At 38.8% G+C, this 72,089-nt stretch overlaps 3 protein-coding genes across 3 annotated transcripts; all 3 read left to right on the forward strand.

The window, feature by feature from the left end:
• The first annotated feature begins 27,899 nt into the window (after window positions 1-27,899).
• LOC122126940 (arylamine N-acetyltransferase 2-like) lies at window positions 27,900-28,772 on the forward strand. Its single transcript, XM_042701492.1, has one exon. The coding sequence runs from the start codon at window positions 27,900-27,902 to the stop codon at window positions 28,770-28,772; it is 873 nt and encodes a 290-aa protein (XP_042557426.1).
• Window positions 28,773-31,507: 2,735 nt separating this feature from the next.
• Window positions 31,508-35,530, forward strand: LOC122126233 (arylamine N-acetyltransferase 2). The gene is made up of 2 exons (XM_042700903.1): window positions 31,508-31,578; window positions 34,315-35,530. Exon 2 carries the CDS (start codon window positions 34,321-34,323, stop codon window positions 35,191-35,193), a length of 873 nt encoding a protein of 290 aa, XP_042556837.1. The 5' UTR covers window positions 31,508-31,578; window positions 34,315-34,320; the 3' UTR covers window positions 35,194-35,530.
• Window positions 35,531-46,505: 10,975 nt separating this feature from the next.
• On the forward strand, window positions 46,506-50,501 carry LOC122126857 (arylamine N-acetyltransferase 2-like). Its single transcript, XM_042701428.1, has 2 exons — window positions 46,506-46,663; window positions 49,514-50,501. The coding sequence occupies exon 2, from the start codon at window positions 49,531-49,533 to the stop codon at window positions 50,401-50,403; it is 873 nt and encodes a 290-aa protein (XP_042557362.1). The 5' UTR covers window positions 46,506-46,663; window positions 49,514-49,530; the 3' UTR covers window positions 50,404-50,501.
• Window positions 50,502-72,089: the final 21,588 nt, after the last annotated feature.

A 72,089-nucleotide genomic window follows, 5' to 3' on the forward strand; every position in this document is an offset into this window, starting at 1 on the left:
AAAGAAAAGTCAAAAGCTAGATGGAGACCCTACCAAACATATAAAGAAAAATAACAAATTCTTCCAAAAAATGAAGATCATGGATCAAGTTCAAACTCCTTCTATGGAGCCATCATTACCTCAATACTGTAGCTCGGCAATGATACACAAGAAAGAAAACTTTAGGGGGAGATGGGAAGGGATGGAAAGGGGAAACAAAGGAGGAGGTAACGATGCTTGATAAGAAATGTACTCATTACCTTGCCCATGTAACTGTAACACCTGTGTACAGTATTTTCACATTAAAAAAGAGAAAAAAACTACGAACCAATATCCCTAATAAATATTGATATAAATGTCCCTCAACAAATTACTAACAAATAAATTGAGAAGCCCATTGAAATAACTATCCACCATGATCAATGAAACTAATTCCTGGAATTCCATGTTGACTCAACACATGAGACTCCACAAAAATAATGCATCCCATTAAAAGAATAAAAGACATACAATCACATCTACATCTCCAAAGACACAGATTCAATACTCTCCCATGATTTAAAAAAATCATTCCTAACAATAGGAACAGAAGAAAAGCTGCCCATATGTTAAAGGTCACGTATTAAAATAAAATGAGTTAGTGTTAAATTCAACAGTGCAAAGCTGAAGACTTTTATTTTGAGATTAAAAAAGACAATAATAATATCTATTTTACCATTCCTAGTAAATTTAGTATTAAAAGTTCTAACCAAAAATGTAAACAAGTGAAAGAAAAGAACCAAAGTAAAATTATCTGTTTGCATATAACATAGTGTATGCAGAAGATTCTACTAACATACTATTGAAATATTTTTAAAATCACCAAAATTTCAGAAATATGAAAGTAATATTTGAGAATTAGTTCCATGTTTATGAGCCAACAAATGAGTTATTTGAATAGGTAGTTTAAAGAATTTTATTTCCAATAGTATTAAAACAAATGTTTAAGAGTAGTTATTACAGAGGCAAAAAAATTCATGCATTGTAAATTATCAAGCATTGCAGAAAGAAACTAAAGAAGACATAGATAAATAGTAAGGACATCAAAGTTACTAAGTTTAGAGGACAATATTATTAGGCTGCTATGACTACCCAAAGAAATTTATCCTTATAAATGTCCCAATTGTATTTCCTGGCAGAAATAGGAAAATCTATCTTGAATTTGAGAGGGCTACCAAGTAGCCAAAGCAATCCTGAAAAAGAAGAAAAAAGTAGAAGTCTCACATTTTCCAATTCAGATTATATTATATTACTTAACAGTAATTCAGACAGGCTATTATTAACATCATGATGAATATATAAATTACTAGAACATTAAGATTTAATCTTCATATATATGATTAAAGGATTTTTGATAAAGCATCATTCCTTAGTGAGACAGTGTTAGTCATTTTTATTGGTATACATTAAATTTTGCATGGTAAGTTTTTATCTTGACATTTCCATAAAGGCATATGGTACCTTAATGAGAAAGTAAAACTTTACTATATAAGGATGATATTTTCATTATCCATTCATCAGTTGATGGACACCTAAAGTGAACAATAACAGAGCTCAGTGGACCCTTCTGAGGTAATTAGATCCCAGGTCCCCTCCCCTGTGATTAATGTAGTGTCCTCAAGATGGGGTAGGTGATCATATGAGCAGTTTGTTATGAAGTAAATCTGATATTTCCTCTCACTCTTATACACCACCTTCTGCTTTTTCACTTGTCTGCCATGAGTAGTCACAGTGTAAAGGACAAACCAGAAGATAAACAGAGTTGATAGCCAATCTTCAACTTCCCAACCCTGTAATTACAAGCCAGAATAAGCCTTGTTGCTTTATAAATTGGCCAATGGCACCATAGCAACAGGAAATAACCTAAGATCACTACCTTTTGCAAACCTTTTGCAAAGGGATAGTATTTTTCTTCATTCTTTTTTCTCTTCATTCTCAAGTGATCATATAGTCTACTAGCCTGTAGATTTGGGCATCATTAGTATTCTGTTTACTTTAGCAAGAACTCTTTTTCTACTCCAGCCTAGCCCCATTCAATCCACAATAGAATTAAGTAATTAATGAATATATACTATAGATAGTTCTGTTTAGCTTTCTTTCTTATGCTGTCCATCTACACAACTGATGGGCACAGCTGTACATAGAAACAAACACACAAATGTGCAACACAACAGAGACATGTAAATTTTATGAATTTGCTCTCCTCCTACACTAAGAACCACCAGATTTGCTTTATTGACTTGCTTTTATGGCCAATTTTCTTCCAAACATTTTTTTGGCAGTTGTCTTAAGAGAAGAAAGTATGTATTTGTTGCCAGGCAACAAGTATCTCCAAAATGTTCATTGCTTTTCTTAGATGGGAGAAGGAGTGTTTAATTTTTGCAGCTGAGGTCCAATTTCAGTTTTTGAAAGGTCACTCTGAATAATGAAGAGTTTCTCTATGTAAACTGTAAGCCCGGTCTCTCTTTATCTCCCCAGAGTTAGGGTCAGGAACTTGTAGCCTACTTGTTCCATCGCACATTCTCCCAACCCTTTCCTAAAGGAGACATTTCTGTACCCAAACAGCAAAAGGCCCTCATCCGTTTTTACAGAGACTGTTTAATCTGCCTGAGATACAGGAAGACGTATATAAAATGAGAAGATGTGGGTAAATATGCACCAGAAAAATGACAATAAATTGATATAACTAGGTGTATTGATGGAAGGAGAAATTTGGGATGATTATGGGATTACAGAAGGAAAAAATATGCTCCAAGACACATGGAATAATGTAAGTATAGATTATTTATTGCCTTGTTTCATTCAATCATAACTCATGGAGGTATACACACAAATGATCCAGGCAAGGTTTATGATTTTGAAAATTTGAAAAATTATTTGCAAGCCACTTGATAGAAGATCAATTAAAAGTTGGAGTCAATAAAAGAAGAGTGTAGAACAGTCATTGATAGAGGATGGAGTGGCTGAGAAGAAGCAAGGTTAGGGAAAAGCTGGCCAAACAATAAAGTTAGACCAAAGGACTGGTGACTGGAGTTAATGATGACACAGTATATTCTTGAAAAACAAAGAAAACGAAGATAGTGGTAGCTAGGTGTTCCCATTACAAAGTTTCATATTTGTGAATTGACCAAATGCCCTATTTCTGAAAACATCAGAAGAGTGAATTAGCTTAAAGGAATTGACACCCAGGTAATTTGTAAATAGTAATAGGAAACTAGACTATAGTATCAGACTCAATTCTGTATGCCCCTAACATTTGTTGTATACATGGTTATTCGATGCTGGCAAAAATTAATGTGGGATCTATAATGAGCAACTTTGTAAATAAAGAGTTCAAAACATTCCATAGTATGCCACAGGGTCCCTCTATGTAATATGAATATACAAAAAAAATAAAAAATATATAGATATCCAGGAAAAGCTGGGCACTGGTGGCTCATGCCTATAATCCTAACTACTCAGAAGGCTGAGATCTGAGAGTTTCGGTTCAAGCCAATCCAAACAGGAAAGTCTATGAGACTCTTATCACCAATTAGTCACAGAAAAAGCTGGAAGTGGAGCTGTGGCGCAAGTGGAGAGCCTAAGCCTTGAGCAAAAGGAGCTCAGAGATAGCACCCAGGACCAGAGTGCAAGGCCCAGGACCAGCGTTCAAGGCCCAGGACCAGAAAAAAAAATCAGAAAAACAGGAATAGGGTCAGACATTTTTTGTTTCTTTTTTTTCTCTTCTTTTTTAAACAGTTTCTTTTTTACTTCTATTTTTTCTTTTTCTACTTTTTTCTACTTTTTACTTCTATTTTTTTAAAGAAGGAAAATTGTGACACAAAATGGATAAAAGTCAATGGGAAGATATTGTAAAATGATATGTGATCATTCTTGATAGCCTTCAACAAGGGAAACAAAATGCAAAATGGAGTGGAATTGGTGTTGGACACTTGAGATGGAGCCCTGAGGCCACTGCTGATCATGGCGCAGACAGCGTGTTGCTGAGCCTCTGGACTGGGATTGGATGTTTTTGGACAGGGTCACCTCCAGTTCACCAGATTTGTGAACTCTCCTTCTCCTTCATTGTGTAAGGATTAAAACGATACCCAGTCCCTGTCTTACAAAACAACTAACTTCTGTTGGCACCAGTCACAGTTGAAAATCATTTTGGGAACACGAGCTTGAGCTCAGAATCTTGCACTTGTTCAATGAGTACTCAGCCACTTTGATCATGTCCCCAGCCTTTTCTCCTTGAAATTGTCTTGTTGTTGTTGTCTTCAGATAAAGTTTCATCTCTTTGTCCAAGCCAGCCTCCGGCCTTCATCCTCGGATTACAAGCCTGTACCACCACATCCAGCCCATCCTTTAAGGCAGGCTCCCACTAACTTTTTGCCCAGGATAGCCTTAAACCTTGATCCTCCTAGCTCTGTCTCCCACGGAGCTAGGATTGCAAACATGTGCCAACACTCTCGGTCCTCAAATCACAATCTCCAATCAAATTTTTGAGAAGAAAATGATGCAACCAGGAGTCCCGTCCCTTGCAGTGTTAAGCTTTCAATATGGCCACCATTTTTCTAACCCTTTGGAGCACATTTTCATGACAGCTTGCATTTGTATTTTCCTGGATTGCCATCCCTAGATGTCACTCTGTTCTTGACTATATTGATTCTATTCTTGGGCAATATCTTTAAGATATTAAGATAGATGGGGCCAAAACATTTGTTGATGGGTGGTGTTAAATTCTCTTAAATCAAAAGCCAGAAAGAAGATACATGCATGTAACATGTGACTATAGAAAATCTCAACAACAGATGGAAGTCCAGGTCCTCTGAACTGCTGGAAAAGAATGTACCAATTAGTTGCAAGTCCCAAGAGCATAAAATATTGTATAGGTTTCAGCATGCTATCACTTGTCCATAGCAATATTTCCTTTTGTCATATATTCAGAAGTGATAGAGGTGACGGTTTACATTTTTGTGTGCAGGAAGTGGCAGGGTGTAGAGAGAAAGGTCGTGGGCTGGTTATTACCGCTCACCTGCCAATCCAGCTGAGAGGGTACATTGCCTTTGTCCGCATGTTCTCATCAATCAGAGCAACTGATCAAAAGATTTCTTTCTTCTGCCCTCCATTTCTTATTCTATAAATTCCGGAGAAGACGCAATCTTGCTGATATCTCTGCCTCTCCAACTAGTGATTTCTAAGTTCTATCTAGCTCAGTTTTTCAGTAATTACTAGTCTTCTCCCTCTAGAAATAATAGACTGGGAAGGGCTGATATTTGAATGCCCTAGGCCACATAATTTAGAATGGTGTTCCAGAGAGAAGGATGCATAAGAGGTATTTGAGATTATCTCAGCCCAGAAAACTAAGCACTCAATATATTAAGAAAGAAATTCTCATAAATAAATCAAACCAAGACCAGAGCCACCACCCATTTCTCCAAATCCTTCTGACAGATGTCATTTGTAAAGCTGAGAGACAAACAGAATAATGGTACCTCTCACCCAGAGTGGGCATCGAAGTAATAGCATGCTGAAACTACACAGTGATTTCATAGGTAATTGTTTAATATGCAACTCTTCTGAAACATACATGTGCAAACAACTCAGCCAAACACTAGGTGTCAGTAGACAGAGTCAGAAAAGGAGCTTCTTCAGGGAAGAAATTCCCAGCTGTAAGACCCATTTTCTGCAAATGTTTTGGACTTATTATTCAACCTTTGAGTAGCAATACATCTTTTTAGATTTAAGTGCCATGCTCCTGGAAATCGTGGTTTTGAATAGATCTTTGAATAATGCGTTATGAAGTCATCTTGACAGTTTCCAAATTATAACCATTTTTCCATCTGTTTTAAAGCTGTTATTATTAAGTCCCGAAGATGCCCGCTTTTGTATTTTGTTGTGAATGTTAATTGCCCTTGCTTATCTGTTTCTTTTGAATGTATGGACTTCCTTCTTCTGTAACAGCTTATGTAACCATCTAGGTAAGCATATGTAGGCAATACAAAGGGCCTGGCTGCTTGATGCGGGTAAAGCACAGACTCATGTGTCAAGGAACAAGTTGAAATGTTCCCCAATGGTGCTCAGAGCCTCTATGTTTAGGAAGCTCAGCTTTTTGTAAATGTAAAATGAAGGAGTAAGATGATGTCAGCCTTGACTCAAGTCTGGCTCAGCACCAACAATTCCTAATTCTACCTTTCTCTAAAGAAAACATATTTATAACCACCACAGACAAAAAAAATATACCATTCCAGGACTACAGATATCAATCAGCAGCACGTTATCTTGGGTCTTTTCTTGTCATAGGCCCCTGAAAGAGAAAAGCTGAAATTAAATTGACAGGGGCCTGTAGAAATCTTCAGCTATGCTTTGTTTTGTCTCTCATATTTGCATCGTCGTTGCTAGAACTAAGAGCAACAATTAAATGTAATAATACGGAGTGGCAATTAACACTTGGATAAATGTTCTTCCCTGTTTCCTGTGACCACGCTATCAGCGTCACCCACGCCAGGCTCAGGTGGAGGCTTACAATGAGGAAATATAATACATAAAGATTTGGGAATACCACTGCTACAGAAAGAGCAATAATTTAAGAACCAGTGCTCTAGACAACTAGAATACTAAGTATACCTTCAGTTTATTATACCTGACTCTGAGCCAGGTGCATGCCTGTCACATGGAAAGGTGGGCACCTTTCTGAGCACGTTCAAGGTGATGGAGCATGGGTTCAAAAAAGAACAGCATCAGGACCACCCTAGGGAGAGAATTGAGTGTTCTGATTGGCTGGGTTTACTCCAGTTAGCCAGAAAAGAATGGCTCAGAGCTATTTGATGATGATGGCTGGTTCCTTGTAAGTTTTGCCCCAGATCTTTATTTGAATTTTTTCACAAAAGAAAACCACTTTTGAAAATGCATTAATAGTTATTTCAAGGTATAGCAAGCCTCTCTCCTCCCCTACTCTGCCCCCACCCCCAAATAAATAAATAAACCAACCCTGGATGATTGTTTCTATCTAGTGACTATCACAACCAGGTATTTCAGTTCCACCTTGTGTTTTGTTTTTTGTCAGTCATGGGGCTTAAACTCCGGGCCTGGGCACTGTCCCTGAGTTCTTTTGCTCAAGGCTAGTGCTCTAGCCCAGCTCTACCGCCAAACTCCATCATTTAAAACTTCTCTTTAAGTACTTGTACAGCTTATAAATCCAATATATCTTGATCAATGTCACCCCTTTCGACACTTTGACCTATCCCTCACTACCTACCCATTCCCTCATTCTTTCCCATTTTTATCGTAATATTGGGATTCAGAAAATAATGTCCTAAACACTGGCTCTCTGGCACATTTACAGACTGACTCATATTCACCATCCCTCTAGCATTTTCCCTTTTGGCTCTGTTCCCTTATTCTCAAGCATGGAAAGAGGTTCCATTTCAAATTCCCTTATCTGCATTAAGACCACATTCCAAAAAATAGCATAATTACCATTCAATTCCCCCCTGACATCTTACCATCTACGACAGAAAAGGAGAGAACACAGACAGACTTTGCTACATGATCATGCCTGTCACTTGGGCTGATATGAATTCCAAAATGAATCATTTAGCTCTCTAGCTTCTGTCCTTTAGGTACCATTCATTCCCTTACTAACCAATAGTGACCTTTCAAAATTCTTCCCCCTATAGAAAAGAGGTGTATGAGATGTAGAATAATATCGGGCTGGTGGAAATTACATTATATACTTGCCTTCAGGTTTGAACATTGATAAGAAAGTTTACTAACAAGACGTGAGTAAAAAGAGGCAAAGTTTAGCAATGATTGCATCACAAAAATAGTTTGTTCAAGCCACTAGGCATTCAGCCCCACTGTGGCGGGGCAGGATGGCATCCTCAAACACTGCTTCACAGAGCAGGGCCAACGTCTGTGGCAGCCACCACGAGAAGACAGCTCTGTGCTCTGTGTCCCTCATCGGAGCTCAGAGACTTTGAGCTGCATCAAGGATGGCCAGGTCCCATGTCCACATTTCTAGTTCCCACACATTCTTCAGAACAGAACCTTTGCCCTGTCTTCACCTTTGTCTAGAATATAAGGCCTTCCTCCTCATCTTATGGAAGATTTAAGATTAAGATTGAATCTTAAATTTTTACCCTCAAAGACAGAGTTAGATAAAACATTGATATGGACTACATGCAACATAGACACATAAATGCTGAGACTACACTCAACTAACAGATGCCTGGTTTCGGAATATGGAGGGCACAGAGGGTCGAAGTCTCGATCCAGAAGCAACTGCAAGGGGCTGGGAAGGTAGCTCAGTGGTAGAGTGCATGCCTTGCAAGCATGAGGCCCTGGGTTCGATTCCTCAGCACCACATAAACAGAAAAAGCCAGAAGTGGCGCTGTAGCTCCAGTGGTAGAGCGCTCTCCTTGAACTGAAGAGCTGAGGGACAGCGCCCAGGCCCAGAGTTCAGACCCATGACTAGCAAAAAAAAACCAGAAGCAACTGCAAGGTCGATGAATATCAGCAGCCAAAGACAGCGTCGAGCTCTGAACACCAAGCAGAAGGCTCGAATGACAGGTAGACACTGAAGAAGAGAGACTATCAGAGTTGGACACACACCGAGCAGGCAGCTTCCCTGCACACCTGGGCTGGTCGATGTGAACTGCCAACCCCCTACATGCTCTCTTGTGGAATAAGAGGAAAAGGAGAGGAGAATAGCCCAGAAAGAGTTTAAATTTCAAATGAATTCAGTTAACTCGTGGATCTAGCTAAAAATGACCCAAATAAGGTAAATCAAAAGTGAAGGAAGCCAGGCACTGGTGGCTCATGCCTATAATCCTAGCTACTCAGGAGGCTGAGATCTTAGGATCGGGGTTCAAAGCCAGCCTGGGCAGGAAAGTCTGTGAGACTCATCTCCAATAAACCACTAGAAAACCGGAACTGTTGCTGTGGCTCAAGTGGTAAAGTGCTCCCCTTAAGCTGAAGAGCTGAGCAACAGCACCCATCCCCAGAGTTCAAGCCCCAGGACCGACAAAAAAAAATGAATGAGCTAATTTGGAGGAAGATCAGTACCACTGAGAATAATAAGTTATTAGTATTGCCATTGTGGGAAAACAGTATATAATTTACTTCATAAACTAGAGCTAGAACTCTTATTATCTAACAAGCCCATGACTGGATATATAACCAAAGTCTAGGAAAACTACATTAAAGCATAATTGTACTCAGGAGCTCATTGCAATTCTTGTTATGATTGCCAAGACAGGAAACCAAGTATCCATGAACAGAAATGCACAATGAAACTGTGTGCAACACTGTGTATAGAACTATAGTAAGTGAAATGAGGCACAGAAAACAAATATTACACACACTCACTTACATGGAGAAACCAAATATTTTATCTCCTTGAAGTAGAGAATAGAATGGTAGTTATCTGAACCTGAGAAGTATATGGAAGTGGAAGCTGGATAATTGGTATGAAGATGAATTTCAGTTGGAGAAATACTATCTATGGCACCAAAGCATAGTAGGATGATTGCGTTTGACTACAATCAATTGCATATGTTAAAATCACTAATACACAGGGGTTTGCATGTTCCTGATACAAAGAAATAAGAAACATGAGAAATAATGGACGTGCCCATTGCGCTTGCGCTGGTCGGATACATTGTGTGCATGTGCTGAAATGTCACATGCTGTGTCCAATAAAGGTGCTGCTACCATGTGCCAAGTTCTTTATGTTAGGGTGAAGAACAGTTCAGCATCTTTAAAACATTCCAAGGATTCACTTGTTTTCTGAAGTCTGCCAACGAGACCTGTGTGTCCGATCATGACTGAAGAGGGCTAGGAGATGCTGCTCCCAGTCTTGAAGATTCTGTTCTGTGGTTATTCATGAGCAATTCGAAGTCAAGCTATAACTGCTAGAGTCAGGTCCTTAAAGTCAGATGCTATACCTTGGGACAGGGCTCAGTAACCTATGAAGGTTAAATAAGTTAGGAATGGGGATCCTCAAAGCAACCAACTCATCCAGCTTTACCTAAGACTTTCCTAGAAGTCTTTCATCCTGAGAAGCCCATTTGTCCTGGGAACATTGAGCTGGGCACACACCTTCCCCTAATTAATTCCTTCTTCTGAAAAGGGAAATGGAAAAATCTTGATTCTACAATGATTCAAGGTAACAGAGCCTTAAGAGTCCATAGTTAAGGCAACAATGAGAGACCAAGAAAGGCATGACATATCTACCTGCTCCAAGCAAGAACTTGGATGTGTTTAGATGAGTTCTTCTCCAACTTTAAAGTGTCCACAGACCATTTGGAGAACTTGCTAGAATTCAGACCCCTGATTCTTTGGTTCTGAGATGCGACCTTAGACTCAATTTTCCTGATCAACCATATTCCCTATCCAGACTTAGACACAGGACCTTAGCCGATGTTTAGTGCAAGAGAAAGTACAAGAAGGAACTACTGAAGTCAGACACTGAAATTCAGGAAGACTACTGACAATTAGGAATCAGCAAGATGAAGAGCCCAATGAGCATCAATACAGCATTGCTTCCACAGCTTTATTTCCCTAAGAACATTGAGTGCTTGCTAGTAATCCTGCGAAATCACTGAAACATAATTAGTAAATAAAAGCCCTAAAACCAAAGGCACAAAGGAGAAGAAGGTGAGTTCATTGGTTCAGGACAAGTCAGGGCCAAAAAACATCATCGAATGCTCTTCTCCCTCGCTTAGGATGATCAAATAAGAAAACCCAGCCCTTCAGCCATTGACCCTGTATGTAGTTCTCAGTTACAAGTGCAGAGAGTGCTACAATGAAAACTACTCCGGTCACCCTACCGCCTACAAGCGAACAAATGGAAATGCTTCCTGTTCCATAATTCATTAAGAACCGCAGCTCCAGGTTGTGTTCTCTGGTTTTGGCTGAAATAGCCCCAGTTTTTTTTTTTTTTTTTTCAAAACACCACCTCCACTATCCTTAGTCATATTTCCTTATTCAAAACCAAGCAATCCCTGCGTTCTGGATAAAAATTATTCTCCAAAATATCTCACTGCTTTGGACTTACTTCATTTTTTCACACTGTTTGTGCATGAAGTCCTCTCCCATCCCAGCTCATGTCTACCTGTCAAAACCACCCGGAATTTCTCACTGTGGATTCAAGGTCTTACGATGCAACTCTCTGAAGCTATTTTAAATCTCACCATGGAAAAGATTAATCTTTTTTTTTCAGCTACCTTCTGCCTTTTATTGTCTATATTACTCATTGGAGGATTTGTATTTTCAGGTTCTTATTTCTAAATAATCTTATTACTAAATAATCAACTGGACTGAACTCCGTAAGAGTGAGAATATGAGTTTATATTTGCTTTTTTGAGTCCCCTATGACACTACTCATTACAGACTCATTACCACTAGGTTTATTTACAGTCCAATTACATGGTTCATATAACTGAAAGCCTGGTGGAATGTTTTCTCCAGAGCATATGACCCTTTCCTTGTGCTAGCTAGAACATCAGCTGCCAGTAACAACCTTCTATCTTCTTAATTCTAGCTTCTGGTTTAAGCCTTGTTTCCATTCTTGTCTCTCCAGCCTTCTCCGCCTATCCAGCCATCACTCAGTGCCAATCCTTTCTGTAAGGCTTTCTGACTATGTAATTTTTGTAGCTTTACATGCAATGCCTTCTAATTTTAACCAATTTTCCCTTTGTATTATCTTGTTACCAGCATTACCAATCCACAATTTGGTAGCTATTGCCTGGACTTAAACCAAAAATGTACTACTAACGGTAGAATATCAGATACTGCTCTGGCCTAAACAAAAACTGCACTGCTATAAACAGAAACTCTGGACAAGGTGTTCCGATGCTGCCATGATGGTATAAGATGATATTTCTCTCATTTTCCAGCTGCGAATCTCGTGATGTGTGCCTTGTTCCCTAAACAGAGAGCTAAATACGTGAAATCAGGTCTGCTTTGATCAGTCAGAGAGGGAAAGATGATTTGGGTTCCTTTGTCTTAGAATTTGACAGGTTAGTTTCAGTAGAGGAATTCTTCTCCTTGAAAGAACTGACAAGTTACTATGAAATATAACTCACAAAGAGAAGTTGGCATAAAATGAGTCTGGTATAATTCAGTGCTGACTTTGTACAGTAATAGGATATCTTTGTTGGAAAGCTTTTTAATACTATTTTATCTCCTGCTTGTTATTTTTCTATTTGGGTTCTTTAAAGATAACCTTTTGACTTGATTTTGGTAAAGAATATGTGTCTAGAAATTTATTTGTTTCTTCTAGAATTTCTAATTTGTTGGGAGGTATGCTTTGAAAATAGTCCCTAATGATCCTCTTGATTTCACTGATACCAGTGGTAATATCTTCTTTTTTGCTTCCAATTATTTAATTTGGGTTATTTCTCTCTTTTCTTTACTTAGGGTTAAGAGTTTGTCAACCTGGTTTATCTTTTCAAAGATCCAGCCCTTTGTTTTAATGATCTTTTGCATTGTTCTCTTAGTCTCCATTTCATTAATTTCAACTCTTTTATTGTTTATCTCCTTCTACTAGTTTAGGGCTTGACTTGTTCTTATTTTCTAAAACTACACCATTAAATTATTTGAGATCTGATTTTTTTGGGGGGGTGTCCGGTCATTGGGCCTGAACTCTGGGCCTGGGAGCTGTCCCTCAGCTCTTCAGCTCAAGGCTAGCGCTCTACCACTTGAGCCACAGAGCCACTTCTGGCTTTTTCCTTTTTGCTTATGTGGTGCTGAGGAATCGAACCCAGGGCCTCAGGCATGCAAAGCAAGTGCTCTACCACTGAGCCACCTTCCCAGCCCAAGATCTGATTTTTTTAATGTACTCAGTCTGAGCTGTCATCTTTCTTCTTAAAACTGCCTTTTTCCCACAGGTTCTGGTAAATAGTACTTCCTTTCTTCAAGGTCCTACTGATATTTCTTTTTTTTTTCCTAAAGACAATCTACTGATTATTTCAAAGTGTATTGTTCTGTCTCAATGTTTGAACAGTTTCTATAGTTTCTGTTGCTGTTGATGTCTAGCTTTGTTAACAAAGCTCTGATGAGGTAAAGCTTTTTTGTCCAACATTTTTCTATTTGTTAAAACTTCCTTAATGGCCTAAAATGTGACCTATTTTGGAGAAAGTTGCAAAGGCTGCTGAAATAAATGTGTATTCTGTAGCTGTTGGATGGAATTCTGTGTAGAGGTCTATTGAACCCATTTGATCCATAGTGCAGCTTCCAGCTGATGTTGCTTTGTTGACTTTTTATTTGAGAGATCCATCTTTGGGTTACTAGGTGGTATTGAATTCTCCTCACTAACCCTGTACTAGACCTGCCATTTATGTCTAGTGTTTGTTTTATGAAATTGAATGCACCAATATTATATAATATATATTATATATAATATACATATATTATACATATAATATACATATTATATATATAATCTTGCTGTTGGCTTGTTTCCTTTATTTATATGTAGTGACTTTTGATTCTAATTAGTAATTTTGTTTTAAAGACTGTCTGTCAGATAGGAGTACAGATTTTGCTGCCTTCAGCTTCATTTTTTTGCATAAAAGCTTTCTATCTATGTACTTTCACTCTGTGTATGCCTTAGCAGTTGAGTTGTACTTCCTGTAAACAGAATACAATGACTAGAGAAGTTCTTTTGTGGTAATGACTATTTGTGGTTCTGGATGGTTCTCGCATTTTGGTGTTTACATCCTCCCCATGAATTGGAAACATTTCTGGTATAATTCCACAGAATAGAACTTCTATGACTTTAGTGTGTATCTCTACTGGCTCTTTTATGCAAAAAGTTGCCAGACTTTGTATCTTAATCATGTTCAAAGAGTCTTGAATAGGGTGCTCATGATTCCTGGATTTTTCCAAGTTCTTGTTATTTGAATGTACTAATCCTTGAGTTTCCAAATGATGTCTAAAATATTTGAAATTCTTTCCACTGCTTGGTCTAATTGGATGACTCTTGTTCTTTAAGCTTTTCATTTTCAAGATTCGTTTGTATTTTCTTTCTCAAAATCTTTATCACTTCATTAAGTTTCTTATTTACACCCTGTACTCATTTGTTATTATAGTTAGTTATTTTTCAGCATTCTATTGGAAATCATTGTACTTTTTAAAACTCATTGTTTTGATTTCTTTTTTTCATTTTTATTACCTTTATGTAGTTGTACAAAGGAGTTGCTACTGAACAAAGCAGTTCATAAATACAATGCATCTGGATCAATATCACCCTTTCAACACTCCCAATCATCAATCCCAACCCATCCTTTCCCTCATCCTTATGATTGTGGAATGTACATGAAATTCTTAACTGCAGTCTCTCCTCTTCTCCTTTTCATTTGTCCGTGACCCTACCTCATCCCTTTCAAATATCAAGAGATATTGTACCACCTGTAAACAAATGAAAAATCTTCAAAAAATTATGTTAAGTGAAGGAGGCCAGGCCCAGAAAGACAAAGGATCCATATTTTCTCTTTTATGTGGAAGCTAGTTTTAGCTTATAAAATTATAAGGAAAGATATTGGGTGTTATGAGAGTGTGTATAAATATATTAACAGAAATATAGCAGGGATAACTCTGTAATTCCTTAGAAAGGCAAAGTTAAAGTTCAACAAAATATTTTGATTTCTTTTGGGGTCTATTACGAAGGAATTGTAAATTTTTGAAGGAGTCATATTATGTTACACTGTTTTCTGTTGTTTCGCTTGCTTTACACTTATTTTATTGTCATGTTGAGGTTTACCTATTGGAATGGATGTCTATCCCACTTTGAAATGTGAGTCTTACGGGTGTAGTCCTTCTCTTGATGATATGCCCTGTTGTTTGTTTTTCTGTGTTGAGTTGACCTCTAATTAGTCTTATTGTTACTTCTCTGTGACTTCTCAGACTACATTTCCTGTGCATACTGTGTCAGAACCCGTGGGACATGCTTTCTTTGTGGGTCTCACATCAGTGGAGTCTTGCTGGCAGTTCAGGATGCTATGTTGTAGACAGCAGATCCTATGAGGTTCTGGAGTTATTCCTCCAGATTTCTCAACACTATGCAACTGGAAAGAGTGTGACAGTGACAATGACATGATAATCTTTCTCTACTATGGAGTGGCTGTGTCAGGCATATTATTTCTCTCAATGGTTGCTACATCTAGATTAGATCTTCAGAGTCCCTCATCCATTCTTACTTGTGGTTAGGGACTTTTGTCTCCCCTCATTTTTTATTTGAAGTTTCTAAGTCTGAGCAGAACTAGGCTGTGGATGGAGTAAGGTATAATCTCTGTCAGCTGGGATAAGACTACATCTCAGCATTGCAACACCCAACCTTTGAATCCCAACCTATACGTTTACAGTGCTGGGCCTAGTACTCAACACTTTTGGGGGGGAAAAGAATGAAACTGGCACCACAATTTAAAAGCAACGATCTAGACATACAATCAGAAACAATTTTAATAACATGTGCAATGCCAATAGACAGAGAAAAGAAACAAATCAGAAATGGCACAGATTAGACAGATACATGTATAAAGTAGAACTTATATGAAAAAGGAATAGAACAAAATAAACAATAGAGCAAAGAGTAAATAATGCCCAGCTAGATACAATTAGAAAAAGATGGGGGGGGGGGACTCACACACACACACACACACACACACACACACACACACACATACACACACACATTTAAGTAAAAAACAAATACATTTCCTTCCCCGGGCTCCAGGGTGAGAGTAGGAAAGCCTGCTTCTTGCAAAGCCACCCAAGCAAGTTTAATCAAAGGGGGCAGCACAGAGACTGAGCCCCGCTCCCTTTGCCCTCTGGCTACAGGACCAACTCCGGGTTGTTTTCCTGCCAGGGAGCTTTATGTGTGGACACAGAAGCTGACACCGTAGCAACAGCACTCAGATCGCTGACCTTTCACACCTGAGACACTCTTGTCAGTGCACCCATGGGTGTGGGAAAGATCCAAGGGGGCCACACACTTCTACTATCTCTGAGCATGGAGAGATCTACATTGTGACAGCAAACGTAGCACTGGGTGGCCCTGAATCCCAATGCCACACTGGTCTAGTTCCAGCCTTCCCTCCACAAGAATCCATACACAGGCCCTCCGTGCAGGTGTCAATCAGAGGTCAGGCTACCACTTTTAACCTAAGTGTCTTTTGCTTCCCATAAGATTTTACAATGTAGAGTAGCCTATCCAGAACACTGACTATCTGAACAGGTTACTGCACAAAGCCTGAGCAATCATCAAAGAAATTATAGTCCCATTCTCATTGGTAACTAGAAAGAAGAACTTCTAGAAACCCAGAGAAATGTTCTAAAACCCGAATCACATTTTAAAGATTTTTGACAATTTTTCTTGCCTCTAAACAGAGCCTTCTTCGTAAAGAATAATTGTCCTTTTCTAAAGCATTCTTTCCAATGCAATAGCATGCACATGAAGAGAACAAGATCTTCCCAAGTAAAAATATGCCTCTTCTCCACACATTTCTCTTCTTTGGAAATGAGTAGGCAGCTCTATTCTGACAGAAAAACTAAAAAGAAAAATACATACCCACTTCCCATCCTAGCAGGCATTTACAGTAGCCTCAGCTTTACTACACTTTGTGAGTTGGTACGAGTGTTAGTCCAAAATTAGACAAAAGACATAGAAAAGAAACTTTACCTCCCATTATACAAATATTCAGCATGGTATCATAAGCTCTGCTGACATTACTAAGCTGTCATGGCTCTTAGCTAGGTAGTACCGTTCAGCCACGCAGGGGAGAGGTGGGGAGGGAGTCCTTCAGCTGAATCTATTTATCCCGTTGAGAATTCCAATTTAAAATACCTCAGTAGAATATCCCTACTTCTGAATGAAGTGTAGACTCAAACCAGTATAATAATACTCTCTCGTCATTCCAATAAATGGCTTCATGGGTTATTTGAGTGCTAATTGTTTATTTGCCACTGGTTCCAAAATTGAGTTGAATGGAGTCAGGCAAAGCAGTTCTCCAAAGCTCTCATCAAAACTCTAAGGTATACGTATTTTAAACTCAAAAAGCGTATTATGTATATTAATACATTTAATAATAAAATTCCTCTCAAGAGGAGTAATGCATGCTTAGAATCTTGATAATCTAGAAAGAAGTGGAAGGTAAATGATGAAAGTTCCCAAGAGAATATCTGTTTCAAGAGGCTGTCTGGACAATTCAAGGGTCAGGATGTAGGCTGGAGACAGAGTTGCCCTGATTCTGTACAGAGCTGCGGCACTGGATAGGAATTGAGTTCAGCCATCTCCACACTCTTTTCCATCTTCGCCCAGATTTGTCTTCTAATAAGTATTGACAAAATAAGGAGTTCCAATTTATTGGCCTGCCTTGGCAAAATATGCCTTCCCTATCTTGAAACATGCTATTCATCAAACGTGTTGCTGTAAAATTCAAAAATTCAGTTTAAGTTTAGTTTAGTGGGAAGGAAAACACAAAAGGAGAGGGTAAAAGGCGGTGTATATGATCAAAGTACTTTATACAAAGACATGAAAATAGAATAGTAAAATCTATTATATAGTTAATAAGAGCAGAGAGAAGAGAAAAGGAAAAGTAATAGAAGGGTGAATTTAAACCAAGTTCATGATACTAATGAATCACAAAGAAACCCTTTTGTACCAATACCCACTATTGTATAAGTATGTAGACACATGCTTTATAGCATTTTTAGCAAAGAGGAGATAATTATAAAAAAAACAATAAACAATACCAGTTCTCAATGAAGTAGACTAGATGAAAATAGAAGTCATCACTTTCAACCTTAGCAATTCAAAGACATCTTTGCCTGTAACATTTCTTTTCCAAGCATTTCCATCTCTTCTCAGTCAACAGTAATAAGGTAACAGTGTCAAGATGCTGGAATAGGACTTCACGGCTCATGTCACCTCCCAGAGACATCCATTCCAGCAGCTGTCCACATAGGAAAATACTTTCACAGATGCTAAGCAATGCAGATGACAGATTACAGCACCTGCACCTGCAGACATAGATTCAGGAAGAAGAAAAGACACATTGAAGAAGGTAGAAAAGACAATTTCACATTCTGCATCTCACCCCTCCTCCATGAAGCCTGAACATGCTATGTGGAGAAAAGGTGGGAAGGAGATGGAAGTGAACACGGTTTTTCCACAAACACTCATGCCAGGTCTATCCCCAATAAAACCTGCTTCTAAGTCATCAATCCTGGTCCCAGGTCCCGTGTCAATATGAACTTCAAACCTTCTTGCAATTCTAGACTTGTCCTACTATCAGACCCTAAAACTCCAGATTCCACTGGCAGCAGGTGCTAAGAACTTTGTGATGCTAATGCCCTTTAAAGACAGGCATTCATACTGGAATCATCCCTGCTTTTAGTTTTCAAAGTAGTTTTCTATGAAGAAAATTGTTTCGTTTCTACATCTGAAAACTTGGCAATTCATTGTGATTCTTTGCCCCTTTCTTGGCGTGGAGAACAAAATACAAGGCATTTGCTCAACAAATCGTTTATTTCCCATTGTGCTTATGAAAGAGCCTTCTTCAGACTGTCAATCATCCTACTATTATCCTGATCACCACTGTCCATTCCTTGCATTTGAGTTGCTTTCCCTGGCAGATCTCACCCAGCCTCGCCTCTCCGCATGCTTCTATTTGTTAGAAATAGAATAGTATCATTTCTCCCAGACTTGTATTTTATTTTTTGCTTATTACTTATCCATTTTTCTTTCCTATTTCCCTGTTTTTTTTCCTAACAGAAGAACGTCTTCATCTATAGTAAATATCTCTATCTAATGCTTAGTATGTGCTAGCCAATACACCATGTATTTTTGTGTTTGTGTGCCAGTCCTGGGACTTGAACTCAGGGTATGGGCACAGTACTTGAGCATTTGTGCTCAAGGATACTCCCACTTGAGCCACAGCTCTACTTCTGGCCTTTTTGCTTGTTAATTGGAGATGAGAGTCTCATAGACTTTCCTGTCTGGGCTGGCTTTGAACTGTGATCCTCAGACCTCAGCCTCCTGAGTAGTTAGGATTACAAGGATGAGTCACCAGCGCCCGGCTGTACCATGCATTTTATAAGATGACTTGTACTTTCTGACATCAATTCACTACTTGAACTAGTGTAGTCTGCTTTTTACTCTGAAAAAAACTATTTATTCCAACTGTTAACAAATCTGTCCTTAAATCCAGTGGGTATTGTTTTGCGAATCTCATCTCACTTGATTTCTCCAATGCATGTGACATTTTTATTCACTCATGTTACGATTGCTTCCTTTCTCATCTTTCATGCTTCAATAGATGCCAGACTGCTTCTGTTAACTCCCCAGATCCATTTTCTCCCTTTTTACCATCTGTTGACCCCAAGAGGCTGTGCTATACGCAACTCACTGTTGAGCTCCACCTTCCACTGAGGTTCAGCCAGTAAAGAATCCTGGTCAAAGACTTGGACAAGGGAGGACAATGAGGCAATGGGACAATGGGACAATGAGACAATTTATTGCATTTACTCTTCCAAGGACACATGAAAATCAAAATAAGAGGCTTCAGTGCTTTTGTTGAACATATGAAAATGTTTTCCCTTTCCACTTTCTTAGAGCTTTACTGAAGAAAGTATTCAATTGTATGTTCTTTTCCTGGCTCTTTAAAATCTGTATAAATCTTTTTAGATGTTAACTTAGCCTCTTTCTAGTTCTATGACCCAGAAAGGTCTGTCTCAAGGACATAGGCACCATCTGCTTAGGTTAGGCTGTAAACAAGGAAAATGTTACCCTTGCTCCCAAGTTGAGTAGGAGAATAACTTAATAGGTTTGTTATTGCTAATGTTGTTTGTTTTATTGTTTTGCTCCAAGTACAAAACTGCCTCTTTCAATAAAAGTAGAAGAATTTGATGTTCCCTTTAGATAAAGCAATTAGCTAACACAAATGGCCACTGCAATTACCATACAAATTTATAACGTATTATGTATGAAAGACAGTCCTGGTATATATTCCTACAGTATGACTGTTTGCCAATAACTAGTAAAACTGAAATGTGCAGACTCTACAACACAGAAATCTTGCTTTTACATGCATGCCCTTAAGGCATTTCCAGAGAAATAATTCATGTCCGGGTAAGTGTGTAAGTTACATATTTTTCAGACTAAAGAAAGCATCCAACTAATGCCAAGCACAGAGTAAGTTCTTAAAATGCTGTATGTTATAAAATTATCTGTTATTTTATATGTTTATATACTTAGCACATGGAGACTTAGGTTATTTGTGATAGATAAGAAAGTCACAGATCTACAGGGGAAAAATAGGTACTATTTAATTGTTTCTATTACATTCTTGATCTTGATAGATCAATTCTTGATCTATCTTCTAAGAATTCTCACCAGATAAAAGTTTCTATAAATGTGTTTCAGACTTTCCTCTGTTTCCAGACCAACAGTACATTAACTAACTTTATGGTTTATGTAGTTCAAAGTATGCATGTGATATACCATGAGTTCAAGAACTCTGAGCTTCTTCCTGTGATATTTAAGATCATTTCCCATGGCAGCAAAAAGAACTAAACACAAAGGAAGATAGGATTAACTGTCTGTGTTAGTCAGACTCTTCAGCCTTGCGACAAATGCCTGAGAGAAATGAGGGTGTACTTAGACCCAGCGTATCAGATTCTTCGCTCCGTGGCCGGCTGCACCCATTGCTTTAGGCGTGAGGGGAAGGAAAACACCATGGTGGCAGGATCATGTAGAAGAGGAGGTTCCTCACCTCATGGCAGCCAGGAAGCAGAGAAACAAAAGGAATCTGTACTTGTGTACTTCCTCTCTTTCTGCTTTAGTTCCATCTGAGCCAGCATCTTACTACAGAGGCTACCCATATTCAGGGTGATTTCCCACTTTTCATTTGCTTTATCATATACCAGTCATGTCTGGAAATCCCTTCACAGACACACTCAGAAGTATGTTTTACTAATCTCGGAGGCATTCTCAATTCCATCAAGTTGACAAGATAAACCATCGCACTGTGGAAACTTAGCTTGCATTCTGTCAAGTCATGTGAATCATATTTCACTATTAAAAATGTGAGTGGTTAAAGCTCTGAAATAGCTTCACGAATCTGAGTAATGTTTCTAAGTGCTGGAAATAGAACTAGACTTCCAAATCCAGTCCAGAAGGACATTTGTGTTGTTAGTAGTTACTTGTTTTAACCAGCTCTCCATTCTCTCCTATTATTTACTTGAAAATAGTATTTCTTTAATGAAGATGTGCTGTGCTGGCTTTCTTAAGTCCACAAATTTACACTCTCTTGATTAGTAAGACATAGAATAAACCTTCATCTACCAAATAAGGATATGATTAGTGGAGAAGGACAGAGAAGCCAGACTTACTGCACAGTCTGGGTATGTCATGGGAAGAGGCCAAGGAAGGCACTTCCACTCATCTGGAAGCTATGAGGAAGAATTGTGTTGAAATATTCCAGGGAAAGCATGGTTTAGCTAGTCATTATCTCAGTTTGGTTTTGAAAGGTGTTCTGGAGAAGCTGCTACCTTTGCCTATACTTGAGAAGCGCAATCTGGTTCCCCAGAAATGGTTACTCATCTTCCTGTATTTAGCCTGAACATTGTATGTACATTGTCCTTATCTAGCTGTGGCCAGGCCTGTTAAGCTCTGCTGTTTCTAAGAGATCATTTGGGTACCTTGTCATAAATATGTTACTGATCTGTCCTGTCTGCCTGGACGCTTTCAGGAAAGACTTAGATGGAGACAGTAATTGTAAAATGACAAGCGTCTACCCTGCTTTCATTTAACTCAAGGGCAAGGGATAGATGAAGCATGAGGGAAGGGTTGGGTTGGGAGAGAATGGGTGAGAATGATGAATAGGGTGGCAGTGATCATAACTGCTTTGTTAAATGTTTTGTACAACTACCTAAAGCTAATTTTTTTAAAGAGTAAACTGGGCACCAGTGGCTCACGCCTATAATCCTAGCTACCCAAGAGGCTGAGATCTGAGGATCATTGTTCAAAGCCAGCCCAGGCAGGAAAGTCTGTGAGACTCTCATCTCTAATTAACCACCAAAAAACCAGAAGTGGTGCTGTGGCTCAAGTGGTAGAGCACTAGCCTTGAGCTGAAGAGCTGAGGGAAAGTGCCCAGGCCCCAAGTTCAAGTCCCATGACCAGCCAAAAAAAAAAAAGAGTACTTTTTAGCAAAAGGAATTTTCTTTATATATATATATATATATATATATATATATATATATATATTTCTTATTGTGAAAATACTGTACAGAGGGGTTACAATTACATGGGCAAGATAATGAGTACATTTCTTATCAAGCATTGTAGCCTCCTCCTTTGTTTCCCCTTCCCATCCCTTCCCATCCTCCCACCCAATCCTCCCTCCCCCCCACCAAAGTTGTAAAGTTTGTTTTCGACATAATGTCTTGAACATCTCATTGTTGCAATGGGTCCACCTGTATCCCTATTTAAATGATTTGTTTTTTCCCTTCCCCTCCACAAATTATACCAACATCAAATACAGTGAAAGCATGGGTTATATGGGGGGTGGGGGGGACATACAAAGCAACAAAGAAATCATCTTATGAATATGTTAGAAACAATCTCATGAAAGTAAAAAACATTTAAATACTTATTTTGGGGTTCATTTCACGTAGCATCAACATATCTGACCTTTTCTGCTTCTCTCAGGCATATACTAGCTATTACAAATAAGGGAAACCATGGGACCTATGTTTCTTTGGGCCTGGCTTACTTCACTTAATAGAATTTTTTCCCATGTCTTTCCATTTCCTCACAAATTTCCTAACAATGTCATTCTTTCTGATGGAGGCTCAGAATTCCATTGTGTATATATACCACATTTTCTTGATCTATTCATCTACTGAGGGGAATCTGGATTGGTAGCTGGGTTGGTCCTGATAGCTTTAGTATGGTCTTGTTTGTGATCATTTGGGTAAATGCCCCAAAGTGGGATTGCTGGGTCATATGGGAGCTCTATGTGGAGTCTTTTGAGGAAGTGCCATACTGCTTTCCAAAGTGGTTGAACAAGTTTACACTCCCACCAACAATGAAGTAAGGTTCCTTCTGTCCACATCCCCTCCAGCATCTGTTGTGATTAGAGTTCTTGATTTTTGCCATTCTAACTGGGGTGAGTTGGTATCTCAATGTTGTTTTGATTTGCCTTTCTTTTATAGGGAGGTTAAGCTCTTCATGTGTCTATTGGCCATCCTTCTTTCCTCTTCAGAGAAGTTTCTCTTTAAGTCTTTAGCCCACTTATTTATTGGGCAGTTGTTTCTTTGTGGATTTGTTGTTGGGGGATTTAACTTTTTGAGTTCTAGGTATATTTTAGGTATGAAACCCTTGTCGGTTGTATGGCTAGTGAAGATTTTCTCCTCCCAATCTGTGGGCTTTCTATTGCTCTTGCTAGCTATGTCCTTTGCCATGCAGAAGCTCTGCAATTTCATGCAATCCCATGCAAAAGGAATTCTCTAAGTATTTATTTTACAATTTCTCTCTAATACACTACTAAAAGTGATCCAGGACCCAATCCTCTTCCTTGGGTTTGGGGTATATTTATTGCTTTGTTTTGTTTTTCCCCCTCCTTGCCCTCCACTACCTCACACTGGCAAAATATTTCTGCAAGATGTGTTTGTAATTTTCCTTCCATCACACCCAGGCCCTGGCTAATTCAGCATACATGGCCAAACCTTGCCATTTATCTCAAAACTGGAAATGAGAGTTAAGAATGCGATGTGAATCTGTAACCTCAGTACTTAGCAGGCCAAGATAGAAAGATCGAAAGTCTGACAGTTGAGTTTTAAGGCCATCTTAACTACATAGGGAAATCCTGCTCAAAATTAAAAAATAGTACAATAGTAAGGTGATTAGATTATCATATTCATTAAGTATCAAAGAAGAGAAAAATCAGAAAAACAGTGAGCTTCTTACACCCTTGGATACATGACTTTGGCAGACATTTTCAGATTGCCAGCATCAGGGCATGTGGAAAATGGGAATTCTACTCCACAAGAGAACAGAAGTCTGAAAGATAACATGTTCTATCCCAAAGCAGATTGCAATCCTATTATCCCAGGAATGTTCTTGAGCTAATTTCCCAGGAATGTGTACAAAAGAATCCATCACATCACATCCATCTTTTCAGTAACTGGGAGATAGGGACATGCAGGTATCCTTAACCTGTACAAATATGTTAAATATTATCAGGTTCCATTCCAAAGAACCACACACTAAGATAACAATCTGCAATAAGTAACTTCTGTGGGGGTGACCAATGGAAACACAGGTAGAAGAGTGGCACTGTAGGACAAGGAAGTTTGAGAATCAACAAAGGTGTGTTTACCTTGGTGTGTTTACCTAAACCCATGGACAAAGATACCCATCATAATGGCCAACACCAGAGAGCAGTGTTGTACATGCCTCCATATGATTTCTGCACAGATAAAACATGGGGCTATTTATCCCTCAAGTCACATCAGCCTTGCTTGAGTGATGGTTCAAGGGGCATTAATTTGTCAGTCCATGTAGCCTGCCCAAGCATGGAGCAGTCTTTAGGTAGAAAAACAAAGGAAATACAGTGGGAAGCCAGACTGTACTCTGACAGTAGGTGACAAAACATCAATCATATCATGAGGACAGTTTTTAAAATACTACTGTAGGAAAAAAAAACAACTAAGAGACACCAAGCATTATAGAGCAATGTCAATCAAAACCACAAGCAGGCAAGACACCAGTGGCTCATACCTATAATTCTAGCTGCTCAGGCAGCTGAAACTTGGGGTATAAGGTTTAAAGCCTACGTAGGCCAAAAAAAATTTTTTTAAACAGTCTGTAAGACTGCATCTCCTATTAACCAGCAAAATGCCAGATTGGAGGCAGGGCTCTACTATAGAGTGTCAGCTGAGCAAGAGTATGAGGCTCTAAGTTCACATGCGCGCGCACACATGTACACACACACACACACACACACACACACACACACACACACTCACAAAGAAACAAGCACTACTTAATGATAAACACTTTATCTCACATATGTGTGTCTCAGACACATTCCATGGTGCCTTTTGGTGCAGAAGTAAATGGAAATGAGGATGAAGGATGAAAAAGAGAAAAAGGGAGGTCCTAGGGAAAACTGATTGGGAGTATCCTATACTCACACACAGTGAGACCAAAAGAGAATAGAATTAGGAGAGAGACACAAGAAGCAATGCCTGTGTGCCTCTTCGTGTAATTATAATCTATATATAGATATATACATATAAATATATATGTGTAGAGAGAGAAGGAGAGAAACAAACTTTAAGGTATAAAACCAAGAGATCGCCTCTTTTAATTTTTTTGATGGTTCTTATTTTCTATATGTATGTTGTATTCACATGTATATCTTCAGCAGGTGGGGAGAGGGTACAGAACTCAGGGGAGAAGGGTGAAATAGTGTAGTAGTGGAGCTCACTAGAACTGATGGAAGTGAACTATAGAACTCCTGGGTAGAGATGGGAGGGAGGGAGCGGGAGAGAGTGAGGGAAGAGCAGACACTGTACAAAAGGAAATGTAGTCAAACCCGACTCATGGAACTGCAGCCCCTCTGTACTTCACCTCTATAAGAACAATAAAGTAAAATTTTTAAAAAGGAGTATCAAATACTTGGAAGGTGAATACAATATTCCAAGTTTTTCTTTCTGTAGGATTGTACCTTTCTAGGCACAATCACATCTGGGAAACGCAACCTTGGAGAGAAGGAACTTTGAAATACAAGGACTCTGCCCAGCCCGAGGTACGAGATACACTGGATAACACAAAGTTCAACAGCTTCTCAATAAGAACTACATTTCCCAGAAATACTTGAAAAGATTCCAATAGACTGGAGGTGGGGCAGGCTGGGAAATTTAAAAGTCCATGAGAACAATTTCAATGCAGACTCCAGAGGACAGCACTCTACCTGGATCCTGCTTGAGACTCTGCTCACCAGACAAGCAGAGCTCCCCCAGATTGACTTGCTGTGAGTATCTCTTGAAACTGGGGGTTCCTTCTTCCTCAAAAAAAAAAATACCTAGGAAACTAGATTCTTAATTCCAAGTTCTAGGTTGTTCAGAAGTTTAGATGGCAATATTTAATCCCTACCACTGTAAATTCGTTGTAGCATATGGGTGAGTCTAACAAATACTTGCCTCAAAACTGTCTGAGTAAAAGTCACACTGATTACTGTACATATTATAAGTGTTTTGCCATCTTCAGGTTTAATTTTTTTATTTTTTATATTTTTATTGTGAAAATACTGTACAGAGGGGTTACAGTTAGATGGGCAAGGTAATGAATACATTTCTTATCAAGCATTGTAGCCTCCTCCTTTGTTTCCCCTTCCCATCCCTTCCCATCCTCCCCCCAACACTCCTCAATCCTCCTTCCTCCCTCCCCCCTCACCAAAGTTGTACAGTTCGTTTTTCGATATAATGACTTGTGCATCTCATTGTTGCAATGGGTCCATCTATATCCCTGCTTTAACTATTTGTTTTTTCTTCAGGTTTAATTTTAACTTCCTATTTCTATTTCCATGAAATGTTTTGTTCAGTAGCCACAATAATGATTCTACTTCTAATCTTCATTCTGTATTAAAAGGAGCTAGGGTTTCCAGAAGTCCTTCATTGGGGGTCTCTCTTAGTTTTCCTTTTTAAAAAAATTTTAATTGGTCATCAAAGAGGAACCATTTATTCAAGATAGCTCAAAGTTGTCATATTTCTCAAGTTCTTTCATGTTTAATATTATCTTTGTCACCTTTTTGATTTCATGAAACATTGATAGTAAAACATTTATGGACATCATTTTTCTTCAGTGATTTATAGAAAGAATTCTACTAGTTTACCCTTGGGTATTTTTGTGACTATTCTGTCAACAAACTGATATTCTTTTTCTTATGAAGTACTTTATTTCCCTACCGGATTCTTCAACAATTCTTTCATTTTGAAGGTTAACATTTTAACAGAAAAATGTACACTAATATCAAACAGGAAGAATCAGGTTTTCTCAGAATCTCGTCTCCTATTTTTCAGATTTGAATTCTTCTATCTTGCTTTTTGAAAATGGTATTTGTTTGTCCTTCCAGATATTACTTTCTATCACACTTTTTTCAGTTTATCTCTTTAGGAACATTGAGTAGATTGCATTTGATTACTTTCTTTTCTTTAACTTCTATGTGGCATTGGAATGGCTTTATCTATTTATTGTCTTGTACTATGAATATCAAGCTTTTTCTTACATACAATATGGTACTATGGTTTCAGATTTCAGAAGGCAAACAAGCACTAGGCCAGAAACAAGTATTGAATGTGTACTTAGTAAACTATTTGTTAAATGGATGAATGAAAGAATCAATTAATCAATGTAAACTTTCAGTAGGGGGAGGACCTTGTGTAAGGGGGAATTAAGAGGGTTAAAATGAGAATTCAATGTACTCAAACATGGAACTCTTCTGTCTTGATCAAGGAACTGTTGAGATGCCTATTTCAGTGAATGTTATTTGGAAGATTTCTTATTCATCAGCAAGAATAAAGATCTAGCTGTATGTTAACTCTGCTCATTATCTTAGCTGAATTTTCAATTTCGGCTTGATATAAATAATAGAAGAAAGAATGACAGTTGCCTTTCAGGCTCCTGATAATGTCTAGTGAATGGGTGTAATGGCAATTCATATAATAGGAGAATGTAATTACCAACACACATGTTGATAGCCATTGCTTTTATTTGCATAGTCAAAAATACATTCTAGATACAATTATCCTATCTCAGGAAATCCACATGGAAAAATAGTAAAAATGGCATTTGTTTTTTGTTTTCATTTTCTTTGCCTAATAGGACCATGGATATTGAATCATATTTTGAAAGAATTGGTTATAAGAACTCTGGGAAGAAACTGGACTTGGAGACATTAACACAAATTCTTCAACATCAGATCCGAGCCATTCCTTATGAAAATCTGAACATGCATTGTGGAGAATCTATGGATATGGCCTTGGAAGCCATTTTTGATCAAATTGTGAACAGGAAGCGTGGTGGGTGGTGTTTCCAGCTTAATCAGCTTCTCTACTGGGTTCTAACCACAATGGGTTTTGAGACCACAATGTTGGGAGGATATGTTTATATTCCTCCAGCCAAAAAGTATGGCAGTGACATGACTCACCTTCTACTGCGGGTGAGCATCAATGGCAAGGATTACATTGTTGATGCAGGATTTGGAAGTTCCTACCAGATATGGGAGCCCCTGGAATTAATTTCTGGAAAGGACCAGCCTCAAGTGCCTTCTGTTTTTCAATTGACAGAAGAAAAGGGCATCTGGTACCTGGATCAAATCAGAAGAGAACAGTATGTTCCAGACCAAGAATTTATGAATTCCGAAATCCTTGAGAAGAATAAATATAGAAAAGTCTTCTCCTTTACTCTTGAACCTCGAAAAATTGAAGATTTTAAGTCTGCAAGTATGTACCTTCAGACATCTCCAAAATCTCTGTTCGTAAACACAACATACTGTACTGTGCAGACCGCAGATGGGACTTACTGCTTAATGGGATTCCTCCTGGCCCATCGGAAATTCAGCTACAAGGACAATGTGGATCTGGTAGAGTCTAAGACTTTGAAAGAGGAAGAAATAGAAGAAGTACTGAAAACCATATTTGGTATTTCCTTGGAAATAAAGTATGTGCCCAAACATGGTGATAAATTTTTTACTATTTAGCATAAGGAGCAAAAGTGGTCTTTCTTATTACTACGTGTACTTAACTTTTATTATTAAAAATTCAAAATATATGTAAAACCACAAATGATAGGTTAATAAGCCCTTGGGCAGCCATCACTCAGCTCACCAGTGATCACCTGCTGACTTTTCATGCCCTCTGTACCTCCACATTGTAAAAGAAAACCCTAGATGCCACACTCCATCCATCACAATGTCAGCATACATGAAGAGGTGCTTTAAGGATGATGTGGTTATCTTGGGAACTATATTGATTTGTGACAGAATACCTTCCAAGATTGGTTTACTGTTGAATCCACATAAAAATTTTATATTTCTGTCTGAGTGAAAAGAATAATGATTTTTAAAAAAAAATTCCATAAAATCGAATCAGTATGTATCCAGTGTGCAATTTTTATACACTGCAACTTTGACAATTCAAGATCAGAATGCAGCAGAAGAGAGCAAGACATGACCTTGGTCCCAAATAACCTCAGCGTCCTCAAGACAAGTTGATTGGAATAAATCAAGTATGTAAAAGTATGCTTTTGGGGGTCAAGTGAGTCAATGTATACAGCTGATCATTGAGTCAATGTATACAGCTGATCATTTCTTCCAGGATTGCTTTTGTAGGTGTTTTTTACATCCTTTTCCTTAAATCTGGAAAGACATTTCAAATTTTCAACTTCCCGAGTTAATGATTTATATCTCAATATAATAATTATTGAAAAATTACAAAATATATCTTACCTGGATGAACCTATCATCAATGAAGTACATTAAAATATCATTGGCTACTATACTGTGAAGCAAAGTCTTTAGAGATTTTAGAAATTATTATGTAGTTGGTATGTTCTATAAGAGAGTCTTTCTGTCACCTGTTTATGTTCTCTGAGCTATATTATTTTACTCTTTTCCACACATGTTCTTTAAAAAATGAGGTTGCTTCTTTTTCTCTTAGTTCCTGAGGGCACTCAGTAAGCCAGTAGATTTGATTCACCAAAGTTAAATGAGTTTCATACTTACATATTCAGTGCCAGACACAATGTAATGACCTCAAAAATGGTGTTAGGGTGTTTGTCTAACTTGCATGAAGTTCAGATTTTGCTTTCCAGAAGCATACAAACAAATTTTGATCCAAGAACCAATAAACAGTTTGCCAGTAATTATTTCAAGGTCAGCATTTAATCAATAGTCTCTTTCCATTTTGCTTTATTTCATTTCTGCTTGAAATCCTATTCACACTGTCATCTGCCTTCCTAATGAAATATTGATAACAGATGCCCAAGACTTGAGTATGGCTTTTTGCTTCAGAATCTGAATCTTTACTTATCCATAATTCAGATTTTTAATGTGGATTTCGGTATTAGAGTACATTGATTTCAATATTATTCTCCACCCTGAACTTGTGATTATCATAATAAGAGAGAGAGAAAAGCAGAAAACAGAATATTAATTAAGAACTTATGTTACAACATACCTATTTTACAAAGCAAGATACGTAAAAAGAAGGTCTGCTGATGGTGTTTCAGCTGGGTGCTGAAGGTTGATGCCTATAATCCTAGCTACTCACAAAGCTGAGACCCAGAAGATGAAAGTCCTCAAGACTATCTCCAATTAATATAGTAAAGTATAAGCATAGCTCAAGTGGTAGAGTGCCATCCATGAGCAAAAAAAAAAAGCCAAGCAAATGCATGAGACCCAGAGTTCAAGTCCTGGTACCAACCAGCACAAAAAAGGAAGGAAAGAAAAGAAAGAAAGAGAACAGAGAGAAGAGGAGGGGGTGGAAGGAATGGGAAAGAGAGGAAGAGGAAAAAGATGGTAGAGAAGAACCCCATCCTGAAAAGGACCAGGAAGCAATGCTGTGTGTGAACAGTCAGATAACTTGTAGTTGAGCAGATAGAACAATGAGGTCACATATCACATATTACTATTTTCATGTTTTTCTGTGGCCAGGGATTTAACTTGTGAGTCTTTTCCAATTACCCAAGCACAGATAGAGAGAGTCCCTCTTCAGAGAGGGTTAAAAACTATGAACATCAGGAAGAGGCTTGTTTCAAGGATGTACTAGAATAATTGGTGCCCAAGGATAGCACGAGGCATCAATATACAATCATGTAAACAGTTTTAAAATACAGGAGAGGGAACTGTCTAAGAGTCAGCAAGAGTTACAGATCAACATATGACAAGTGTAAAACAAAAACAATCAGGAATACAGCCATAGGACACATGTCATGCTCACAATGCTACACTTCAGACAATCCATAGTGTGCATCAATATACAGTTCAGACATAATTCATAATGCCTGTGAGCAGAGAGGTAAAAGGAAATGAGGAGAAGGCATGAAAACCAGCAAAAGGAGACCAGAGAGGATCTGATGGGAAGCGTCCCAGTTCACCCTTTGCTGCCTTCTCTAGGTCTGGCATTTGTGTATCCTGCATCCTCTCCACACTCTTTATCTGGCCTAGGCTCCCAGACAGCAGGAATTGTGTAAAATACAAAGTCCCTCCACAGCTTGAGGCACAAGAATCATCAGGTAACATAAATTTCAATACTTTGAAAATGAAAGAGCTGGATTAAATCCACACGGGCAAGGTGAACGCCTAAACTACATTTCCCAGAGCTCCCTGGGGTGGGTTCTCCCCACGGGGGAGGTGGGGCGATTTGGGAAGCCAATGGCAGCGCTCGTGCAGACTTGGGCGGGCGAGGACAGCGCTCCGCCTGCTTCCCGACTGTTGCAGGAACTGGCCTGCCAACCCCACAAGCAGAGCTCCCACCCGACAAGCAGAGCTCCCACCCTGACTTGCTGTGAGTGACTTTGAAATTGGGTTTCATTCTATCTCAAAGGGGAACCCCTGAAACTAGATTTTACCCCAGCTCTGAATTTCAAATTCTAAATTGTCCAGAAAGTTTGGGAGGCAGGAATTGGGTACCTACAGCTGTAAATACTTTGTAGCATACCGGTGAGTCTAACAAATGCTGGGCCTACACTGTCTGGGTGGACTGCCACACTTCCAGCACCTTCGATCCCTGAGAACTCAAACGAGTCATTTAGACTGTCTAAAGCTCTGTTTCCTATCAGTAAAATGGGAGCTAATGAGTTATTGAAAAGGCTTGTTTTAAGGACTAAATGGGTGCATTATCAATTGTGTTTAGGGGAGGAAACACAATGGGTTTTCCCATGTTTAAGGATGATGTCCACTGCAAATATAGAAGGATTTCTGTGGGGGAGGGGAAGGAGAGTTTTTGTTTTGTTTTGCTTTGCTATCATGAATTGGAAGGGTGTTATCAGGAATTGGAAGGAGCTGTCAGTGACAAGCATAATACTCCTCCTCCATTATCATCATCAATAGCTATTTGTCTATGGCATTACCCCTAAAGACAGACTACAGAACTCCTCCAGACAGAGGAGACTGCCTAGGTACAGAGGCCCATGGATTTCTGGGTTGGATTTCGCCGTGGGTTCTGGCTGGGTGCCTGGAACTCTATGCTGCTTTGCTCTGTTCTGATAAGCCATTCTTTCCTTACCCTTCCTTCCTTCTCCCTCAGACTCAAATCTGTTGACTTCACCCTCACCCCCTGAAAACGTAGAAACTGCCAGCGGTCTATTTCCTGCCCAGAGACTTCTGTTACTCTTTTTCTTCACCGTCTTTAGCTGCATCTGCTGTGTCCTTTTACGGTTGCCTGTCCCCCTCTTTTTTGGGGGGTGGGGGACTTTGTCCTGGCTCATGTGGTGCTACACAGATTGTTGAGTATCAGGTTTGGATATGGCCAGCAAGTACACTTCCCTCCACACAGTGAGAAGGCTGGCCTGGCAAGGGGTTAATGCAACAGAACTCTGTACCTTTCATGTGGCAAAGATAAGATGAAATTAAAAGGGATAGGGAAAGAAATCAACAGCACAAACAATAATAAAAATGACTCACTGGTGTTTCCTAGAACGCTTCTGGTCAGGATTTTCAGATACCTACATTGTAGGTATGGAAGTGTCTACCACAGTCCTTTCTGATTTGTAAGTCACTGGTGGCATGCTGTTGAACTATACATCCTGTCCTCTCTGCTTCTACTTCTTGGTATTCCAGGGGTGAGCAACTGTCTGCCACACCCACTTACTGCCATGATGTTCTGCTTTATCATAAACCTGTAGAAGTAGATATAGCCAGCTACTGACTGAAATCTATGCCAAGTCTATGAGCTAAAATAAATCCTCCCTCCTTTAAGTTTATTTACTCAGGTGTTTTTGTCATAGTGACAAAAAGGTAACTGACAGTTGTATGACATAATTTGCAGTTGGTTATACATTAGGCTAAACAACCCCAAGGTTGATGATGTTCCTAAATGCAAACAGCACAAAGATAACAGAGACTGGAACAATGAGGAACTTCCTACCAATTTCTAAGGACTTTCCTCTTTCCTTAAGCAAATGTTTTCTTTTTCTTGTTTCTAGAAGCATTTAGTAAAAATTTTCTCTCTCCTGGATCACCAAACTGGTGAGGCCAGTAGAAAGTGATTTCACAAATTGCTTTCTGCTCAAATAAACCCTTCAGAATTTGAGTGTCCCTAAATTTAGTTTTTAATGCTCTAGTGTGACAATACCCCAATTAGATCTTTTTACTTCTGGTCATTTACAATCTTTAGAGTTTTAACTTCCTATTTCTACTTCCATATACCTTGAACTGGCCTATTTAGTAGTCATAATGCTAATCCTTTTTCTAATCTTACTCTGTAGTAAAAAAAAAAAGCCAGTGCCCATGGTAGTTCATCATTCTGTCCTATTTCCTAGTTTTCCTTTGATTTATTTTCTTACTGGCTTTTAGAGAGGAAATATTTCATCAGGACAGCTCAGAGTTGTTGCATTTCTCAAGTTCTTTTATGTTTGAGATTATCTTCATGTGCATGTCACTATTTGATTCAGTGTAACTTGAGGACAGGACTTTACAACTTTGTAGACAAAGTTCCTCTGATTCTCTTTTGGACATATTTCTAAAAGAGTCTGTTGCCAAACTGATATTTTTTTCTTTGTGAAATACTTTATTTCCCTGCAAGATGATTGATACTTTTTCTCTTTCATTTTGGATTTTAATTATTTAACAAAATATACTTCAATGCCATGCATGTAAAATCAAACTTTCCAAGAATATTTTCTTTAATTTAATTATTTCTTTTAGTTCTTTATTTCTTTTATTTTATTTCTCAGATTTGATTTCTGCTTCATTTTTGGGAAAATATACATCATATCATATTGTTTTCTATGATTATTTTTTGAATTCTCTTCTACAGGAGCAACAAATGGATTGATTGATCACTTTTTATGTGTACCAACATTTAACTTCACTTTTAGAATGGCTTTGTTTTCTCAGTAGTTTCCTGTGAATATCAAGCTTTCTAGCAATATAACTAATATGATATGTTATCAATAGAGTACTGTTCCCTAACTATACCTTAACTCTTTTTATATCTTAATTAGTTTTAAAGTTTGATTTTAAGAAAGAAACCCAAGTATAAATATGGTAGCACTTACTCTAGTTTTTGTTTTTTGATTAGGGTAACATGGATCTTGAAGCATATTTTCAAAGAATTGGTTATAAGAACTCTAGGAGAAAATTGGACTTGGAAACTTTAACTGAAATTCTTCAGCGCCAGATTCAAACCATTCCCTTTGAGAACCTTAACATCCATTGTGGAGAATCCATGGAGTTGGGCTTGGAGGTCATTTTTGATCAAATTGTGAGGAAGAACCGGGGTGGGTGGTGTCTCCAGGCTAATTATCTTTTCAACTGGGCTCTGACCACAATGGGGTTTGAGACTACAATGTTAGGAGGATATGTCTATAACACTCCAGCCCAAAGATACAGCACGGGCATGATTCACCTTCTAGTACAGGTGACCCTCAATGGCAAGAACTACATTGTGGATGCTTCATTTGGTCGCTCCCACCAGATATGGGAGCCTCTGGAATTGATTTCCGGAAAGGACCAGCCTCAAGTGCCTTCCATTTTCCGGCTGACAGAAGAGAATGGAATCTGGTACCTGGACCAAATCAGAAGAGAGCAGTACATTCCCAATGAAGAATTTATTAATTCTGACCTCCTTGAAAATAGTAAATACAGAAAAATCTACTCCTTTACTCTTGAGCCTCGAACAATTGAAGACTTTGAATCTGTAAACACATTTCTTCAGACGTCTCCAGCATCCGTATTTACAAGCAAGTCATTTTGTTCCTTGCAGACACTAGAAGGAGTGCACTGTTTAGTGGGCACTACCCTCACCTATAGGAAATTCAATTATAAGGACAACTTAGATCTGGTGGAGTTTAAGGCCTTAAAAGAGGAAGAAGTAGAAGAAGTCTTGAAAACAATATTTGGTATTTCTTTAGAGAAAAAACTTGTGCCTAGACATGGTGATCGATTTTTTACAATTTAGAATATGCAGCAGCAATAGTCTTCCATGTATACTGGAACTTTTCATTATATGAGTTTCAAACATGTGTAATTTTAGGTAATAGAATAAGTCTTATGTACTCATCATCAACCTCATCAATGATTAACTGGATATTTGATTGTATCTTCTTTATCTCGGTAGTCTACTATTTACCTATAAAAATGTTGGAATATACCTAAATGACTTCCTAAAGATCCATAACCACAAACCTTTTCAAAACTGAACATGTGAAAGTATTTTAATGATGATGTGGCCAAAGGAGGAGACTGCAATGTTTGGTAAGAAACGTATGCATTATCCTGCCCATGTAATTGTAACCCCTCTGTACAGTATGTTCTCAAATAAAATAAAATAAAATTAAAAAAAAAATAATGATGATGTGGCTATCTTAAGATCCATACTCATAAACAACTTCCCAACATTAATGTATTGTTGAACTCATATAGCATGTATAGCAGAGATGAGTAGAGGGAATGGTAAAAAAACAATTGTTTCCATTAAATTTGAGTTAGGATTAGAATGTTACAATGAACAACGAGACACAATATTGGTTTTGAATAATCTAATACTCCTCAAAAAATAATTAAACCCTACACAGGAGAATATGACTAATAGTAAGCACAGTGGCATACCTGATCATTTCTCCTAGGGCTGTTTTTACAGCCACTATTTTTTGGGGGCGGGGGGGGGGGGGGCGGTCCGGTCGTGGGGCCTGAACTCTGGGCCTGGGCGCTGTCCCTCAGCTCTTCAGCTTAAGGCTAGCGCTCTACCACTTGAGCCACAGCGCCACTTCCAGCCTTTTTTTTTTTTTTTTTTGGTGCTGAGGAATTGAACCCAGGACCTCATGCATGCAAGGCAAGCACTCTACCGCTGAGCCACCTTCCCAGCCCACAGCCACTATTTTTATATACCTTTTTGGCTTAATATGAAGATACTGGTATTTAGCATGTTTAGCTTACAGATCAAATAGTTTGTATATAAAATAATTATTTTAAATTATGTTTTCCATATTATATAGAAAAACTCATTTAATGAAAACTAGGAGAAAGCAAGAGAAGGGATGATATTGTTAAAAAAGAAATGTATTCTTTACCTGACTTATATAACTATAACTCCTCTGCACACCACCTTTCTAATAACATAAAAAAAGCTTATTTGATGAGAACTATATTAAAAAAATTTGGCTAAGAATAAAATGTATGCAAGTTTTTTGCTTGGAAATATTAAGATATTATGGAGTCAGGGTCTTCAGCAAGAATCTTACTCTATTCCTGTTTCTTAATAATATTCACTTCCTTCCTTCCATACTTTTCATTATACCAAATACCTGATGTATTTTTGGGTTCCAAATTTTATAAATAATACATGAGTTTCTTGCTAAATCTGTTACTATTGTTTCTCACAGGTATAACAAGGATCATACTCTAGGTTTGGTTCATGGTTCCAAACCTAGAATAAATGCTGAAAATATATGTTACTTGGGAAAATGAGTAATGTCACCAAGTCACATTATTAGAGTAGTAGTTGGCCGTTTAATGAAAGGTCTCCAGACATCTTGCTTTATTACACTCTACAAATGTGCCTTCTATCTTCCTTCTATCCCTCTTAAATTCCTGGTACTGCTGTCATTTTCTTACTTCATCCTTGATGAAAATGAACATCAGAAGCTAAGACCAATGGACACAGCTTGTACTTCATGCATGAAGCTATCTGGGTATTGTAAAAGGACCCCCATCAGGTGACTGACAACTGCCATGCTAGCAGAGGGAAGGTGGACTTTCTCAAAGTAACCTCAATGAATTTCTATTTTCAGTTCTTTAAGAAATAAAGAGGGATGTGGTAACAGTGATTAAAAACAAATGTACTTATTGTCTTACCTATGTAACTGTAACCCCCAGCTCATCACCTTTTCAATTGAAAAAACTCTTCTATTAAAAAAAAAAAAAGAAATGGGAGTCCATCCCAGCCTGAAGAGAAAAAATCCATGAGATAACCTCTCCATTTAAAACCCAAAATCCAGGCTAGGGACTTGACCCAAGTGGTACTACACAGGCCATGAGCAACAGGCTACGTGAGAGCATGAATCCATTGGATTCATGTCCCAGTACCAGAAAAAGAAAAAGATAAAAATCAGTATGATCTTACACAACCGCTAACAGCATCCAGCAGCTTTGCCCATCCATAATCCTTGATTTTCACTATTGTTTGGCTTTTTGGTGTTTTTCAGAATGGCTGTAATAGTTATACTTTAATCCTTAGTACCAAACTTTAGTTTTTTTAGGCTGCTAAATACCGTGGGTTTTTTCCCTTGTGGTGGCACACTCCAAACCTATGCTGAATTTAAAAAAAAAACAAAAACAAAAACAAAAACCAAGATAGTATTGAACTGAGTCCTTGATTAGGTTATTAAATGTATGTTTTATGCCTCTTTTTCCTTAACACTTGTTTAAGTCCTTAGGTTGTCATTAATTTCCTGAGACTTTATAATGACAGATGGGACCCTAATCATAACCACTGAACTAACCTGTGTAGAACATTGATTTTTGAATGATTGCTTTCCCCACAAAATTTGATGGAGAGAATAAAAATTTATAAGCTTTTATCCAACAAAGTATATAAGGACTTTCTGGGATCCAAATTATGTTACCTATTAGTAGAGTCAATCTTCAAGGAGGCATGACAAAGGTGAACAAGTCTACTCATGACTCAAGAACTACGAAGCAATGTCTGGGCAGATTGTAACCACGAAGGAAGTTTCTTCTCCTGGGGAAGGATTCAACCAGGTTCATGGCAGGCAGGGACTTTGCCTCATTCATTATTTATCACATAGGCATGGAACAAATATTTGATAAGTAAATGAATGAGTATCTGCAGCTTCCGACAATTAGCTGTGTTTAGAGTGTGCTTAGTGAATGATGGCATGATTTATCATTAGACAGAAATACGCACATCAGGATCCTCTGGAAGTCCACATTTGCCACTACAGACCCTCATCCTGTGTGGCCTGCAGGCATCTTCATGCCTCTCTGAAGCCCCCACCCCCAGGATAGGTATGGTTTTCCCAAAGGCATTGTTGGAAAGATTGAAACCCAGGAATCCTTAGCTTTCTTACCTTCTGGGAATAAAAAACTACGTAACCATGGAAAGATTTTGCCTGATTTTTTCTTTATTGTTATTCCGACTACTACTACTACTATTGTTATTATTATTTAACTTTCTACCATGACCAAGAGAGACACAGCAGTGAAAACCAAGTATCCATCATGGAAGAATTGGAAAGGGCTGCATTTCAGCAGTCATCTCAGTTGGTCAGTTGCCCTTGCTAAGAACTGATGGGAGGGAAAGCTGCGGACATGATTTTCTTGGTCTATGCTGCTAAGGATAGGAAGGAAGCATCCGGGAGTCTTGAACAGCAAAACAGAGCTAGGCTCTCCCCACGTGGGCATCACGCAGGAGTACTTCCTCCCGATGAGAGCTCCAAGGCAACAATGTCCCAGGAGAAACCCGCATCTCCACTGCCGCCCCGCCCCACATACAAGGTAAGCAAGACATTAGTTCTGTGACACTTGTTCCATTGCCATCTGACATCTCCAACTCATCCCCCCAGGCCTCCCATTCCCTCGCTCTGTTTGTGCCAGAAGACTATGAGTTCCTTTAGGAAAAAAGAATATCTTAATAAATGTAGCCTAGTGAATTAACCGCTTTGGTTGAGCATGTAAATTCTTCCAAAATACTCATTACATTAGCCAATTGCAGTTTCTGAACATGAATTTCAGTTACTAAAGTATGTTACCCAACAGTGGGTAAGACAATAGGGATACTGTGGCCCAGATGGGTATAACAAAAAAAAAATTCCCTCTCCCCCACCCATGTCATATTCAAATATTCCAATTTCATTTACAGGTGAAGTGAACCCTCAGCATTCCTTTGGCTATAGGACAGAGAATACAGTAGCAAAGTCCTTGCATAAAATTCAGTTCCTGACTTTCATCAGCCAGGAAGGATTTTCGAAATGAATGGATGTGCTATTTGGCCTGTGTTATTTACCTTTTGTTATTTGGCCTTTGTTGTTGACTCTGGTTTTGACCTCCATCAATCTGTCAGTTTCCTATCTGACACATTCTCCGACTGAGGGCAAGGAATTCATTCATATTCAAGGTGTGTCACTAGGATCTTTCCATGATCAACAGATATCAGAGGCAGGTATATACATCCTGGCATGCTCACATGTTTGGAAATGTTACCAACCCACAGTTAAAGTACTCACACTACATCAAAACACAAGATTTCAAGCTACTTAGAGCAAAGCAGTACTAAAACCAGAAGATTCTAGATGCTAGTGGGCATTCCATCTTTGATCCCTTTTCTCCCCATCCATGCATCCTTTTTTTTGTAATAGTGATTTGTTTTTTTTCCCTTCCCCTCCACAAATTATACCAACATCAAATACAGTGAAAGCAGGGGTTATACCGTGGGGGAAGAACATACAAAGCAACATAGAAATCATCTTATAAATATGTTAGAAACAATTGCATGAAAGAAAAAAAAATTTGAATACTTATCTTGGGGTTCATTCCCCTAACATCAACTTATCTGACCTTTTCTGCTTGACTCAGACATATACTAGTTATTGCAAATAAGGGAGACCATGGGACCTATGGTTCTTTGGGCCTGGCTTACTTCACTTAATTTAATTTTTTCCAAGTCTTTCCATTTCCTAACAAATGGGGCAATGTCTTTCTTTCTGATGGAGGCATAGAATTCCATTGTGTATATATACCACATTTTCTTGATCCATTCATCTACTGAGGGGCATCTGGGTTGGTTCTATATCTTAGCTATGGTAAATAATGCTGTAATAAACATAGTTGTGCTGGTAGCATTAGTATGGTCTTGTTTGTGATCATTTGGGTAAATGCTCAAAAGTGGGATTGCTGGGTCATAGGGGAGCTCTATGTGAAGTCTTTTGAGGAAGCGCCATACTGCTTTCCAAAGTGGTTGAACAAGTTTACACTCCCACCAGCAATGTAGTAATGTTCCCTTCTGTCCACATCCCCTCCAGCATCTGTTGTTATTAGAGTTCTTGATTATAGCCATTCTAACTGGGGTGAGGTATCTCAATGTTGTTTTGATTTGCATTTCTTTTATGGCTAGGGAGGTTGAGCATTTCTTCATGTGTCTATTGGCCATCCTTCTTTCCTCTTCAGAGAAGTTTAAGTCTTTAGCCCATTTATTTATTGGGCAGTTGTTTCTTTGAAGATTTGTTGCCCAACCACGCATTTTTTAGAGGTACAGGTATGCTGATTCCTTCTTCATCATTAGCAAGAAAAATGTTGACATTCTCTCTTTCCTTCCAGAAGCTCCTGTTACAGTCACATTGTTCTCAGACTAAGCCTGTCATCCCATGCTTTCTCTGCGTTATGCATTCCTGCCCCTCTTTTCTGTCTTGGGGTGCAATGTAGGTCTTTACTCATGAACTCAGTTTAGTTTCATATACTATCACTAATTCCCCTACAAACTCTGAAAAATATATTCCTTTACCTACATTTCCAACAAGACAATGCTGAAACTCACAGAGACCAATTTGCCCAAATTAAAATATCTATTAAGTATAACTGTCAGTTAATATTGGTTACTGCTATGGGCTGAACTGCATGTCCTCCCAGATTCCTAACTTGAAGCTCAACCCCACTACTTGAAATGGTGTGTGCATTAAAAGATAGCACCTGTAGAGAGAGCCTATTAGAATGAGCCCTTAGCCAGAATTCTATTGTTCTTGTGAGAGGAAGTTGAAAACAAAATAGACACCAGGAGTGTGCAAACAGTAGAGCGCCATGTTACAATACAGTAGGAAGGCTGCCATCTGCCAGCCAAGGGAAGGGCCTCAGAGAGACCCCACTCGATGGGCACCTTGACCTTGGACATCCAGCTTTCAAAACTGAGAAAATGAACTTCTGTTGTTTAAGCCACCCAGTCTGTTGTTGGTTGTTATGGCAGCCTTAGAAAACCAAATTATAAAATTAGGGACTTGATTCAGCTGCTAATATTATAGAACTACTAAGAGTGCTTACATAAGCAGTTGACAAAAGCTTGCACAAGGAGCCAAATTCAGGCGGTGCCTCTCTGGGCAAATAAAGTTTGATTGGAACACTGCCTTGTGGTTAATTACGTAACTGTCTGTATCTACTATCATTCTAAAGAGCAGAGTTTAGCAGTTGCAACAGAAACTGAGTTTCCCAGAAAGCCTTACAATATTTTCTGTATTGCTATACTATCTGTAATATAGTGAATAATTGACTAACTTTACTATATTACCACTTTATAAAAGTAATTGGTGACCTTTGTTTTGTACAATTAGGGATGTATTGTACCAAAGAGAAGTCTAAAGTCTAGAGATCAAAGGTTGATGTGGCCATGGGTTCTTTCCATCTGTTTGCTCTATCCTCAGAACAGTCAGTATTTTTTCTCCTCAAGATAAGTGTCTACTGGGCCTCCATCACATTCATAGTTTGGTAAGAAGAAGGGAAAGTACAAAGCAAAGAAAGAGGTTCTTCCCACAGAACCTGATGAAAGAGAATTCACAGGTGAACTACCTTTAAAACACTATTACGTTTAAGTAGTTATACAAAGGGGTTTCAATTCAACAAATCCATTTATAAGTACAATGCATCTTGATCAGTGTCACCCTTTCCATTGTTCTCCCTCATCTGGCCATCTGGCCTACCTATTCAGGGAATATAAAAGACAGATTAGATTATAGAGGTAAAGACCTAGTTGGCTGTGAGTATCTGATCTTTGACCCTTTGTCTTCCTTTAGAGACACAAGAAAGAAGTATGCAAAGAATTCAGCCTTTTCAGTGTATCATCACCATCTTCCCATGAGGCCCCACAAGATAGCGGAAGGAAGATGTGGCATGTAGATGAGGAACGCTTCACCGGGAAAGAGGTTCTGGTTCATTTTAGGCAAAGAATGGCAGATTCAATGGAATAAATGCAAAGGTAATGGAAACATGTGGGTAACACAATCCAGTTCCAAAATCACAGAGAATGGGCCGCCGGCTATCAGCAGGCTGTCTTAGCAGCACAAGTTTCCCACACACCTAGGGAAACAAAAATAGCTCAAAAGATAAAACCCACTAAAAATGTACCAGCACAAGAGGCTGTCACTGGAGCACATCTATGTCATGACCAACCCCGCGGCTTCCTTCCTGGTCCTATCTCACCTTGACCTCACTGCGAGGGATCTTGAGACATTATACCTCCTACCTAGCTCCTTGTCTGTACAGACGGAAGGAGAAATGGGCATAAGCATGTGGCTACCGGTGGACAGAAATTAGCTTAGGAGAGGAAACCAGCGGTCACAATAGGGTTAAAAGTCACCAGTTGTAGAGCAGTTTCTTCCCTGAATCCAGCCTGCTACTGACAATAAAATGGATTTGCATCTGGAGATAGACCTAGCCTTCAGTAGTCCTTTAATCTTCCCCAAACCAGTCCTCTTCCTAATGCGCCTTTATCTAGTGGCATTAGACCCTCACAGTAACCCACAGTGAGAAGTGGCAAAGGAATCTTCAGATGCTACCTTTTTATTATATTATTATTGTTGTTGTTGTTGTTATTGTGAAAATACCATACAGAGGGGTTACAATTACATGGGCAAGATAGTGAGTACATTTCTTTTTTTTTTTTTCTTTTTGCTTATGTGGTGCAGAGGAATCGAACCCATGGCCTCATGCATGCAAGGCAAGCGCTCTACCACTGAGCCACCTTCCCAGACCCAGTGAGTACATTTCTTATCAACATTGTTGCCTCCTCCTTTGTTTACCATCCCTTCCCCTCTCCACCCCCCACACCCTTCTACTACCACCCTCCACCCTCCCTACCGCCCACCCAGCCAAAGTTGTAAAGTTCGATAACGTCTTGTACATCTCATTGTTGTAATGGGTCCACCTGTATCCCTATTTAAACAGTTTGTTTTTTCCCTCCCCCCCCTCATAAATTATATCAACATCAAACATCAAATACAGTGAAAGCAGGGCTTATACCCTGGGGAAGGTTCTACCTTTTATCCCTCATTCTTTATCAAACACAAGCCCACATCCCAACAACAGATTAGATTGGGTTTGATTAGATGAGATGAGATTAGGTTCCCACTGCTACCATCCCAGTTTAAACACTACATTCAGCTGCACTGGTGTGGGAAGAAAGAAGGGGGGGAGGGAAATGGCCTTACTATCTAATATTTAATCTTCCTAGGATAAATCTTTTTCCACAGGAAGGGGGGTTTTGGAGGCCTGGCGTATTGCTCAAACAGAAATAATATTGGTGGCTCTTGCCTGGAAATTAATAAGACCATCTTTGCTTGCTGTGCACACTTCCCCCAATCATAGAGTGTCTGGACAAATTCTTTTCCCCTTGAAGCCCTATCTCCAATCTCTTAAAGCTCAATGAGAGTCAGCTGCATTGCCACTTTGGAATCTAATGCTCACACCTCAGGCATATAATACATTTTATGTATTTTTCCTAAAACCTGCTCACTGTCAGTTTATGCTAAAATTATGAAATCTACAGATGGAAAAGAGTAACTTTAAATCTTCCATGTTTTACCATTAGAGGAAAAAACTATTGTAGATAGTTGTTTTTTTTTAAGGATAAATCTATGGCTCTGACCTCACAGGATAAAATGGGGTTATAAGATGTACAATTCAGTAGCAGACCTACAGTAAACTCTCAATGAATATCGGCTAAAGGAATGAAGGGATAATGTGAATAATATCTTCGGTGGTAGGTGAGCATTTAATGGAAATTTTCTTTCCATCTTTCTTCCTTTCCCTCTAGCTCAAAACGTGGTTTCAATTGTTAGTTGCCTGCTTCACCCTTGATGAAATCATGATAGCAGCTGTTCATGCCGTAAAAGCATGATTTGTCTTTCAGAATCTAAAGGTTTACTTTTTATCTACAACTCAGGTTTTCTGGGTATGGATTCCAGTGTCAGGGTTATATTATAAAAAGCCAAATTATGACACTAGACCTCCTCACCAGCCTGTGACATCACAAGAAAACATGAATCAGAGAAAGAAACATTCATAAGGAAAAGAGGTTATTGATGTGGTATGTGCATAGAGGTAGCAATGAAACCAGGTGTGCATAGGAAGACAGGATGAAAGGTATTAAGGTAGTTGAAGAAGCATCAAAGGGTGCACAGCTGTCAGATTGCCAGTGGACGAAGAAAGAACATCACCCTGGACCACAGTAAGTGGCAGTGTGCTCATGTTTCAGAGAAACTCCACTTGAGCAGATAGAAGATGGGGATGTGTCCAATTTGCATCATTCCTTGCTGAGCAGTTGCTCTAGTGGAGTTACTGTGATTGTTTATCCAGTCTGCCTAAGCTTATGTCAGTGGGAAGCCTTCAGGTAGAAAGTCTCAGGTGATGCAACAGGAAGCCTGAGGAATGTACTTAGACCAAATGCCGAAAAGATAGCAGGAGGCATCACCAGTGTGAAGGACAGTCTGTGGTTTACATCCGAATCACTGTCTCCCTTATCCTCCCATCTCTCTACCCCACCCTAAAACAGACCATCTTCTACATTCACCGCCTTATTTATGAGGGTTTTGTTTTTCTTTTGGTCTGGATACAAACCTCCTTTACTATTTCTTACCTTATGGTTTTGATGACTCACTTAACTTTCAAGAGCGTACTGTCCATGTGCTTGTACCTCTGGATGATCCACAGTAAGATTAGCCAGCTATTCTCTAGACCACCAGATGCTGCTTGTAAAGTAGCATTGCTTGCCCGGGCTTGTGGGCATGGTGACTTGTTCTTGCCACACAGTTGGAAAAATGAGGTAGAAGGACAAGGTGGCTCACAATATACTGGATGTAAATTGTCCATTTCTGGGATTTGTATTTGATTGGAGAGGTAGAGCTCAGGGCTCTCTGGGCTCTGTCCAATCAGTTTTTCCCTTTGCTGCTTTTATAAATATCAAGTTTGATATTTCTGAGCTCCTTCTAGATTCTGCTTGTCTATTCTTTTTATGGTGTAGACCCTTGTCTTTCTAAATTACTCACAGTTCTTGTAGCCATGTCTTTGAAATTTTATTTGGGATTGGTAGGGAAATGGGATCTGGTAGGTGACTATAGTCAGCCATTTAGAATATAATTTAGAAAGCTATGTCTAAGAAAAGCAGGAATTACAGGCCAATGTCATTAATGTTCATGAAAAAGACAAGTAAAACAAAATCATATTACAGAGTATAACAGTACAATATACACAGACGAATACCAGACACATTAAATAATGCTTTGGCATTATTATAAATGTGAGTGAAGATGAGGTGTGAAATAAACTGTTCAGGACCAGGGACTCTGTCTTTCTTTGTTCCTGTTCTCTAGTTCCTAGATCATGCCCTTCACAGTTATTCCTATGACCTTGTTTTTCCTTTTATGAGATGATTTCACTTTACCCTAGACTGAGTAGCATTAGAATGTCATCATGAAGAATTTGCTATCTCTGTAGCTCAATATACTAGTCAAACATGGATTTCTCAAATAAGCTTTACCTGATTCTCATCAAATATTCCCACCTCCCCAAACAAGTAGACACTGGATTTCAAACATCATCCTGTTCCTTGCTTTTGTGAATATCTACAGTAAATCCCACTTTTCATCTCTCAAATATCGGGCTTCCATGTATAGGTTCTTCAGAACCCAAGTGCAGTAACAAGAAGAAAAATGAAAATAGAGAAGTTTTTAAAGGGAATTGGTTCACCAGATGCTGGTAACTCATGCCTGTAATCCTAGCTATTCAGGAGGTAGAGATCTGAATTGTGGTTCAAAGCCAACCTGGCAGGCGTGTCCCTGAGACATGCACCTCCAATTAGCCACCAAAAACCTGGAAGTAGAGGTATAGCTAAAGTGGTAGAGAGTGCTAGATTTGAGTGTAATAGCTAAGGGACAGCAAGCACTCAGACCGTGGTTCAATCACACACACACACACACACACACACACACACACACACACACACACACACACACACACACACACACACACACACAATGAAGAGAGTTGTCACAAACTGGGAGCACCATTCCAGGCCTCCATTGTTTCAGTTACTAAATCTGCTAGAAATCTTTCCACATCGCACATGGGACATGTGGCCTCGAGTTCAGGCAACAGGAATCATGTGAAATACAAAGTCATGCCTCTCACAGCCAGAGGCATGCGAATGATCAGATAAGGTAAATCCTATACTTTCTTTTTCTCAGGAAGTATTTGAAAAGAGGTAGAGAGCAACCTGTGACCACAGAGCATTTCTACAGAGATCCCTCTGTGGGTGATCTAATCAGTGTGGTGTGGGGCAATTTCCAAAGACAATAAGAACATCTCTTCTGCAGACTTGGGAGGGGAGAAGACAGACATCAGTGTGGTCTCAGGCTGCAGCACCAGATAATCAGGTAAGCAAAGCTATACTTTGGCGCTGTACTTTCATTCTATCTCAACATGGAATGCAGAAGAGTGGCTTCTATCCCATTACCGAATTTCAAATTTCTCTGTTTAGGAAGTTTGGGTGACACATACTAGGACGTAATGCTGTCATTTGCAGAAGAGAGGTGAATGAATCAGATACTTCGTTCAGTCCTCCATATCACATACTAGCAGCGAGAACTTGACCAAATAATTTAGATCCTTTATAATTTATTTTCAACTGGAGCTAATATTTAGCTTGAAAGTTTTGTTGTGAAGCTTTATAGGTATTATTAATGGACAGCTACATTTCGGGGGAAATTCTTCAACTAGATTTCTACCTTGGGTCATTGTAACAATGATGTCTATCATCTTTCCTGTCCAACAGTGAGTATATCGAAGGACCCAGGTAATACCAGAGGCAGCGAGCTCCTAACAATCCCTGCACTTCTTGTAGTAGTTGATCAAGATCTAAATGTCTTGTTTTGTCGTGTTGTGTTATTTGCAATGTATAGAGGATCCTGGGGGAAGTTTTCTCATGGTAGAATAAGATATAATGTTAAGGGTCTCCGGGAGCTGCCAACAGCCAAATAGTTTAAGTGATATGCCGTTGTTACTTAGATCAGGGCATCAGGCCTTAATGTCGAGAGTAGAATCCCACTACTCCTTCACTACTTTTTGACACAGCTCCATTATTTTGCCTTATGTCTGTGGAACAGATATGTACAAGAAGAAAAATGTATATGATAGGAGGTTTCATAATGGTGTGTTTTCTCTATGTAAATAGTCTCACTTGCTTTCTAGTTACATGCTACAGTAAAAGCCTATCTCCAAATATACTTGTCTTTCATTTGTTTTGTGCATACTTTGTTAGCAATTGGTTACAGGGTCTGGGTTTATGACTCTTAGCAGTTCCCATGATAATTAATCATCTGATTGGTTGTTCTGGGGACTCCTCCTGGTGGCTTCTAGCATCTGAAGACTTAGAGCCCCTTCTTTCTACCAATTTCTATGATGGTCCTTTCCAAACCTTTTCCTGGGTAACTCCATAATCTTTGGTCCAGAAACTATACTTTGTTTCAAGCAAATCTGTGTTGCATCTTCTTTTGGAAATTACCTCTTGTGTTGTTTCTAGAGTCAGCATCACATAAAAGAAATCTCCTGGTTTATGAATTAAAGCTGACAATCAACCCATATACAAAAATTCAGGCAGGTATGAGCACCTTTCTGAGAATTCTCCATGTGCTCCCTAAAAAATGTCAGCTTCAGCCGGGTGCTGGTGGCTCACGCCTGTAATCCTAGCTACTCAGGAGGCTGAGATCTGAGGATCGCGGTTCAAAGCCAGCCCGGGCAGGAAAGACCGTGAGATTCCTATCTCCAATAAACCACCAGAAAACCGGAAGTGGCGCTGTAGCTCAAGTGGTAGAGCGCTCGCCTTGAGCTGAAGAGCTGAGGGACAGCGCCCAGGCCCAGAGTTCAAGCCCCACGACCGACAAAAAAAAAAAAAATAAAATGTCAGCTTCTCTCCTGTTGATGGTCAAGATAAAGGAAATGACTTATCATTGTACAGCATGCTGCAAAAACAGAGTATAAAGCAGATACTGCCTTCAGTGAGCTTCTCCTGGTAACTACTTTCCATATGCTTTCCTAAGAAGCAATTCTTTTTTTTTTATTGTAAAGATACTATACAGAGGGTTACAGTTACATGAGTGAGGTAATGAGTACACTTCCTCTTGAACATTGTTACCCCCTCCATTGTTTTCCCCCTACCATCCCCTCCCTCCCTACCTTCCCCGAGGTTCTTTTTTTTTTTTTTTTTTGATTGTGATTAAGTGATTACATAATTTCCGGAATTTCACAGTATTGTGGAATAATGATGCTCATTTAAAGTCACAAGTTCATTCTAACTTTCCTGGAGCAAATTGCCTAAGAAATGATTCTTATGTTAGTCACAATAATCCACGAACAATTTGGACATAGTATGTCGTTAAAAACAAATTCCATAACAATAACAAATTGAATTCAAATGGATCTGTAGTTACTAAATTCCAATTCATTTTAAGGAATAAAGAAGAGTATGAGATGAATGGAGAAGAAAGATATACAGAGGTGTAGGAGGGAACAAACATGAAAACAAATAGCAGTATTTCAAAAGAAATAAAATTTCCAAATAAAATTTGGATCATAGTTCAACCTATAATCCAAACCATTCAAGAAAGAGGTGGAAAATATAGATCAGAGCTAGCCCTGGCAATAAGTTTATAAGATCGAGCTCAATAAATAAGCCATGCATGGTGGCACAGGCTTGTAATCCCAAAAATGAAGAAGACATAAGTAGGAGGATCAATGTCCACAGTCAGCCACAGGCAAAAACAGGAGATTATTATTTTTTTTTTTGCCAGTCCTGGGGCTTGACATCTGGGCTTGGACACTGACCCTGAGCTTCTTTGGCTCAAGATGAGGGCTTTCCTACTTGAGCCATGGCTTTTTTGAGTAGTTTATTAGAGATAAGAGCCTAATGGAGTTTCCTGCCTGAGTTGGCTTCGAATCATAATCCTCAGATCTCAGCCTCCTGAGTAGTTAGGATTACAGGTGTGAGACACCAGTGCCCAACTAGAGACCATGTTTTTAAAAAGCACCCAAACCAAACTTGAGTGGCTCAGGTGCTTAACATGTATTTAGCATGAAACCCTGACTTCAAATCATATTATTGCACACCAAAATTAAATATATAACATTTGAAGTTACGTGTTGCAACGAGTTTACCCATATCTATAATTCATTATCTATACTCAGATTTCCAAGTACAAGTGTAATTGTGTTTGTTTTGTTTGGGTTAGTTTTGTTCCAGATAACCATGGATATTGAAGCATATTTTGACAGAATTGGCTATAAGAACTCTAGGAACAAACTGGATCTGGAAACATTAACCAGCATTCTTCAGCATCATATCCGAACCATTCCCTTTGAGAACTTTAACATGCATTGTGGACTGCCCATGACTATGGGCTTAGAAGATGTTTTTGAGGATATTGTAAGGAAGAACAGGGGTGGATGGTGTCTCCAGTCTAATCAGCTTCTCTACTGGGCTCTGACCACAGTGGGTTTTGAGACCAGAATACTGGGAGCATACGTTTATATCCCTCCAGTCAGCAAGTATAGCAGCACAATGGTTCACCTTCTACTTCATGTGACCCTCGGTAACAAAAACTACATTGTTGATGCTGCATTTGGCTGCTCCAATCAGATGTGGGAGCCTCTGGAATTAGTTTCTGGAAAGGACCAGCCTCAGGTGCCTTCCATCTTCCGACTAACAGAAGAGAATGGAGTCTGGTACATGGACCAAATCAAAAGACAGCAATATGTGCCAAATGAAGAATTCGTTGATTCTGAACTCCTTGACAAAAATAAATACCAAAAAGTCTATTCTTTTACTCTTGAACCTCGAAAAATTGAAGAATTTGAGTCAGTGAATAGTTACCTTCAGGAATCTCCAACCTGTGTGATGAAGAACACATCATTTTGTTCTTTGCAGACCTTAGAAGGTGTTTATGTTTTAGTGGGCTACACCCTCACCTATAGAAAATTTAATTATAAGGACAATGTAGATCTGGTAGTGTTTGAGACTCTGAAAACAGAAGAAATTGAAGAAGTGCTTAAAACTATATTTGGTATTTCTTTGGAGGGAAAATTTGTGCCCAAACATGGTGAACAGTATTTTACTATTTAGAAGCATGACCAAAAGAGGTGTTTAAGGCTAATTCAGGTAATTAAATTTTATTATGGTAAAATTCAAATGTGTGAAAAAGGTAGATAAATGAACAATGAGCCTTTGAATAATCACCACCCCCAAATCCAATGGTTTACTGATGGCCTGTTTCAGTCTTTATGTAACTGCAGTATTTTGATGACTGAGTCATGTAATCATCTATAAAAGTATAAATCATTCATAAAAGTTTCAGCTTAAGTAACTAAATTAATTTTAAATATATCCATGTATATAAACATGACTGTTAGAATATTGACCTATAACTAAAGTATTTTAATCATGATATAATTGAGTTGGGAAACAGTGATTTACGATTTTTAAAAAGTTCAACCTTTGTTTCACAATTATCATGTTTTCAAATCTGTACTTAAGATGATCTAAAGTTACTTCCTCATAAATATTTGTCATATGTTTAAATGAACAATGTTAGTAATTTTAATGAGGTGAAATAAAAGTTTTCCTTCCATCCTGGTTTTTATTCCTTTAACATGAAATGATATTCATGGCTTTCATCCTGAACAGCAAAGTCGGTGATATACAAGATCTCACAGCATGGCTGCACTTCAGAATATGAATTTTTACTTTCCTGCTACTCAGATTTTCAGTCTGTTGATTCCAGCAATGCAGGCTACAGTCAAAACTGAAGAGTTCCTTTAACTGTGTTTGTGATCATCAAAATAATTTGAAGAATAAGGACTAGAAAGGAAGAATATTAGTTCAAAGGTTAAGTTTTACATATGAACTTTTTTATTGTGAAAATACTGTACAGAGGGGTTACAATTACATGGGCAAGGTAATGAGTACATTTCTTATCAAGCATTGATGCCTCCTCCTTTGTTTCCCCTTCCCATCCCTTCCCATCTCCCACCTCCCCATCCCCCTATCCCTTCTAAATCCTTCCCCCCACCCCCCGCCAAAGTTGTAAAGTTCGACATAACGACTGTACATCTCATTGTTGCAATGGGTCACCTGTATCCCTATTTAAATGATTTGTTTGTTCCCTTCCCCTCCACAAATTATACCAACATCAAATACAGTGAGAGCAGGGGTTATACCATAGGGGAAGGACATACAAAGCAACAAAGAAATCATCTTATAAATATGTTAGAAACAATCACAAGAAAGAAAAAACATTTGAATACTTATCTTGGGGTTCATTTCACCTAACATCAACTTATCTGACCATTGAGTGAAGTAAGCCAGGCCCAAAGATACATATGAATTTTGTCATGACTAATAGTTGAGAAGATCATGACAGAGGTAAACAAGGCATGTGCCCTGAGCCAGAAGGCTGAGAAATACAATTCAGTTCATCGTTCTTCCCCTTTCCTTCCTTTACTTTTTGGCTTTATTTACCTCTGTTATTCTTTTGACAGTGTCAGTTCACGTCTGATACTCATGAATACAAAATACTTTCTCACACTCTGATAAAGATCCCACCACTAGCAGAAATCACTGAACAAATTAAGAAAGGGTTTGTGGAGAACCTTGCAGTTTTTGCCACAATGCAGCAGTAGAGCTGCTTTGTACGGTGTATGTCCTAAGACAAATTTTGTCAGTGTTCCGTGAGTGTCTACCCTGGACTCAAGGAACACAGAGCAAAAGGTTTTGCAAGAGACTCCAAAATATTTTGAAGGAGACCTGAATGTTATCTGGACTGTGCTCTAACTATTGACTAGAGAGGGGTGTCAGCAATCTGATGGCCAAAGGTTCTAAGGTATCTTTCCATTCTTTGCACTTGTTTATTCAGAATCCTCTCTGCTTTTGTGAACTCCTGAACACTACAATATACCATGTTCTACCAGGACCTCAAGAATAGTAAGATAGTAGCCAAACTGCCTATGTGTATGGAAGGGTAGAAATGATGAATATTTCAGTTCCTTGTGTCTTCATGGCAAAGGTCCTGGGAAAGGGAAACCAACACTTTCCATGAGAGGATATCTGTATTCACATGCAGGATGTACTCTCTGGTCCCAGAAAACAAACTGCCCAGAGTCATTGACAATCCCCACCATCCCCGGGAATGGGACTGTCTCTTTGGTAACACACATGTGCTGTCACTCATTGACTGTTAACCATATATAAAGAAAGGCAATAGTAGTGCTGAATCTATTTTTTAAAAAGAAATCAACACAGTGGCTGATCTGTCAATGAAAAAGGGAAAGCATGTCCTAGCTATACCACGGTTCAACTTCAAAGCATTATGCTAAACCAAACAAATGAAAAGTAAAAAAGATCACATATTTTATGGCTCCATCTGGATGAAATATCTGGAAAAGCTAAATCTACAGAGGACTGAAGTGCACGGGTAGCTGCAGGTGGTAGACATAGGCAAAGAGGAGAATCAGCATTGACAACTAGGAGAGGTGGAAAATGATTAAGCCTATGACTTCTGCTAGGACAGCATCTTGGTGGAGCCAATTAAAGACGTTTACCTGAGCAAGACGAAGAGGAACTTGTTTTAAGACACATAATACAAATGCATGGAATTAATTGGCCATAGCCTTCTAAAATCTGATTCATAGTCAGTGCCAAACTCCTCTTTCCCAGACAGGAAAGCTGCTCACTTGCTCTTACTAGGGAAAGAAATTGTTCATCCATAGTTCTTAACTGAAGTAAATGACAAGTGACTTGGTTAGCTGAAGTAGTTAATTCCAGAGTTTTTGTTGTTGTTGTTCACTGGATTTTTTTTTCATTGCAATAAAAAAAGGAAATGTTATATTCTTCCTCTTTAAGAGTTAAAGGTATGAGATTTATTCAGTTCTTTGCATGGTGATTAGGCCATGGGGTACCACGCTGCTCTATTCTAAACTCAGATGCCAAGGGGTAGGAAATACGCATGGACCACAATATGTATAGCTACGCTGGGTCCCTAAAGCACACTCATTGTTGGTTTTTACTGGAGTAAGGAGGTCATGTCTGGCTGGTGCCATATTGGCCATGGGATGGTAGAGTCTGCCATCTTGTCTTAGTGTTGGGGGAAAGAATCGCCCCCATCCATCACCTATCTCCCAGGTGATGGGCATGCCTGGATCCCTAGTGACAGGGGTGGGCATTTGGCTGATAGGCTGACTGAATCTATCAGCCCTGTGGTCCTGCCTCCTGTTCAGACCCTATTTAGGCCTGGACCAGCCCAGCATCATTACACCATGCCACGTGTCTCTGTGATCTTCTCCTGTGTCCTGTCTCCTGTGTCCTGGTTCATCGATGGTCATCACGGCATCTCCATCGAGCTGAATTGGCTTGTTGGTATTGTTTTTGTTCTTTCTTTCCTCTCTAGCATGTTTCCTAGTGGAGTTATGTGTATTTGGGGGCTGCAGGCCTTTGTAACAACAGGCGACCTGCAGACTGCTAGTGTTGTAATAAAGACTCCAATATTTCATATTTCAAAATGTGGCCTCAGGATTATTCACCTTACAACATTACCTCATCAACACCACTCCCCCAAAGCCTGAGATTCAGAACTCCTGTGGAGGCAACTCAGAAATAACCCACAGGGCCTTGAGTTTCACAAATATGAGACAAAGCTGATGTCCAGAGATGAGAGATGTGGGCAGTGCAGTTCCCTGAGCAGACGACTCTGCAATGACACTAAGAAAATGAACCCCAGAGGAACTCTGACCCTCTCTGGGCAGCAGAGCCAAGACCAAAAGCTGACGCATTGTCTCATGAATAACTTGGACTGCAACAACACCTTTTAGGGCCTAGGTAACTGTGGGAGGGCCCAAGGGCATTTGCTCTGATAATCCAGAAGTCCTGGCTACCTTACATTGTAAATTTCTATCATAGTTTCTGATTGGTAATCTTAGCATGCTAGGGCAAAATATGATACACTGGATGGAAAAAAAAACACAATAAACTTACTATTGTTTAGTTTTAAAGTCCACGATCCAGGGGTTATTCGGTTGACTTCTCCTAAGGCCTCTCCCCTTGGTTTATAGATGACTTTTCTCTCACTGTGGTCTCTGCTATCTTTGCTCTTGGTCTGTGTATTGTCTGCATCCTAAAACTTTTGTTACCTAAGTTCATTTTACCTTGGGCCTATCTCCAAACGTAGGCAAGTACTGAAGTAGTATGGTAAGGAATTGGAGAGGACACCATCCAGTATCCAGCCCATACATTTCTGCCCTCTAGTTCCCCAAACTCATGTCCTTCTTGCATGCAAAACATATTCACTCCATTCTAACAGCCCTGAAAGTTTCAACACATTCCAGTGTCAACACATAGTCTCAGATCTCACAGAAATATGGTCTAGTCAGGTGTGAGTGCTATTGGAAGGTGACACGACGCAAAATTCCTCTCTAACTAGAATCTTGGGAAACCAAGTAAGTTATCTGCTTACCACATAGATGAAATCAACATAGAATACAGGCTCTCATCCCAAAATGGAAAACAAAAATTATATGAAAGGGATCTCAAGCATATCCAAAGCCACAGTAAAATTTCACCAGCTTTTATTCCTGAAGAATAATCCTCTTCAGATCTATTCTCTGTTCCCCACCAGTACCACAGCACCTCTGAGGTCTCCAGACGGCAGGAGCAATGCCTTTCCTCCTCATACCAGAGGCAGCATGGCCCCAGGGACCCTAAAGGTAATTCTGGGACCAAGGAGAGAACAGCCACACTCTTGAATCCATGCTTTGGTGTTCTGTTAAAAATCTTCAAAGCACCCACAAATCACTGGTTGAAGGCTGTACCAGGAACTGGTTTGGGGCTCCAGGTGTATTGCCTCACATAGAATCTAAGGTTGTTCTCAACAACAGTCCTATTCAACTAATCAAATTCTGCCCTTAGCAGAGAAAGGGGAGCCAAACTAGATCATCTCCCCAGGCAGCGCTAGCAGAGCTTGATGATGGAGACTCATCGCCTCCATCTTCTCTCCCACTCTGTCTATAGGGAACCCTGGCTTCTCCAACAAGCGGAGTGGTGAGAAAGAGGAAAGGTGAGTTTTCCCTACATTTCAGGCCAGAGGAACCTTCAGCCTCCTGGGAGACAGACATATTTTCCACAAAGAATAAGTCATTGGTCGGGGTATGTCTACTGCCACCCCCACCATGCCCCAGGGAACAACTTTGAAGTTAGCACCTTTCCTTATCAAACTGAAAACAACTTGTGACCTTCCCTAAATTGCCATCCAACTTTTTTGTGTTTGGGGGTTTTGCTTCTATAAATTATCTTTTTAAATCTATTTTTTATTTTTTTATCCTTTAAGTAGTTGTACAGAGGAGTTGTCATTTAACAAAGCAGTTTGTGCGCACAATGCTTCCTGATCAATGTCACTCCTTTCAACATTCTCCCCCGTCTCTCCCCTCCCCTCCCTCCCCCCCACCTCTGTTCCCTCCATCTTCTCTTTATTTTTTTTTGTTGGTCGTGGGGCCTGAACTCTGGGCCTGGGCACTGTCCCTCAGCTCATCAGCTCAAGGCTAGAGCTCTACCACAGCGCCACTTTTGGCGTTTTCTGCTTATGTGGTGCTAAGGAATCGAACCCAGAGGGTCATGCATGCAAGGCAAGCGCTCTACCACTGAGCCACCTTCCCAGCCCTCCCTCCATCTTCTTAATTCTGTAGGATGGATCTTGGATTTTTCACTGCATTCTCTCCCACTTCTCCGGTTTCCCGCTTTCCCCTTGACCCAACCCTACCTCCCGCAAGTACCCACTTCCTAGTGGCTTTTTTTTGCTGAACTTTGATTTTGCCTTTCTAAGGCAATACCTCATTTGAGAGGGAAAATAAAAAACAAAGAATAAGAACTATTTGGGAAGGAAAATCTACAGGATCTGATGGCTGAAAAAGTGTGAAATCAAGTGTAATTCTTTGGTTTCTGCTTACTCTATGGCGATGTCATGGACATAGGTAGAAAATATAAGAGGAGGAGTCTGGAGGTATGCAATTAAAGTCAGACAACTGTCCCAGTCACCTTACTCTTATACAGCAGTCTCTTTCCATGTTTGTATATTTGTTCCAGAAACAGAATGATTAGCAGTGGGAATCCAAAGAGAAGCAATGCAAGAAATAATGTGCTGGTCAGTTGTCGGGTCCTAGACCACCAGACTTGATTTTGGTGATGATGTGAAGGGTTAAAGATAGATTCCTGTGGCATTTCTGGTTGTGGCTGACTCAGAGAAGATGCTATAGGGTCCATTAGGAAGAGAAGCTGCTTTGGGGCAGATTGAATAAGATCTGGAGTTTGGACCTGACCCAGCAGGAGTCCCCAGCATCCATGTCCAGTGGAGAGTTAAGAACAAGGCACTGGAAGTTAGCAACGAGTTTGAAACTTGAAATATAAACTTGAAGTTTGCCTGGTTCAAAGCAGTTATTTTTTGAAGCTGGAGGAGACAGAGATAATTAGTGAGATCACAGATCTGGAACAAGGAAGGAAGGGATCTCCAGCAAAGGTGGCCTGGTGGGAATATCTGTGAAGTCTTCACAACCTGAAAGTGTGAAACCGAGGCTACACTGTCGGCTGGGGTCACGGTTGACATTAAAATGGACATTAAGTTGTAATTTTTGGTTAACAACAAGGCACTGTAATGTTTCAAATAGTCGGTATGAGATTGGGACAAATTCTGTAGTCATACAGCTAGTGAAGTTTACACAGTGGTGGGAAATCAGCATTTGTCTCACTATTTTATTCTCTTTTGGGATAGAGAGGTCAGTTGTCCATAACTGGAATTCTACCACACTGGTCATATTTCACCTCTGAGACAGGATGACCTTCTCCCATACTTTCATCTAATCTTCTTGTCCTAGCAGTATTTCAAGTTTTTCTCCCTTGCCTGTAATATCTTCTTCCTTCAGTACAGGAAAATATTTTTATAGATGTGATTCATCCTGAGAGATTTGGTATGATAAGGTAATGCTTTTGATTCCTTGTTTTGAATAAAGGCCAGAGGAGGCAAGAAGACTCCCCAGAGATCTTTAATATAGTAACATTTCTTATATGTATTGCATCACCTAAATCATGCAGTAATCAAACTTTCATCCTTTAATACTCCTTGACATTTTGCCTTCAAAAAGCAATTATTCTAGAAATAAGAAGTGAAAAGGAAAGGAAAGAAACGAATGAATACACAGGAAACAAATCAATGGTATTCAATTCCAAAAATGCTCAGATACTTCTAAAAGCAAGATGAATGGAAAGATAATAGACTAATTCAAATGGAAGAAAGTAATGTTCTTATTCACAGCAACCAGAGCATACACCCTTCAAAAAGCCTACCAGCTTCCTGGATGCCCAACAATTTCACAGTGTACTTTATGTCATTTGCTCCCGATTACACTGTGTGGGTTGCAATGACTTTTAGGTAATTGTTTTCTTAGATCATTTAACAGTTGAAAATATTTGCAAAGTATCTACCTAATATGGAGTTAATATCCAAGGTATATACAGACTTCAGAACAATTCTCTATATAGCAATAATAACAATGAGATTGAGCTGACATTCTCAAAAAGCAGATAAACAAATGACCAATAGCTTTCTAAAAAAAAAAAAACTTTCAATATCACTAATTGTTAGGGGAATTAGAACTACAATGAGGTACTACCTCTTACCTGTTTTAATGGCTATTATCACAAGAAAACAGAAAAGAAGTACTGGTAAGGATATGAAGAAAGAGGGAACTAAATATGAAATGAATTAATACAGTCATTGTGAAAATGAGTATATAGATGTTCCTCAAAAAAAATAGAACTACCATATGATAAATCAAAGAGATAAATGAGATGTTATACTAAAATCTGCTACCATAGTTACTATTATTTATAAAATGAGATATTATATATAGACATATATGCACACATATATACATATGCCAATACAACTGCCACTGTTTTATTTACTATGCCATTAAGCTTTATTAGCAACTGTGTTTATATTGACTTTTGTTTAGTCTACCTTTTGGGCATACATTTTTTAAGGGTAAATTCAGAACATAGGTTTTATAAGTAATTTGAAGGGCTTGGTGTGAGTTCTGTTTGCTGTTAATATTTCCCCTTTCTTCCTATTCTGTTTAATGGCTACACTGTCGAAAGAGAAAGAAAGAAAAGAAAAAAGAAAGAAAGTAAGGTAGGTGTGCGTCTATCTGTAGGAATATTGTAAATGTAAACAATGAAACACGCGATGAGTGTTTGGCATTGTATGTGCATCTGTGGCCCACCGTGTCCAGCGTCAGTGCTGAGACCTGTAGAGACACCAACTCGTTCTTTAGGAACATTATGGCAATTATCCTAATACCTGCCACAGAGTTAAGAAGACTGAGGGCTGGAGAACTCTCACAGCTTAATCTCAAAGGCTATGGATAGTGGTTGAAGTGGACACAAATCCCACCATCTCCCTAAAAAGGCACAAAGCTCTTTCCAAATCACTAAAGCTTCTCTGAGAAGCAAACTCCTCCTTTACACTGTCCTTTGACTTTAAGGAGGGAAGTTGGTCTCTGAGCACCGGTGATGCGGATTAAGACATGGCAGGTTTTAAGCAAAGCAGTAGAGGTAGTAATAAAACCACTGAATCCATGCTGGCCCTCGAGGACTGAACAGTGTCATACATCTTCTCCATCTTTCTTGTTGCTTTCTTTACTTTAAGCAATTTGAGATCCTTTTCATCCATTTTTCTAACAAGCCAAACCACTGGAAAGGAGAATCGTTTTTCTAGTTTGATGTTTTTTTCCCCCTCATATTCCAAGAAAAAAAAATGAACGTGAAAGAAAAAGTATTTTGGTCAAATAGGCATCCTTTCCACCAAGAAACAGGGCTCAAAATTCCAACTATTCCAGGTATTGGTGTATGGGTATTTAAATTCAAATTTCAAGTAGAAATGATTTTTAAGAAAACAGAAAGGTAAAATGAAAATTGTACAAGTCTGCATGCCTTGGTAACTTGTTTTGTGAAATTAAATATATTTCCCAAAAGAGTCAAGCACCGAGGACATGAAGTTATTGTTTAAATCTGAGACTTAAAAAAAAATAAGACGCCCACATTCAAAAGGAAAAGAACCATGAAAAACCTTGTATCTGGAAGGATGAATATGAATCAGAAAAATGAGACAATCTTACCCCTGAGGGGGCGGAAAGGGCTTTCCCTTTCAGGGCTGGAGATGAAACATTTAAAAATAAGATTTCAAAGAGCCAATCTCCTTGCAGAGCTTTGTGACTCAGAATTGAATTTATTAGCTTGACAAATTGGTTTTTATAGATGCCTTGATTTGAAAACCAAATAGACTATTTAGCTGATAACCTCACAGAAGCAATGCCAAGCCCTGAAACGCTGGCGCGTGGCTCCCTCGGTATCTGTTGATACAGATTACAAAGACAAGGGCCAGGAAGATTCCTTCCATACACAATCCTTTCCAGTCAGGAAAAGACCAGGTGGTGTCTGCAACTCCCACCCTGAGAACTTCCTTACTCGCTCTCCATACCCTGTGTCTCTCAACAAAATGCACAAATGAACATGACAGAGAGACATGATGGAGACTGGGAGGTGGAACTTAAGCTAGAAATGTAAGTCAGTGCTTAAAGACTGGATTGATCCTAGACTTCTGGACTGTGACTTATGCTTCACTCTCCGTGAGTGCTCAGACTTTAAAGTCAATGTAACTGGGTTTGAATGTTATTTCTACCACAGGCTGGCTGGCTATGTGAGCAGCAGTTTCTCTATCTGTGAAACAAGATTAATAGCATGATCTCAGTAACTATGCACTGGAAGGGGTGAGAGAGATAGACAGACAGAGGGAGACAGAGAGAGACAGAGACAGAGATGAAGGAATTTGCTAACATGACTATAGAGTTGGACAAATCCAAAGTTTGCCAAGTGTCAACAAGGAGAATCAATGTTATACTTCACAGGCAGTGGGCATAGGCAGTCGGCTACACAGTCAGGTGTTGCTAGAGGTTTAGATGAAGTCTGAAGGTGGACTCTGGGAATTCTCCCTTGCTGGGGGCTGGGACAGTCATTCTGTCCTATTTAGACCTGAATGGTTGTGGTTAATCTGCATCACAGAGGACATCTAGTTTATTGGGCCTAAATGTTAATCACATCTAAAAACTTCACAAAAATACCTAAAACTCTGATTAGCCACATATCCAGGAAGCCAAGTGGATACATAAAATTAACCATCAACTCCTGTAATTCACACACACACACACACACACACACACACAGAGAGAGAGAGAGAGAGAGAGAGAGAGAGACTTACTGACTAGTTACTATTTGTAAAGCTTACTTTGGGGCTCAAAACCATAAATAGCCATTACTATGATTTCTTAATGGGTCCTGACAACGCCAGGAGTCACTTTATTTCATCTGCTTTCAAGGTATTTCCAAATTAATTCCTTCATCTCTATGTCACTTCCAAAGATATTCCCTGACAGATATCTGTTAAAGATCGTACATTCAGTCTTGCAAACTGAACATCTTTTTCACATCTGTTAGTTCCATCATGATATCCCTTCTGAGGAGGGCAAAATCCCACAAGTCTCCTTGAGATTCTTTCACTTGAAGACCTTTCCCTTGGGAACATACTCTACGCTCTGATTCCTATACTGAGAAGAAGAGAAGAAAGCATGTATGAGGTGTGTGTGTGGAGGGGAAGGCTGTGACAGGGAATGAATAAACTAAACAAATAACCAAAATAAACATGGCAACAAAACAGGCAGACAAGACCATCCATTTTCTCTGGATTGACGCTAAATTCCAGAAACTAGAAGTCCAGGCCTTCAGTAATAATTTCAGCAGCCCGGCAATCTGACTCATTTGTGGGAGAGGAAGGAACAAGTATGTGTATGTTAAAGGATCTAATAACATTTTCTGAAACTGTGTCAAACCTTATTCTTCACTTCCAGGCAATTTTTACAGTGGAGTTCTGTACTCTCCCAGCTTGTAGTAAAGTAGGAGGAGTGGGTAGGTGTGGGCCCGATGGCTTTGTGTCTTTCCAAGACTGCTCATTAGAATTAACCAGGCTTCCACACATGGCACTTCTCCAGCAGAATTGTAACTCTGATCACACCTCCATAGTCCTCTTCTGAGAAAAGTTTTCTCAGAAGTCTTCTTCAAAATGTTTTTGGAAAGTGATTCACCAACTTCCTATGAGAAGAGACATCAAAGGTCTCGTGAGTCCAACACCCTACTTCCTGTAGAAAATCCTACCACAAATACTCAATCAGACCATCATTCCACACATAGCTACCGTGGTCTGGCAATCCAGCCCTTCTCCTCTTGACGATACAGATTTGTTCTACAGCTGTCACTAAGAAGTTGCCTCCACTCACCTCTTGTCCCTGCCTTCCATGATCTTCTCAGTCACAACCCTACAAGGTAGATTCAGATTTACCTTGGGCTGAATAACTGATATCAATTGAGTTATAACACCAAAGAAAATTAGAAAAATAAAAAGTAGGTTCTTCTTACCCGGTCACAGACCGGGTGCATAGTTGGGCAAAATGATGTTTGCTTATCATCCCAGCTCTGAGCGAGACTAAAATGTAGAGGATTCCAGATCTATGCCTACCTAACGGGGAGAGAAGTTTCTGAGATCTCATCTAAGCAGGAAATTCTAGGCTTGATGATCAGTGCCTGTTATCCTAGCTATGACAGGAAACATACAGGAGAATCTCAGTCTAGGCCAGCTGAAGGAAAAAAGAGAGACTTTATCCCAACAATAATCAGATCAAAAAGGACTATAGGTATGGCTCAATCAGTAGAAAGCCTGAACAGCAAGTGTAAAGCCCCCATTTCAAACACTAGTATTGTCAAATGTATCTATTCACCCACATATTTTACAAACATATGTGTGAATGTGTGTATATATAGTCTAAGGAAGAAAATAAAGTTTTGCATTGTAATTTCTTAATAGACTATGTCCTATAAATCAATGACATCATCAGTATCACGTTGATGAAGCTAATCTCAAACACAGACATTTAATTTTAAAATTCCAGATCATTCATATAACAGAGTTGGGGATTTCCCATTAGAGAAATAATTACAATCAGATATCTAAAATGCAGCTACCTCAAAATGATAAATTATAAATGAGAGACTCACGGGTATAATCACACAGCTCCTTCATGTAAATGATGTAATAATCATTTCAAACTATCAAGTCTTAATTTAACTCTGAATTAGGAAAATCAGTTCGTTACTTGAAAGAGATTAAACTTGGATCCACAGAAGCTTATCTGGACTTTGCAAATTTCAAGAGTATTTAAATGTCTTTTCCTCTCATCAGGCTGATAGGCATTAAGTAATAGAGATGTAGAAGATGACTACCTGTCATCTAAACTGGAGTGGTTTAAATGAGATGGAGTACAGCAAGATGAAGGAGAAACAGGGAGGAAGGAATTCTAAGGAAACAAACCTCCTACATTTGGCACAAAGCACCTACCACCAACCTCCCAAGAAGTTCCTGTGCTGAGGGCCTTGAACTGGTGGGGCCAATCATAAAGAAATAAAGCTGGTTACACAATTTTATGATAAATTATTCATTGTGATTATTGACTTTAATTTTAGACACAGAAATCACTTTCCTTAACCTGCTATCTATCAAAGCAATCATCATTGCATCACTATGGATATAACCAGGTCCACAACTTTTCATATTTACCTTGATTTTTGTTTTGGGTTTCAAAAGGCTTTCTGTACTCTTAAGTCATAAAATCATTCTTCTGTGATTACTTGCAGTACTTCTTAATTTTCCTTTCATATACATGTCTCTATTTTATATGGAAATCGCCATCGTTCAAAATGGAAGGTGAGGATCCAATTTTAAACCTTTTCAAGTAATTGTACAAAGCGGTTACCATTTCATAAGGCAGGTTGGGAGTGCAACCTATCTTGATCAATTTTATCTATATAATGAGTCTGTTTTGTCCAATATTCTGAGAAACAATCCACCCTTTTCTCATTGGTGTATGTCATCTTCTTTTATAATAAAACAAATTTCTCTTTTATTCTTTATTTTGTCGCATTGGTATTTTTGTTTCTATCCTACCGTCGAATTTACTTTATAAGTCTTAATTTATTTTAGGACAAATCGTCCTGGTTTCAAAATTAACTTATCCATACCTCTATGTATATTTTAGAAATAGGTTATAAATTCAGAACATGAAAGATCTAGATTTCCTATTGTGGTTACATTAAAATTACAGATTAAAGTGGAAAGAACTGAAAATTTCACAATGTTGTCAAGTGAACTTTACTCATCCTAGTGTGTTTATACTGTGGTTCCATCACTTGCGTAGCATACAAAGTCTTAAGGCCAATTTCCAGCATGTCCTTGTAAGTGCGCACACACAGTGGCAAAATCCAATTCACATCAAGCCAATTAACTGAAAAATGTCAAATTCCTCTTTTAAATAGTATTTTGATTATTTATCAGTTGTTGTACAAATACTTCCTTATGCATTCTTTATTAAGAGTTAATTTTATAATTAAACCCCTTTGTAGAATTACTTAAGGATGATGAAAATTTCTTAAAATGAAAACATAATTCTATGCATTTATAGATATTGCTACTACTGTGAATGATACTATTCCATTCTAATCTCTATTTTATTATGCCAGTGTTGATTGCCAGTTTTAGTTAGTTTTAAGTTTATCTTTCACCAACAAATTTCAAAGGCTCTCTTACTTACTTGATTTCTTCACTTAATTACTGTTTCCATTCATATGCTAAGTACAAATATTTAAAAACGTCATCTATCCTCTTTTTATATCTTGTTTTAAAGTATTATCTAGGTTTAATTTGGACCAATATTAACAACTCTAACGGGAAAATCTGAAGAAAAGTGACTTTTTAATCATAAAATTTAGAGAACACACAGGTAAGTCTTGTGGGATTTTAGCAGTAAGCCAGATATAAACAGAAAACATTGTGTTTTGGGGTTTCTACATAATTGACACAGCCCCCTTGTCTCATGAGAATCCCTGTCACTTCTCCAAGATTTCTGCCAATTTCTAGAAAATTATACTCTTGTGGCTTTGAGGTTCTGTAGCCCATGAATTGCCCTACACATTTTCTCCTTCCATCCTCTTCTTTTCCTCCTAAGAGCGCAATGACAAGAAACACAGTTCCATTTCCTTGACTTCCTACGCAGTCTTCACAAAAGGTAAGGAGAACTAGAAGGATTTCGTGTTGCAAATAACACAAATAATTTTCAATAAAACATGAACACTTTTATGCTTGCAAGAGTTTCAGTGCATTTCTGTTATCAAAAATAGAATATGACAGTTTCTATCAAATGAACCATGCAAATAGCATAAAGCCCTGCAATTACACTCTTGGCATGTATCCCAGACAAATGAACACACACAAAAAGCCTGTACATAAATGTTCACAGGAAACATGTTACAATAACAGATAAAAACCAGGAATAACTGAACTGCTCTAAACCAACCCATGAAAGTGGGACAGAGCAGAAAGCTGAGTAGCTGTAGGGAAAGAAGGTAGTGAATAGAGAGGGAAATTGATTGATCTAGAAATGGATAGGTCCACACTGTGAAGCACTTACTGCTGAGAAATACAAAGGCTGAACTAGAGATATGAAGAACAAACTTGGATTCATCTCTAATTACATTAAGTGAAGGTTATCACTGTGTGAGCCCATGTCCCTAGCATTCTTAATATGACAAAAAATGGATAAATGGAAATGACATTAGCCTTGCCAGTGGTTAGGGACGGTGGGGATAGGGTGTTACAGACCTGTGTGTATTTGAAAAAAAAAAATAAAGCTCTTGTAGCAATTTGAGTGCTTTTTATGCTGTATGAAACTTATACATATAAGATTGCACAGAACGAAACATGTACGCAACTACCACTACAGGTAAAACTTGAAAGCCAGAATATGTGGCAATGTCGATATCCTGGCTGTAATTCTGTGCTATAATTTTGTAAGACATTACCCCTGGGGAAACTGAGGAACATGTATACAAGGTCTCTCTGTATTCTTTCATATAACACCATGTGAATCTCCAAATCTCTCAAAAAGGAAGCAGAATTACATGAAAAGCAAAGAGTACTTGAGCCATCCTAACATCTACATTTGATCTACGGGATCAAACGGAATAAAATCTAGGTGACCTTAAGTTTGTCAATGTCTATCATAAAAACATTGTAGGCATTTGAACTTTCAACCAACTGATGGACTCCAATTAGTTAATTTAAAAAAGATTAATTTTAATGAAGGCCAGCTGCTTACTAATTTTTTTTCAAAAGCCGTGTGTGTGTGTGTGTGTGTGTGTGTGTGTGTGTGTGTGTATTAGAAAAAGTTGTTAAGCTGGTCAGTTGGTCTTCATTAAAGTTAATTGTTTCCCCTCTGTGAGAGGCACTGTCAAGAGAATGAAAAGGGGAGTCACAGACTGGGAAGAAAATATCTTGCTGTAGGACTGCTATCCACAATACACAAAGAACTTTTAAAACTCAACAATAAGAATAGAAATGTTCTTACTAAAACGTGTACAAATCCTGAACAGATATCTGATCAAGGAAGATGTTCAAATGTAAATTAAACATATGAAGGGGTACTCTGCACCCGATATCATTAGGAAGATGCCAGTGGAAGCAACAATGAAATGAGCACCACACATCTGTTTCTAGTGATCAACAGCCAGAAGACAGATACCACCAAATTCTGGCAGGAACATAGTACCACAGGAACTCCCATTTGTTGCTAGAAGCAATGGAAAATAGGAAAGCCACTTTAGAAGATAGGTGGGCAGTTTGTTAAAAAAAGAAAAAAAAAAAGAAAAAACTAAACATGCTCTTATCATAAAATTAAACCATTTTTTTTCTTTATTTTGGGTCCGGTCGTGGGGCCTGAACTCTGGGCCTGGGCGCTGTCCCTCAGCTCTTCAGCTCAAGGCTAGCGCTCTACCACTTGAGCCACAGCGCCACTTCTGGCTTTTTTCTTTTTGCTTATGTGGTTCTGAGGAATCGAACCCAGGGCCTCATGCATGCAAGGCAAGCGCTCTACCACTGAGCCACCTTCCCAGCCCCTAAATAATTATTTTTTAACTTCTTACTATCCCCAAAACATTTCTGATATCGATTTTTTTCTAACTCCTTGAATTTTGTTCATAAACTACTTTAGGGATTTTATGTTTTGCTAGGGATTCGGTGCTAGGCCTTTAACCCAGGGTCTGGTGAATTATAAGCTTTACCACAGAGCTATATCCCCAGGCCAACTTTTGGGGATTATAGTCCCTGAAAATGTCATCAGGTTAGAGAGTTTAGGTTTCTGTGTCAAAGGTTTTAGTGATTCTTAGTCACTTCCTGTGAGTCAACCAGCTCAGGCTACTTCAGGCTCCTCTGTGTTCTTTCAGACTGCAGTGTTTCAGTTGTATGTATCTTTTAGTGGTGTATCTATCTATCCATTATGTAAAATATTTCCTTTCGAATGACACTAATAGCACAATAAAAAAAAACACAGATTTTTGTTCTTCTTGGTATTTGTTCAAAGAAATTAAAGACTTGTCCACACAAAACTTGCATCTTTGGTATATATACACAATGGAATTCTATGCCTCCATCAGAAAGAATGACATTGCCCCATTTGTTAGGAAATGGAAAGACTTGGGAAAAAAATATATTAAATGAAGTAAGCCAGGCCCAAAGAAACATAGGTCCCATGGTTTCCCTCATTTGGAGGCTACAATGCTTGATAAGAAATGTACTCATTATCTTGCCTATGTAATTGTAACCCCTCTGTACAGTATTTTCACAATAAAAAAATAAAAATTAAAAAAACTTACATCTTTAGTTATAATTGCTAGAACTTGGAAACAACCAACATATCACTAATTAAAATGGTTGTACAACCAAATTCTGAATAATGGTCTTCTATTACCATTCAGTTTTTTTTTTGTACTAGGGATTGAACTCAGTCTTCTCATGTTTGCAAGGCAGGCACTGTACCTCTGAACCATGCCTCCATCCCACTTTGGACTGGTGATTTTTAAGATAGGGTTTTCCTTCCTGCTTTGGTCATAATCCACCTGTTTCAGGAGTCTCATCATAGCTGAAATGACAGGCTACCCTGCTCAGTTACTTCTTTTTTATTATATATATACATGTATTATTGTAAAGATACTGTACAGAGGGGTTACAGTTACATGAGCAAGGTAATGAATCCATTTCCTACCGCCTGCTCTGTTACTTCTATTGAGAAGAGGTCTTGTGAACTTTTCTGCCAAGCTGAAAAGCAATCCTTTTGATCTTAGCCTCCTCAAGGGCTAGGATTATAAACAGGAGCCACAGGTACCCAGTTTAGTCAGTGTTTAAAAGAAATGAATTGTCAAGCTATGAAAAGACATGCAGAAAAATGTAGATTATTAAGTGAAAGGAGCCAATGGGAAAACACTGAACTATATGATTGTTGTATGAATGACATTCTGAAAAAGGTTAATAAATAGTCATAGCACAGAGGCTCTTTGGGTCAGTGGAACTATGCTATATGATACTGGTCATAGTTGGTCAATTTTATGATGACATGTACCCAACCATGACCAGCCTGAGCAGGAATGTCCATGAGACGCTTATCTCCAATTACCCACCAGAAAACTGCTGGAAGTGATGCTGTGGCTCAAAGTGGTAGAGCACTAGCCTTGAGTGCAAAGGCTAAGGGACAGCACCCAAGCCCTGAGTTCAAGCCTCATGTCCAGCTTTAAAAAAAAAAAACCAAACATGAGGGGTGGAAGGATAAAGGGTAATACCTCAAGAGAGAGCTAACATGGAAGAGCCCCCCTCCCAATGTAAGATTGGGTTTCAGCCACCAGCAAAAGGGCAATCTCTCTACAGAGAGTAAAGAGTTTCCTCTGGTCCAGAGCTGAACACCAGCATTCAGGGCAAGACTGTTAAACAAGACCCCACAGGCCTTGCTAATGAGAAGCCAGACTTGTAGTGAGTATTGTTGGGTGTCTACAAGCCAGCAGCTACATCAAAATTAAAATTAAAATACAACAAAAGAAGGAAGAGTCATACTGAAAACCAGAAGAGCCAGGGATGTATCTCCAGTGCCCTCTAAAGACAAAATGCAACATTGTTCCAGCTGGGTAATGAGAAAGGTTTTTACTAGGTTCAGTGTCAGCAACAGTAGAAGGGGAAAGAATAGTGGATCGGGGCAAAAAGACAATCAATCGATAATTGGCATCCATTCACCCATCCTCTGACAACTGTAGCCCAATCCAATCTAGTATTTCAGTCCACATTGTCCAAGGCAGTGGGTTAGTAGACCGAATATATATGACTCAGGGAGAGAAATTCATCTATCTATCTATCTGTCTATCTATCTATCTATCTATCTATCTATCTATCTATCTATCTATCTATCTATCTATCTATCTATCTATCTATCTATCTATCTATCTATCTATCTGTCTATCTGTCTGTCTGTCTGTCTGTCTGTCTGTCTGTCTGTCTGTCTGTCTATACATCTATCTGTCTGTCTGTCTGTCTGCCTATCTTTCTATCTACAGAATATACACACCAAGAGTTGTTTGTTCTATTGAGCTAGTTGAACAGAAAAGATGTGTCTTTTGCTGCCAAGAACAACACATTGCGCTTTAAAGCCCTTGCAACATAAAGCCTAACTGATATATGAAAGCAAATATATCCTGATGACCTTCATTAAACCTTAAAGTCAACCTTCTGTGCACCTTCCGTTTATGTGAACTATTCAATTCCTACTTTTCTTTAGCCTTGTTGGATTTAGTTATTATATTTTCTGTTACTGGCAACAGAATTAGTCATCTACATTATAAACATCTGAAGAATGAAAAGGGACAAAGTAGAAATAACAAGTTTTTTTTATTTTTAGAACATGTTTCTTTCTGTGAAATCAAAGAGGAGGTAGATGAAGGTATTTTTTTTAAAGAAAAGATGTTTTGAACAGATTTAAAAGTTAATAGGAAAGATCCGATATAAAGGGAAAGGTTGGATTTATAAGAGAGCAAGGAGATAAGATCCCTTGGGAGACAGATGGGCCTCTGAGCAGAGACAGATTAACCCTCATCCTTGGAGAGGACTTGTCTTCCAATCTAAGGAGTGTAGGGTTGAGAATGAGTGGGGAAGGAAGGAAATAGGTTGACTGGAAATGGAGAGATGGAAAGCAAGAGATGAAAGTCATCAAATGGCTCTTACTTTTGTTGTAAAAATGGAGGCCCATCCCATCTACTACGTGTGATAGTGGATTTGAGCCAGGCAGAAAAGACCTGGAATAGTCCTGGAAAATATGGAAGAAGGAATCACAGAAACTAAGGACTGCACTGAGGGCTCAACTGTGGTTAAGCACAAAGTGGTCCAGAAGTAGAGAGCTTTGGGTTGAGATCTTTTCTCCAGCAGCACAGGTGCATGTATGTAGAGATATAGGAAAAGCACGTCTGATGTTTTCTTAAGAGTTGCCACTTTTAGTCAGTGTGATCATTTGTATATTTCTTAAAAACTCATTGATCCATTTCAATGGGCTTTTAAAAAAACGAAGTGGTATTAACTCTCCATTGCTATTATCTATGAATGTGTAAATTTTTTTTCTGAAGTTCGGTTTTTTCTCTGCCTTTCCTTGACCTATAGCCTTAAAACCTGGATTATTCTTCAAGTTTTCTTTTATGGCTGCTTTAAAAATAGTACCATAAACTTGGTAAACTGCAACCATAAACATTTATATTCTTGTGGTCATGACTTTCTGAAGTTTATGTAGATTACGAATAAAACTTGAATCCTGTGGCCTCATCTTGTCACAGTTGTTGGCAAGGAATAAAATCAATCTATTCAAGAACAAGGAAAATTATGTTTAGGAGCTGCTAATTAGCCTAAGCAATCTGGGAATATATGGATTTAGGAAATCTTTAAAAATGTACACTATCACTTTATTAAATAGTGCATGTGTTGATAGCTTTACACCACAAGGAGATTGGAAATACCACTGGTTATATTATAATTGGTGCTAGCAAAAGAAACTGTCTTTTGAGAAAGGGTGTGGTCATTGCCTCCTTAGATTGTAGGAAAAGGTTCTATTACAGGGAAATTTGCAGAAAAGGTTCTCTTACAGGGAAATTAGCGACATTGTGTCAGGAACCAATGATTTAGGTCAATCCAAAGGTGTAGGGTGGACAGAGTACCTGCAGCACAGTTAACAAATTTGGGAGCAGAGCTTTTTTTAACAGCAGGTAATCAGTAATCAATCAACAGATCTGATTAACAGTGGCCTCCATTTTATGGGCCCTAAACAAGTATTACTTCAGTGGATATTTTTTCCTTGATGTGGCAAATGGTAAAAAGGAAATAAAAGCATGATTTTTCAGGCAAAATAGTGAGTTTGAGAAATGAAATATAAAAAAGCAAATATAACAACAAATATAAGAGGAAAATATATTGCCTATTCCCAGTAAAGAAACTCTATCCCCACTTTCTAGTCTCTAGAGCATCTACGCACGATGACAACTTATCTGTACTGAAGGAGGCCTTGCTCCTTATCTCAGGCATGCTTAAGGAATTGGTAACTTAATAAGTCAGGTTTTTGTATCACTATACTTCATCTCCTCTGAAACTAGCAATTTTCTGGAACAAAGAAGGTCCCTGACTGGCATTATCACACAGCATCTTTGAACGAATTTCAGATTCTTGTTCATGTCACAGTGCCCTGAAAGTTACCCAGTTCAGGTCTGCATAAGCATTTACCAAGGGCATTATGACAGTTGGGAACAAGCTGAAAGCCTTACAAGAAACCCATCTGGGCATTAGAAGGCCTAGAAATGAAAATGATTTTTACTTAAAAGCCTGAAGTCATTCAAAAAGCATATGTTTTACAGAGCAGGGAAGGCAAGAGAGTTCCTAGAAACTGTACCAATTCCTATTCCTATTCCTAGGAAACCACAACATTTTCAGTTTGAATGCAAGATGCTAGATGAAAGAATACAAAATATCATAACCAAGAAGGTGATATTTATACCTCCAATAGCTTTCAGATAATTACTTATGACATAAGTTTATCTTTTACATAAACACAGTTGGTACAGATGTATGCATTGAAATAAGGGACAAGAGACCTGGGTTTGAGCCTGATGTTAGCCCCCGTCCTTTACAGTACCATGCTGGGAGATGTATTTTCCATTAGGATTTTATTCTCCTTAACTATAAAAGAGATAAACTGTCTTATTAACTTCCACAATTTACTACTCTTCTTCCACTGGTGTATAATTTCACTCACATATCACATTAGAAAGAATTATTTAAAGGTCTGAAATATCTTTAGTGGAGATTTTCATGGAAAACATAGCTGTAATACCTCTGATACCTCCGCATAGACAGCTGATTCTTGACCTTCATTAGCATTAGTCATTCTGAGTAAAATGAGCATTCATGTGTCATTGAAACCATATCCCAAGCAGATTTCTACTTCTAAGTCCATTCTGGTACTGAAGGTTTCTAAACTTTTATCTGGTTGAGTTATTCTTCCTCCCTAGTTAAATTCTGTTCCTCTTTTTATAATTATCAGTAACTAATTATGATTTTTAGAACCCTACATTACTTCATGATCCCCTAGATATTCACCAATGGCAAGAAGCCTAAAAGCTTTGCTTTACCCCAAACTGGTGAAATTACCAATTAATCCCAACCCTAGACTCTTCCTCTTCATCCTTTTCTCTAATATACCTAAGCATCA

This window comes from Dipodomys spectabilis, unplaced genomic scaffold (genome assembly GCF_019054845.1).
Source record: "Dipodomys spectabilis isolate Male_0828 unplaced genomic scaffold, ASM1905484v1 ptg000009l, whole genome shotgun sequence".
Lineage (NCBI taxonomy): Eukaryota > Metazoa > Chordata > Mammalia > Rodentia > Heteromyidae > Dipodomys > Dipodomys spectabilis.

What these genes read in the sequence shown, in the direction of transcription:
- LOC122126940 (XM_042701492.1), top strand. Translation starts at nt 27,900, where the DNA reads ATGGATATTGAATCATATTTTGAAAGAATTGGTTATAAGAACTCTGGG.
- LOC122126233 (XM_042700903.1), top strand. Translation starts at nt 34,321, where the DNA reads ATGGATCTTGAAGCATATTTTCAAAGAATTGGTTATAAGAACTCTAGG.
- LOC122126857 (XM_042701428.1), top strand. Translation starts at nt 49,531, where the DNA reads ATGGATATTGAAGCATATTTTGACAGAATTGGCTATAAGAACTCTAGG.